At 46.3% G+C, this 71,917-nt stretch overlaps 3 protein-coding genes and 3 non-coding genes across 7 annotated transcripts in view; 4 read left to right on the top strand and 2 right to left on the bottom strand.

The window, feature by feature from the left end:
• XPOT (exportin for tRNA) overlaps positions 1 to 10,318 on the top strand; it is a 136,151-nt gene extending 125,833 nt beyond the window's left edge. For both annotated transcript variants that reach the window (XM_075344826.1, XM_075344825.1), the window contains exons 23-25: positions 4,294 to 4,365; positions 8,072 to 8,128; positions 8,237 to 10,318. In XM_075344826.1, coding sequence (XP_075200941.1) covers positions 4,294 to 4,365; positions 8,072 to 8,128; positions 8,237 to 8,263 — 156 coding nt within the window. In that variant the 3' untranslated portion in view covers positions 8,264 to 10,318. The remainder of the gene's footprint in view (positions 1 to 4,293; positions 4,366 to 8,071; positions 8,129 to 8,236) is intronic.
• Positions 10,319 to 25,438: 15,120 nt separating this feature from the next.
• On the bottom strand, positions 25,439 to 41,063 carry HEMK2 (HemK methyltransferase 2, ETF1 glutamine and histone H4 lysine). Its single transcript, XM_075342452.1, has 6 exons — positions 40,716 to 41,063; positions 37,822 to 37,908; positions 33,094 to 33,184; positions 31,830 to 31,913; positions 31,233 to 31,374; positions 25,439 to 30,110 (listed from the first exon to the last, which is right to left on the bottom strand). The coding sequence occupies exons 1-6, from the start codon at positions 40,838 to 40,840 to the stop codon at positions 29,998 to 30,000; spliced, it is 642 nt and encodes a 213-aa protein (XP_075198567.1). The 5' UTR covers positions 40,841 to 41,063; the 3' UTR covers positions 25,439 to 29,997.
• TRNAD-GUC (transfer RNA aspartic acid (anticodon GUC)) lies at positions 32,821 to 32,892 on the bottom strand. Its single transcript has one exon. It is a non-coding gene; the product is annotated as a tRNA-Asp (tRNA).
• Positions 41,064 to 51,369: 10,306 nt separating the features above from the next.
• On the top strand, positions 51,370 to 61,205 carry LOC142301447 (large ribosomal subunit protein eL20). The gene is made up of 5 exons (XM_075342451.1): positions 51,370 to 51,451; positions 55,342 to 55,521; positions 58,431 to 58,560; positions 58,981 to 59,090; positions 61,060 to 61,205. Exons 1-5 carry the CDS (start codon positions 51,434 to 51,436, stop codon positions 61,150 to 61,152), a joined length of 531 nt encoding a protein of 176 aa, XP_075198566.1. The 5' UTR covers positions 51,370 to 51,433; the 3' UTR covers positions 61,153 to 61,205.
• Positions 51,708 to 51,838, top strand: LOC142304877 (small nucleolar RNA SNORA68). Its single transcript, XR_012753521.1, has one exon. It is a non-coding gene; the product is annotated as a small nucleolar RNA SNORA68 (small nucleolar RNA).
• LOC142304876 (small nucleolar RNA SNORA68) lies at positions 55,685 to 55,815 on the top strand. Its single transcript, XR_012753520.1, has one exon. It is a non-coding gene; the product is annotated as a small nucleolar RNA SNORA68 (small nucleolar RNA).
• Positions 61,206 to 71,917: the final 10,712 nt, after the last annotated feature.

Genomic DNA, 71,917 nt, shown 5'->3' with positions numbered 1-71,917 from the left:
GGAGTGACCCTGCGAGTGCAGGACAGCTACTACTGCTGCCATGACCTTGGTGAAGACCCGAGGGGCTGTTGCCAGCCCGAAAGGTAACGCTACGAACTGCAGGTGTTCGCTTTCTATAACGAAGCGTAGAAAACGCTGATGCTCTGGCGCAATCGGCACGTGAAGATAAGCATCCTTGATGTCTATTGATGCTAAGAAATCTCCTTGAGACATTGAGGCTATGACGGAGCGGAGAGATTCCATCCGGAACCTCCTGGTTTTTACATGTTTGTTGAGCAACTTTAGATCCAGGACGGGCCGAAAGGACCCGTCCTTCTTTGGCACCACAAACAGATTGGAGTAAAAACCGTGACCTTGTTCCTGAAGAGGAACGGAAGTCACCACTCCTTCCGCCTTTAGAGCGGTCACCGCCTGCAGCAGAGCATCGGCTCGGTCGGGCGGTGGGGAAGTTCTGAAGAAACGAGTTGGAGGACGAGAGACGAATTCTATCCTGTACCCGTGAGACAGAATGTCCCTCACCCAACGGTCTTTGACCTGTGACAGCCAAATGCCGCCAAAGCGGGAGAGCCTGCCACCGACCGAGGATGCGGAGAGAGGAGGCTGAAAGTCATGAGGAAGCCGTCTTGGTAACGGTTCTTCCTGCTGTCTTTTTTGGGCGTGACTGCGTCCGCCAAGAATCTGAGCCTCTCTGATCCTTTTGAGTCCTCTTGGACGAGGAGAATTGGGACCTGCCTGAGCCTCGAAAGGACCGAAAACCAGACTGACCCCTCCTTTGTTGGGGCTTGTTTTGTCTGTGTTGAGGTAAGGATGAGTCCTTACCCTTGGAGTGTTTAATGATTTCATCCAAACGCTCCCCAAACAATCGGTCACGAGAAAAGGGCAAACTGGTTAAGCACTTCTTGGAAGCAGAATCTGCTTTCCATTCTCTCAACCACAGGGCTCTGCGCAAAACCACGGAGTTGGCTGACGCCACCGCCGTACGGCTCGTAGAGTCCAGGACAGCATTAATCGCGTAAGACGCGAATGCAGACATTTGAGAGGTCAATGGTGCCACCTGCGGGGCAGATGTACGTGTGACCGAGTCGACCTGTATAAGCCCAGCTGAAATAGCTTGGAGTGCCCATACGGCTGCGAAAGCTGGCGCCAACGACGCTCCAATAGCTTCATAGATGGATTTCAGCCAGAGCTCCATCTGCCTGTCAGTGGCATCTTTAAGTGCCGCTCCATCTTCTACTGCAACTAAGGATCTAGCTGCAAGCCTCGAGATTGGAGGGTCCACCTTGGGACACTGGGTCCAACCCTTGACCACGTCAGGGGGAAAAGGATAGCGTGTATCTTTAAGCCGTTTAGAAAACCGCTTCTCAGGATAAGCGTGGTGTTTCTGGATTGCATCTCTAAAGTCAGCGTGGTCCAGAAAAGTGCTTAATTTACGCTTGGGATATCTGAAATGGAATTTCTCCTGCTGTGAAGCTGCCTCCTCCTGAGTAGGAGCTGGCGGAGAAATATCTAACATCCTATTGATGGACGCTATAAGATCATTCACTATGGCGTCACCATCCGGTGTATCCAGATTGAGGGCGGACCCAGGATCAGAATCTTGATCAGTTACATCCGCCTCATCACCCATAGATCCGTCCCGCTGGGACCCTGACCAGTGAGACGAAGTTGAGGGCCCCTCATAACGAGCCCGCTTAGGTTGTCTGGGACTGTCGTCCGAGTCAGAATCGTCACCCTGGGGTGCATGTGACACCCCCGGAGCTTGGAAGTGTTCCAGCTGAGGGGGACCAGGGAGCAATGATGCCACAGTGTCCGTGGTCTGAGTTACTGGTCTAGACTGCAATGTTTCAAGAATCCTTGACATGGTCATAGACAATCTGTCAGCAAAAGCTGCAAACTCCGTTCCTGTCACCTGGACAGCATTCACAGGTGGTACACCCTGGGTCACGTCCAGCAGAGGCCCCGGCTGTGCAAGTTGCACAGGGGCCGAGCACTGCACACAATGGGGGTCAGTGGAACCTGCCGGTAGAGCAGCCCCACATGCGGTACAGGCAGCATATAATGTCTGTGCCTTGGCACCCTTGCGTTTTGCGGACGACATGCTGTTGCCTCCTTGTAATCTAGGAGGGTATATAGCCGAGAATCACCAGCGACCGTACAGTACAAAGTATTTGCAACACAAAATACTCAGTATACAAACGGCACAAGTGGGGGTGAGCCCTTGAGGGCTGCTTACCGCCCGCTGAACAGCGGGTATGAGGCCGTAGAATCCCGTGTCTGGGTCTCCCCGTCTCCCCTCTGCAGCTCAGCGTGCAGGCAGGAATGGCTGCCGGCGTTCTGTGAAGAGGGGCGGACCGTGGGCGTGCCACAAACAAAGAGCGGGAAACTGCGTCCTACTGTGCCTGGTGTGAGGGCTGGAGTATGTAAAAACGACTCCAGCCCTCAGCGCTGATGCTCTGTACAGCGTCCCGCCCTCCTCCTGACTGGCAGGTGCGGAGGCGGGAACGAACGAACTAGGCCGCAAAAGCCGGGGACTGTAGTAATAAGCGCGGCCGTGATATATGCACGGCCAGCGCGGAAGTCCCCGGCGCACCACAAGTCCCAGCCGCGTCGCAGTCCCAGCGGCCGGCGCGACCGTTCTCCCTGAGTCTACCCACTCAGCTAAGCTGAAGTGAGGAAATGGCACAAGCGCAGCAGCGCTGTTGTCCCCGGCGCACTAACACACCCAGCCATGCTGCGGTGTGCGCGCGTATGCACGGGGACACAGAGTACCTTGACGGAGCAGGGCCATGTCCCTGACGATACTCAGCTCCATATCCAGCGGCTTCTCCAGGGGCTGCGGATGGAGCACGGTCTCTGTGCCTGGAGACCGGTAAAATCCCACTTCGCCCAGAGCCCTAATGGGGATGGGGAAGGAATCAGCATGTGGGCTCCAGCCTCCGTACCTGCAATGGGTACCTCAACCTTAACAAGCACCACCGACAAAAAGTGGGGTGAGAAGGGAGCATGCTGGGGACCCTTGTATGGGTCCTCTTTTCTTCCATCCGACATAGTCAGCAGCTGCTGCTGACTAAACAGTGGAGCTATGCGTGCGTGTCTGACCTCCTTCGCACAAAGCAAAAAACTGAAGGACCCGTGCTCCCACGGGGGGGTGTATAGCCAGAAGGGGAGGGGCCTTACACTTTTAAGTGTAGTACTTTGTGCGGCCTCCGGAGGCAGTAGCTATACACCCAATTGTCTGGGTCTCCCAATTAGGAGCGAAAAAGAAAAAAAAAAATTAAATAAATTAAAACTTTGAGCCTTCAGCAGCATTTTTGTTTTAAAATGTATATACCTATGCAACATAGACCATTAAAGAAGGTAATTGGCTCCCATTTTGGGCTTTTAAATCTCATGTCATGTTTTGCACATTTTGGGGGGGTTTTTTCGCCTGAGAAAGACGTCGATACGGCGCTGAAATGTGTATTGTAAACCTAAACCTTATCACTGTTGAAGACCCAGTTTCTCAGCAGCCTAGCCCATGTAATGGTTTCTATCCAACTGAATCCATTCTTTCCTGGAGGATTCCTCCACCATCCACGGGGCAGCAGTGTTTTGGGTTTTTTTTCCTTCATGCCTACATAGAATTTGTGCCTGTCTCTGCTCCACCAGGCGGTCATTACCCTGTGGAGGGAGAGTAGGGAAGTACTTGGTTATCACCCTGTTGTGCGCTCTGTTCCCAACACCCAGATTTCCTTGCCATTACATAAATCTGCCTTCCACAACCTCACATTTGTAGCAGTTTGGCTGTTGCTCACCAGTTGTAAGCCTCCTACATGGCTGCATCAGTTAATGACCTGTGTTTTAACTTCAATATGATGGTTACCATCACTTGTTTGGTAGAATTGGTTACCCATACACTTGACTATAACCTTATAAAATCCTTGACTTTGACCAAGTGGACGTAGAAAAATTGTCCGTAAAGAGCATTCACCCCAAATATTGATGTTAGATTTCTCATTAATTTGCTTTGCATTTTGTTAATTGAGAAATAGAAATCCTAATAGCTTTTTTTTTTTATAAAGTATTTTTTGCAGTATTTTTTCCACTCCTGCCTAAAGCTTTTGCACAGTACTGTAGATTTGATAGTTATGACCCACATAAATCGGTCTCTTCTGGTGCAAAATGGATGAATATTTCAGAACATACATTGTGAAGGGGCCACAAATATCTACGGCCAGCTTTAGGGAAACTGTATTTTGAGATGTATGATGCCGTAATTATTACATGTTCTAATTTGTTATATTCATCCTCTAGGGACCTGAATGTATTCAGTATCTGCAGCAAGAATATCTGCCTTCGTTGCAGGTAGCACCAGAAATTATCCAGGTAGGTTCCATTTTATTCTATTTTTAATTTCTATTTTCATAGTCATTTTTCAGGTAAGCAATTTAAATTAATTTCCATGTAATTGGCACTAGTACAGGCAAAAAAAAAATAATTTCCAGGGGCTTGAAGATGTAAAAAAAAAAACCTGATAGTCGCCTACTGGCACTCAGCTGGATCCAGTGGAGGCCACTCGGGCTTCTACTTTGGTGCAGGAAGAGGCGACCTCACCAATGCAGCAGCAGCTTGTGATTGGCTGCAGTGGTCAGGTGACTTGAGCAGCACATCATCAACAGACCATTTAATGACATGCTGATCAAGTCCAGAAAATTAGTAAGGGAAGATCTTTCGATTCAACATCGAGATAAACGGTGCAAAAACTGTTCCACCTGATTCTCGTATTTAGCGAGCAGTCATGAAAAAAGTTAAACATATTGGACATTTTTTTTAGCTTGCCTTTAAAAACATTTACTGCAAAATATGCTTCTTTACAAAAACATTGGATTCCACAGTTATAAATATGGCATATTCACCGCATATGAAACAATAATTTCCAAATTGCATTCATCCTCAGTGGTAGTGGTTACATCATGCAGAATCTGCAATATTTCATGAGGGTTCCTCCTTAAGAATCTTGAGTCCCTTACCACCACCTCTGAGAACAGTGGAAATTTATGGACGCAGAACCGGTGCAAGGAGGACATTTCCTATGCACTGAATATGGATATATAATATTTATAATGGTGGAATTTAATATTTTTCTAGGAAAGCATATTTTGTAGTCAATGGTTTTCAGTGCAAATTAAGAAAACGTGATGTGTGCATTTTTTTTATGGCTGCCGTTGCTCAAGTCATCTGACTGTCGCAGTCAATCAGTCTGAAGCGGTCCTGCTGCTGGTGGAATAGTGACCTCTCCTCTTTCTATGTCATGTCAGCGCAATCCGGGCAGCGGCCTTTACTGGAGCCAGTTGGTTGAGAGCCCTTGGGATTTTTTTTTTTTTTTAAGTCCCCGGACAACCCCTTTTTAAAGTTAATAACTTTTCAATATACTTAATACAATACAGTCTTGAAGGATTGTCCAATCACAAGATAATGAATACATGATGTGATATTAATAACCTATTAGTCAGCTGTGGTGGCAGCTGGATATACACACTGAACTGCACTGTGCATTTCCATTGTGTGCAGCAGCTGCTGCCAGGTACAGCTTCTATTTTGAATGGGAGCTCTTGCAGTATCAGTGTTATTGCACACTTTGATAGTGGCAGTGATACTGTTGGTAATGCTAAAGAGCTACTATTCTCTTGTATAGTTGTCATTCTGTGGTTCCGAGCAGTAGCTGCTTCAGTTGGTATGAAGCTGCATAAAGCTTAACCCCTTAGAGAGATATGATGTGCTGATACGTCATATGCTAGCTCCCCAACCAGCTCTGAGCCCACACCTTTCCCGGCAGATAATGGCTGTGATATTAAGCCATCATCTGTCTCTATCAGCCGTGGCACTGGCATTTACAGTGCGCCATCAGGGGGGCATGTCATTCCCTGCACCAATCAGTGTGCATGTGACATGATTGCGGGGTACTGATGGGTTGCCATGCTGGCCAGGGGTCTGCTGAAGACCCACCATGCTTGTCATGACAGTACTCCTGTGAAAGCCAACCCGTGGATGATGTTCATAGGCGACCATGATTTTGGCTATACGCAGCAGTACTCTGACATTGCAGTATATAGAACAAGCAATCAGATGATCAAAGAAAAATTAAAAACAAAAACTTAAAAGTTCAAATTGACCAGGTCCTGATTAATTTTTTTTATATTTTGATAGATCGATGGGTAAATGGCATACTGTGAAAAAAAAAAATTCTAAACTCTAGAATTGTTTTTTTTTTTTAGGTCACTGCAACAACACCAAAAAGTGTAACAGGCGAACAAACCATTTTATTTACCCCAGTTATATTAATAAAAACAACTGCTCGGGCACAACAAAAACCTCCCTCACATAGCTCCATATCCTGAAAACATTACTGTTCTTGTAACATGGTTCACCTGGGGGGGAAAAAAAAATTCACCCAAATTTCTGAACTCTGAAAAATGGCCTGGTCGGGAAGGAGGTAAATAACATGCCATCAATGACTGGAGAACCTCTTTTAATTATGAAGTTTCACCGGTAAAAGTGAATGACACTGAAAACTCACCTGCCATGTTCATATATATATTTTTTTTTATTTTTTTTATTTTAACCCTTTCACGACCGGCCGATTTTTCGCTTTCCGTTTTTTTTTTTCGCCATTCTTTTTCTGAGAGACGTAACTTTTTTATTTTTCAGTCAATATGGTCATGTGAGGGCTCATTTTTTGCGGAACGAGCTGTACTTTTAAATGAAACCATCAGTTTTACCATATTGTGTACTAGAAAATGGCAAAAAAATTCCAAATGCTGAAAAATTGCAAAAAAAGTGCGATAGCACTATGGTTTTTGAGATATTTTATTCACTGTGTTCACTATATGGTAAAACTGATGTGTGGGTGTGATGCCTCAGGTCAGTGCGAGTTCGTAGACACCAAACATGTATAGGTTTACTTTTATATAAGGGGTTAAAAAAAAATCGGAAGTTTGTCCGAAAAAAGTGGCGCACGTTTTACGCCATATTCCGTGACCCGTAGCGTTCTCATTTTTCGGGATCTTAGGCTCAATGACGGCTTATTTTTTGCGTCTCGAGCTGACGTTTTTAACGGTACCATTTTTGCGCAGATGCTACGTTTTGATCGCCTCTTATTGCATTTTGCGCAAAAGTTGTGGCGACAAAAAAACGTCGTTTTGGCGTTTGGAATTTTTTTGCCGCTACGCCGTTTACTGATCAGATTAATTGATTTTATATTTTGATAGATCGGGCGTTTCTGAACGCGGCGATACCAAATGTGTGTATATTTTTTATTTTTTTAACCCTTTAATTTTCAATGGGGCGAATGGGGGGTGATTTGAACTTTTAGGTTTTTTTGTTTTTTTTTAATTTTTTAAAACTTATTTTTTTACTTTTTTTTTTTATTTTACTAGTCCCCCTAGGGGGCTATTGCGATCAGCATTCCGATCGCTCTGCAGTATCTGCTGATCACAGCTGGAAGGCTGTAAACAGCAGATACGCTGTCTTTCTCTTTTGCTGTGCCCCGGGCACAGCGAAAGTGAAACCAATTCATGTGTAGTACAGGAGTCATCACATGACCCTGTACTACCATGACAACTATCGGGAGTCACGTGATCGCGTCACGTGACTTCCGGTTTCGGCGGTAAGTAAAAACTTTACCGCGATTGCGCTTATAATGGCGCTGTCATGTATTGACAGCGCCATATAAGGGGTTAATCGGCACGAGCAGATAACGATTCTGCTCGTGCCTAGCAGGCACACATCTCAGCTGTGAAAATCAGCTGAGATGTGTGCCGATCGCGGCATGCTGCCGCCGGAGGACCGCGGGCAGTAAGATTATGTCATTTAGGACGTAATTTTACGGCCCGCGGTCGTTAAGGGGTTAATATTCTCTCGTGATATAGCCCAGGTACACAGACATTAGTGATGTACACACACATTCACTTCCCGCAGACTGTGAATATTGTCCGTAGCATGCTTCCAATTTCATGTAAGGCACCTGATGCAGTAAGACGAGGACAGGTACCAGATTTTATGTACATCTCATTTCTTTTCTTTTTTTTTTCAGGAATTTTGTCAAGCCCTTCAACAACCTGATGCTAAAGTATTTAAAAATTATCTAAAGGTACGCTTTCTGCTTTTTTTTTTTTCCTCTTCTCCTCTCTTAACTGATAAATCTGAAGACTATAACGTGACTGACTTTGGCTGATTTTTTTATTTTTTATTTTTCCAGATTTTTTTTCAAAGAGCAAAGCCCTGAGGAATATACTGGAATTCTCATGCATATGACATCGTACTCAGGAACTCCAGTTAATTTATGTAGATTGCTAATTTTGTACATGCCTATAAACTGGTGTCCTATACAGAAGCCGCTTCCTATCATATAAGTAATCCATAGGAGCTACAGACACATCTTACCTGTCGTATCATCCATGTCTCTTACATGGTAGACACATGCTCCAGTGGGGAGCAAATATTATCAATTGGTTTTTTTTTTTTTCTTTGTAATTTTTGAAGATTCATTTGAAATAGGTTTGTGTTGGCACTTGCTTTTTTTCTTTTCTTTTTACACACCAGGTTTTTTGTTTTGAAACTGGAAGCCAGTTTGTATATTGGTGTCAATTTTCATTGTGTTTGTTCCAACGTCATTGTTCAGGAGCACACTACTCCCCAGCCTCCTGACGTTCGTTTTGTTCACTGGGGTGATGGATGCTCTTGATTCATTGACCGATCAGACCAGTTGCACTGAGAGCCTGAACTCCAATGCTGCTGTATGTACGGCATCTGAGGCTGGCTGGGGTCTGGAACTATCGGTATGATTCAGTGACCCCAAAAAGCTTCAGTCCAGTGCTTACTAACTAGACAACAGCGGTAGCTCGGCTCCTTGCCTGTAAACAAGAAAATAAAGTAGAGCTGGCAGAACTGAGACAAATTTGGAGAAAACTAATTGCAAGGTTGCTTCTTTTTACAAGTATGTTGCAATTTTGCCCATCTAAGATATAGAATGCCCCTTTAAGGCACCTAAAATTATAATGCAGCAACTGATGCATTCTATCCTCCATTAACATTTTACACCTGAAATCCATTACCTACTCTGCAGGTTTTTTTGTTTTGTTTTTTTTGTTTAATTTTTGAGGGGATAAAAAGCAAGTGTGGACTGAACCTGAAAAATTCAATGTAATTTCATTTTGGAATTTCAAAACCAGGACTGTACAAGATGATGATAAAGTAAAAAAAAATAGCAAGGAGGATGATGTACATTTTTATTTTTTAAATGGAATCTGTCACCAGGGTTTTGCTCCCCCATCTAAGAGCAACATAATGTAGAGACAGAGACCCTGATTCCAGCGATGTCACTTACTGAGCTTTTTGCTGTCATTTTGATAAAATCACTGTGTTCTCTGCTGCAGATCTAGCAGTTATACAGAACTCATAAATATGCTGGACTACCTGGCAGCCAAGTAGTCCTGTAATGATAAAATTACTGTTTAATCAGCAGTAGATTATCTAAACTAAGCAGCCCAGTAAGTGACACATCACTGGAATCAGGGTCTCTGTCTACATTATGCTGCTCTCAGATTAGGTGGCAAAAACTTGGTGACAGATTTCCTTTAATTGCTCTAAGTGAAGGCGTTAATCTTTTTAAGTTTTGATCTCCTGATGTGTATTGTGGAGGAATAAAACAAAAATAGTGAACTTTGTAGATAGTGATGACAATTATTATTATTTTTTTTATTTTAAATAGAGAATACTGGACCCCTTACTGTTTTAAAGTGGTTGTTGACGACTTTTGTATTGAGGTGCTATCGTTAGGATAGACATCAATATCTAATCTGTGTGGGTGTGAGATCGGACATCCCCGCTAATCAGCTGTTCCCAGTACTGCTGGTGGCCAGATGTGATATTCCCAGTTGTGGAGCTGTACAGTTCAGTCAACATAGTAAGCATCGGGTACTGCATATCTGCCCCCTTTTCCAATCAGTAGGGGCGGATGTGCAGTACCTGGCCACAGCCACTATACAGTTGACAGCTATGCTGGCTGGCACCAGAAACAGCTGATTAGGGGTGCCAGTTGTCTCTGCTTCACCAATGTAATATTAATGACCTTATCCTAAGAATAGGCCATCAATCTAAAAGTCACAGCCCATCCTTTTGAGTGTGTGCACAAAGACATTTTGCTGAGTTTTTGTAGTGGACACTACCCAAGGTTGAGGAACCTTCAGCTTTTGAAAAGGATTTGGAGATTTTCTGTTCTAAAAACTACTAAAGTAACGTGTGCACATACCTTAAAGGGAACCTGTCAGCAGAAATTTCGCCCAAAAGCTAAAAGATTCCCCCTCTGCAGCTTCTGGGCTGCATTCTAGAAAGGTCCCTGTTATTATTGTGCCCCATGTAAGACCAAAATAAAGAGTTTATAAAGTGGTACCTTTTTGTATTCAGATGACGTCCCTTTTGTCACGTGATAGGGGCGTGTTCAAAATACTATCACGTGACAAAAGGGACGTCATCCCTGGAAGCAGCCCATACAGTCTAGCACTACCCTGAGCACAGTGTGACCGCTGGAGAGGTTTGCGCGCTCACAAGATTATGGGCGGGTACTTGCTGATAACAATCACAGCCCTGCTCATAATCACTTGCCTGCGCACACGTCACCAGCGGTCACACTGCTCAGTCCCATGAGACTGGCACTGGGCATGCGCGGGGATGGCTGGAGCGGTGGGCGGTGCATCAGCTATGGAAAGGAGCGATGGGGGCGGCATACAGGACCAGGAGGCAGAATAACAGACGGCAGAAAGCCCGCCCCCGTGTCACATTTACACTATCTGAATACAAAAAGGTACCACTTTATAAAGTCTTTATTTTGGTCTCACATGGGGCACAATAATAACAGGGACCTTTCTAGAATGCAGCACAGGAGCTGCAGAGGGGGAATCTTTTAGCTTTTGGGCGAAATTTCTGCTGACAGGTTCCCTTTTAATTGTCAATGTATTAGCTTGCACAATACAGTCTTAAATTCGGATGACCTGAAATAAACTGACAATGGAAACAAGTCAGTAATGCAATCCACAACAGTATTTATAATTAGATTACAGAGATGGTGTCTCGATATTGAATGCATTGCTTCTTGGAATGTCAACATTTATAGGAGCTGAATCTATAAACTTTTTATAAAAGGAAACAATAAATTTTATGTAGTCAAATCTCTAGTCTGAATTGCATGTCATTTATATTTAACTTTTTACAAACTGCTGTTATAATAAAGTTGTATAAAAAGATTTACTACTATAAATACTAAAGTCAGATGTGGCCCACAAAACCTGAAGAAGTTCACAATCTAGTATTTGGCTATATACACATTGAGAAACTAAGGTTTTGCTCTTATTTGCATTCTGAGCTTTAATCTGGGTTTAAATTGGCTATTGACATTTTCTCACCAGGTGTCTGTAACAACTCATCCCATCCACATAGGTATAGAAATCATACCATAGATGCCCAAAAATTAAATTGTGTAGTAATGAGAAATGACACAGGAAAAAAGTATTGAACACATGGAGAGGTGCAAAAAGCCACTGCCACTCATACCAGCTGAAATAAATCATTAATTTGAAAGCAATCCTGCCACTTATTGAAAAATATCAGCTAGTTCTACTGATGGCCTATAAAAAGGTGTTTCACTATCAAGGTGCCAAACAAGAAACCTTTTGTGATGGGTAAAACCAGTGAGCCGTCTCAAGACAGTCACAACCTTCTTGTTGCAAAACATACTGACTGCATTGGTTACACAAGAATTTCTAAACAACTGAAGGTTCCAGTGAGCACTATTGGAGCCATAATTTGGAAGGGGAAAGAACATAATTTCATCATAAACCGGCCACAACCTTGTGCTCTCTGCAAGATTTCAGAAAGAGGAGTGAAAAGAATTATCAGAAGAGTAGTGAAACAGCCAAGAACCACCTGTGGAGAGCTATAGAAAGGCCTGGAATCAGCCAGTACAATAGTTTCAAAGAAAACAATAAGTAATGCACTCAACATGCATGGCCTCTATGCACACTCACCTCGCAAGACTCCATTGCTGATCAAACAGTATGTTCAAGTGCGTTTAAAGATTGTCTAAATGTTGTCGATCAATCCTGTGTAAGACTGAGAGAATATAGTTGAGTTAGATGAGACCAAAATTGAACTCTCTGGATGCCATAATACACACCATGTTTGGAAGCTACAAGGCACTGCATATCGCCTGAAAAACACCATACCAACAGTGAAGATTGGAGGTGGGAATATGGTTTTGGGATGTGTTTTAGTATACGGCACTTGCAAAACTTTATATAGTTGAAGGAAGTATGAATGGAAAGATGTACCTAGACATTCTTGAAAAAAAATCTGCCAGGACGATTATGATGAAACGAGGGTGGACATTTTAGCAATACAGGGATCCGAAACACACATCGAAGGAAATTCTCAATTAGTTCCAGAGAAAACAAAGCTACTAGCATGGCCCAGTCCATCACTGGACCTGAATCCAATATAAAATTCATGGAAGGCACTAAAGGTCAGAATTCATTAAAGGAGCGCATGGGACCTTTTAGGATTTGAAGAGTGTTTTTGTGTGGAAGAATGGGCCAACATCACACTTGAGCAATGAATGCCAATAGTGTCTCCATACAGGAGGCGTCTTGAAGCTGTCATCACCAACAAAGGCTTTTGTACAATGTAGAAAATAAATTTCCTTAAGGCCTCCTTCACAAGTCTGTACGAAACAAACTGTCCATGGTGAAGGTGCGTGTGTGTCTTGTGTGTGTTTTCTCTACGTGTGCTGTTCCTGTGCTATCTGTGTAACATCCGGATAGCACATGGACAGCATGAGGCGTGATATACCTGCCTTTCTCCCGCGCTGTTACTTCTGAGTCCGAGGTCAGTGCAGTGAATATGCAATGAGCATAATGAACGGGCCTGGAAGCAACAGCAGAGGCAGAGACAACAGCATCGGAGACAGGTAAGTATAAAAATTCTTAATTTTTATGTGATACGTGTTTTCTTGGGGACGTGTCCCACTGATGTCACATGGATTACATCAGTGTGTGGTTCTTGTGAAACCCGTGCTGCAGGCAGAAAATTGACATGTCAAAGTGTGGAGCGCACGGAGGCTCATATGCTGCACACGGTCCGTGTGAGTTAACCCATTGATTTTATTGGGGCTACTTGTGTCCGTGTCTCCGGTACATGTGCAAATGGACACCACACATACCAGAGACACTGATGTGTGAAGGAGGCCTTCGCATGTTCAATACTTGGTTCCTGTGTCATTTCTCATTATTACACATCACTGACAGACTCCATTAGGGCTCTTGTCCACTTATGTACCGCTTCCGATGTGAGATCATGTGAAGCAATATGCTTATGACTCTCAGCTGCAGGTGTCAGCTGAGGGTCATGCGATTGTGATCTGATCTTGCGATTGCATCACAGGAGCGGAGAATATGGCGGGAGCACTTTCTCCCCATCTCCGTTCTGTGTCTCTACGTGCTCCGCACTGCTGTCGCATAACATGCAAGTGCAGTGTGATTTTACACATGCGTGAGCCGAGACTCGGTGCAAAATGCAGCATGCTGTGATTGCACAGAGAGCACGATTCGAACCATAGAAAATTAAGCAAGAGGACACTGTCCCATAGATTAACACTGGTGCGAGTGCAATCTGATTTTTTTTTTTTTAATCGGATTGCACTCGCATATGAAAATTGCAAGTGGACATGAGCCCTTATAGGGAGTCTGTCAGCACAATTTCAACATCCCCCCACCACTGTATGCTCATGTAGCTCTTTCAAAGAAGTCTGTTCTTCCATTGCTGATAAATCAGTGTTTCCATTGATGGGCAAATGATGATGTAGATCTGAAGCCTCCGTCACTCCAGATCCTTTCCTTGCCTTCTATTTGAATGACCACCTTTTATGCTGTGTGACTGCAGTCAAAAGAGACGTTACACCAGGAAAAAAAAACAGGACTGGGGCCATTATTACTGATGGGGTCCCAGGTTGGGGTCAAGGATGGAGAAGATCATTACAGGAAGGAGTGAAGATGACACGTGACATCTTTGCATAAGGCGTGAATATGCATGTCTTCATAGGATCTAGAAAGCTACGAAAGGCCCATACATCTAACCAACATGCAGGTGGAGGCCCAGGTCTAAATTTTGCATTGGTTCCCATTGGACTCTAGTTACGCCACTGGCTAGATGTACACACAAATAGTTTGAAAGGAGTGGTGTAAATCCTGGTGACAAATTCCCTTTAAGGCTATGTCCGCATTCTGCAGCTTATTTAACAAAACTGCACCCACTGGCAGAAAAATTCACCTTGTGCTAGAAAACGCAACAAAAAAAATGCGTTTTTGTCCTATGCAGGTTTTTTTCTTTTTTTTTTTTTTAGTAACATAAATGGCTGGAAGGGCTAAAAAAACGCTAGCTAAACCCACACGAGTTGACATGCAAGTTTTGTGGCAACCCAAAACTGGAGGCAAAAATAAGCAGCATGCTCACAGAATTTTTTCATGCAGACATGCAGTTTTGGACAACAAACTGCATCAAAAAACGCAGCGTGCGCACACAACCTAATGCTCCCACATTTCGCGCCACATTTTTGTGGTGTATTTGCATATCAATTTATACTTTTAAATACTTTTTCTTTCCTTTTTTTTTTAAACGTATATTTACATAGACTACAATAAGAAATGCATGTCAAATAGGTATAAATTTGCCATACTTTTGTGCACATTTGATCTTTAGCAGGATGTAAAAAAAACAAAAAACCTCAGTCTGCTCTCTCTGACCTTGTGCACATGTCCAGTTTTTTTTGTAACTGGTGGTTCTGTTTTGCAGATTAAAATCACCCATTCAAATGAACAGATGGCATGCGTTTGACACTCGGATTATATTTAGTGTTCATTAATTATGGGGAGCTTGATTACTATTGGGCTATGTGCCCACGGGACTCTGGATCTGCGGATTTTTCTGCATCAAAATTCGCAGCTTTCCCCCCTTTTTTTTTTTATTTATTCAATTGAATAGGCAAAATCTGCACGAAAATCCGCAACAATAATTGACATGCTGCAGATTTTTCCGCATGAAAATCCGCACAATTTCCGCTGCGGAAAAATCCGCAGCGTGGGCACAGCACTTCCCAAATGCCATAGAAATGGCTGGGGAGTAGCTGTGCTGCAGATTTCTGGAAAATCTGCGGCTTTTCTGCGAGAAATCCGCGGCAAAATCCGCACATTTTCCGCAGCGTGGGCACATAGCCTTACAGATAGCTCTTCAGTATGACACTCGTACTTCCTATCACAAAGCCCAAAAATTTGATGAAAAACCCTAATAAACTTTTTTTTTTTTTTTTGGTATGGAATACATGTATGAAACCTGACGTTAATGAATAGGAGGGGTTTCCAATACTCTTGTCCAGTTTATCTCGTGTCGTGCTGCATTCATAAGACTATGTGCGCACTATGACGTTTTTGCACTTCTCAAAAACAATGCGTTTTTGGTCGCAAAAAATGCGCAAAAATGTAGCGGTAAAAACGCACGTTTTGGTGCATTTTTGGCTGCGTTTTTTGATCACTGTGTTTTGCTGCATTTTTCAAATGCATTGCATGGGTGAAAAATGCAGGAAAAAATTGACATTGCCATTTTTTTTTAGCTCAAAAACGCAGCTAAAAAAAAAGTGTGCGGACAACAAAATGAAAAGTCAGACTTTGCTGGGGAAGCAAAGTCATGCAGTTTTGAGCCTGAAAACGCACCCGAAAATTGCGCAAAAACACCACGAATAACGCTCAGTGCGCACATAGCCTAAAGGGAACTGTTCGATTCCACCTCCTCCCCATCTTTTGCCACAAGATTGCCAAAATGACTTGGTACCTGAAGTAGTAGTAATGCTTTACAACATGGGCATGTATACGGAGTATAAAACCGTGATTGCTATTATTTGGCAATGCTGCAGCTGTCACAATCGTGGAGAATCCCGGCTTCTGCTCAGCATCATATTGGGTTCTATATTTCACCAAAGCTTGTGCCTGCGCTGGTAACATATCCTGCTTGGGCATGAATGGAGCTTTTGCTGAAGAATTGGGCTGCACCTGCTCAATCCAACATCACAATGCACAGTCCATAACAAAGTATATGCATGTTTGGCAGTTGGAAGATTTTTTTTCCCCACCCATTATATTGGTAATCATACTGTCAATGACCATCACTATAAGATCAGGAAAATGCAAAGAGAACACATTTCCTAAAAACCAGACATCTGTGACAACTCAAGTGACCCTCCCCTCTATCATTTGTCATGTATGGTCCCACTATCTGGTTCTTTCCTTTGGCCTCTTTCACGCTCCTCTGTTGAGACAGGTTTTCCAATCCTCCATCCAAGATGGCTGCTACAGTGTAGTCACTTTTTAGTGTCAGAATGGCGGGTCACTTTCAGTGAAAGATCCTAAGCAAGTGGAAAAGGTTGCACAAATCCGCAATATACCGTAATAATCTTTCCTATACATGGGGATGAAGTTTTCAAAAACCTATTCACACTTAAGGTACCGTCACACTAAGTGACGCTCCAGCGATCTGACCTGGCAGGGATCGCTGGAGCATCGCTGATGAGCTGTCAAACAGGCAGATCTCCATAGCGATCAGAGATCAGCCACCAGCGACCCGTGTAACGACGCTGTGCTTGGTAACCATAGCAGTGAAGGTAACTGTGGAAAATGAAGGCGCAAAAATAGGGTCTTACCCGGTATGACACGTGGGGGCAAGTGTGGGTTAAAACACTCACCTGATGGGGTTGTGCAAGTCACAACCCCTATGAAGGCACGTAGTAAAAGTGGAAGGCAGCGGTCCCGCAGTGTAGATATATTCCAAGAGGTAGAGCAGAAAGCAAGTTTCAAAATCCGCGCCAAACCACAGAGTCGAGATGCTTGTTAGTGAATCCTTTCTTTCTTTATTTTTTACAGGTCTACGCGTTTCGAGGACATATCCGTCATCATCAGGACAAAGTACAAAGAAAGACTATCTACTAAGTCTTTTTTTGTACTTTGTCCTGATGATGAGGACGGATATTTCCTCGAAACGCGTAGACCTGTAAAAAAATAAATAAAGAAAGAATTCACTAACAAGCATCTGGACACTCTGTGGTTAGGCCCGGATTTTGAAACCTGCTTTCTGCTCTACCTCTTGGAATATGGTAACTATAGTACACATTGGTTTACTAAGCAAAGCGCTTTGCTTATAGTTACCCGATGTGTACCTTGGCTACATGTGCAGGGACCAGGGACCCGGCTTCTAGAAGCGGCGGAAGCTGGTAACCAAGGTAAATATCGGGTAACCAAGCAAAGCCTTTGCTTGGTTACCCGATGTGTACCTTGGTTAACAGCGTCCGCAGAAGCCGGCTCCCTGCACATTCAGATCGTTGCTCTCTCGCTGTCAAACACAGCGATGTGTGCTTCACAGCGGGAGAGCAATGACCAAAAAATGGTCCAGGACATTCAGCAACGACCGGCGACCTCACAGCAGGGGCCAGGTCGTTGCTGGATGTCACACACAGCGACATCGCTAGCAAGATCGCTGTTACGTCACAAAAGTCGTGCCTCAGCAGCTATGTCGCTTAGTGAGACGTGGCCTTAAGGATATGTTCACACAGGGTTATTGCATGAATAAGCTTCCTATTGATTCCAATGCGAAAACACGACCTAAGGTCTCATTCAAACATCAGTATTTTTGGATCTGTGTTTGTATGTCAAAGCCAGGAGTGGAAGAGAAAAACTATAATTGAAAGATTGATGCCTGTTCTGAGTTTTGGAGACGCTCCTGGTTTTGGCATATAAATACTGATGTGTAAGGATACTTTCAGACATCTGTTTTTTTGCCGTCGGGCACAATCCGGCTTGTGCCTGATGCAACGGATCCGTCGCAGAATGTGTAAAAACTGATGCGACGGATCCAGCAGAAAAAAAAAAGACCCCATCATCATCGCGCACACGCAGGCACTACCGTCCCCATCATCACCACACACGCAGGCACTACTGCACTACCTGAGTGACGTCACTGCTGACAGCGCAACTCACTTCATCATAGTCTGTGGCCACTCTCTGTCAGCTTCCGATGTAGCAGAGCTGAAAGCGTCGTGGGAACTCGTGTGGATTACATCGGACCTGGAGGGGTATTTGGGGATTTTAATAAAGTGGTGAAAAAAGAAGGTGTTTTTTGTCTTCTATTTCAAATAAAGGATTTTTTGGTGTTTGTGATTATTTACTTTCACTACAGATTAATCATGGAGGGTGCACAGACGCCTGCCATGATTAACCTAGGACTTAACTCCTTCTTATCCCGATTGCCACCGCACCAGGGCAATTCGGGCGAGCCGGGTAGAGTCCCGGGATTGTCGCATCTAATGGATGCGGCAATTCTGGGCGGCTGCCTGATATTTTTAGGCTGGGGGCTCCCCATAATGTGGGGCTCCCCATCCTGAGAATACCAGCCTTCAGCTGTGTGGCTTTACTTTGGCTGGTATCAAAATTGGGGGGGGGGGGGGGGGACGCATGCTGTTTTTTTTTTTATTTATTTATTTTACTGCGCGATATAGACCCGCTCACTGGTGGCTGTGATTGATTGCAGTGAGACAGCTGTCACTTAGCGTGGGGGCGGGTCTGACTGCAACCGATCATAGGCGCTGGTGGGCGGGGGAAGCAGTGAATACGAGATGGAATAATGAGCGGCCGGCATTTTCAAAAGAGAAGCCGCCAGAGCAGTGTGACAGCCGTGCAGCGCCGCGTCGGTGATCGGTGAGTATGAGAGGGGTTGAGAGGGAGAGACCGATCGACAGACAGGGAGGGAGAGGCCAGAAATAAATTCATATCTCACCTGAGCATGCTCAGATTAAAAAAAACAGATTCATCACTGAAATATGTTCTTTGCCGGATGACACCGGATCCAGCGCCCATAGGCTTCCATTATACAACATGCTGGATAGCGCCGGATCCGGCGTGGTCCGATTTTTGTTGGAGACAAAAAACGCTGTATGCTGCGTCCTTTCCGGCAGCCGGACGAAGAAATTTCGCCTGATCCAGCGGACACCGCATGCAATGCAAGGCAATCCGGCGCTAATACAAGTCAATGGGGAATAAAATGGATCCGGTGCCGGATTAGTTTTATTTGTTTTTTGCCGGATTGTGCCTGATGCTAAAAAACTGATGTGTGAAAGTAACCTAAATGAGGCCTATTGTTAAGTGCACAATGTTCGGAGATGCTGCGTCCTGGACACAGTGTCAGCTCTCCTGCGGGGCTGAGAGTACTCTCTGCAGCTGCCCGTACCAACGATCAGGATTTGGACAGCTGTGGACTCTCTGGTCTCAGAACACTCGAGGCTCCACAGCAATAAATTGACAAGCTGCTGCTCGGGAAGCCGCACCGCATATCAGTTTATGCTGCAGTAAAAAAAAAAAAAAAATCTATCCACTGTGCTTGTCCTGTACATTGCAGTATTTTGGAGGTAGCAATAACGCGCTGCATCCAAAACTGTGAACCCTGATTGTGGGCACACAGCCTTAGTGTCCATGGTGCTGTTTTTCCCCACAATGAAGCAACATATGAATTCTTTCATCAAATGACTCAAGACCCTCCAAATTTGGCTACTGAATCCACTGAAGCAGAAAAAAAATGACACAGAGACTTGGTAAAATAAAAATGCAGGAATGAAGTATGCTTTTACTTTTTTTTTTTTCCCAGCCACAAAAATCCATGTCAAAAAAGTATGTAAATGTTCTCTGTGGACATATTCAACATTCACACAGCAGATTTTCCCTACAGACAGATCGCGTTCTTCCTATGTAATAGCATATGGAGTATTGGTATCATAAGTTAAACTTGGTGACCATGGGTACAGTAAAGTGCTCTTTCTATTGCCCCTTTACATCCTTCTAACCTATCAGGCATCATGTCTGTATATTTGGCGTATCCCAAATATAACACGACAATATTTTTTGTAGTTATTTATGTATATAATAATATCTGAGGAAAGTTTAGTGGGTTTTTTTGCTACTCCACCTGAGGACAGCAGAATGTAAAGACAGAGATTCCAGTGATGTATCTCTTACTGAGCTGCTTTCCGCAGTTTTGATAGAATCCCTGTTTTATCTGCTACAGATCTACCAATTCTCTGAATGCTGAGCTCTGCATAACCCCGCCCACACCACTGATTGCCAGCTTTCTGCCCATGTGCAGTGTACACAGAAAGCTGCCAATCAGTGGTAGGGGCAGGTTTATACACAGCTCATGAATATGGAAGGCTACATAGCAATGGGTTTACTAGCCCTCTATATAGTGATGATCTCCTGCAGATAAAACAGCGATTTTATCAAAACTAAAGCAAGCAACCCAGAGACACATTGCTATAATCAAGGTCTCTGTCTCTACATTATATTTTCCAGATACAAATGAACCAGGACTAGTCACTTGAGGTATTCGCTTACCAGACTAGTGCAGACTCAGTATCTGCAGTAATGACCTCCTTGATGTGATTGACAGACCCTGCACTACCACTTCTGCTCCTCGTCAACTTTCCTGCCTGTGTAGTACTGGGCAGTGCCAGGCATGCCAATCCTGTCCAGGGGTTTGCAACTGCAGTCAGTACTCCGATGCATCACATGACATGTCACATGATTCCCTTTGATAGCCCCTGAAACGGAGGTCACTGATGACACTTAATTACAGGGAGGGGGCAGGGGTTGTGGCAGTGATGACGACTTGTTTGAGTACCTCAGCATGCACTGTTATTCACAAAGGAAGCGTCATCAAACAGGAAGTCCGGTACATTTGCATACAGCGAGCAGCAGCATATCAAATGATTCCGCACCAATATGCGCCTTTGTATTGAAAGCGTTTGGCCACTCATTTTTAATAAAGGCCTATTTAAAGGATAGGTCATCAATACCTGATTGGTGGAGGTGTGACACCCAGCACCAGCAGTTAACCAACGCACCTGCACATTAGAAGCGTTATATGCCAAGGTCATGTGAGCGCGTCTTTTTGATGAGGTTTCCCCATCTGACATGGATTTGGAGCATTTCTGATTTCCATGTTTTTAAAAGCCTTATGATTAGTATGTGACGCTTCACATGGATCCATGAGGATCTTTGAGGCTATGTGCGCACGGGAGTTTGTACCTGCAGATATATCCGCAGGTACATCCACAGGTTTCCCGCAGCTGTTCGCCAGAATCCGAAGCTATTTTCTGCGGTAGTACAGTGAAATAGCTGCGGTAAACATGCGGACATTCATGTGACTTACCTGCGGAAGTCCCGGCATCTATCTCCATAGTGGAGGGCCGAGATTTCCGCAGGTAATTCCGCAGAAATAATTGACATGCAATTATGCAATTATGTCCCGCAGCATGTTCCGCAGTCGCACGTATCCGCAGCATGGATGGTGTCATGGGGAGTGTCTGTACTTGCTGAAACTTGTGGATTAATCTGGAATATCGAGAAAATCCATGGATTTTCCGCAGATAAATCCGCAGGTTTAATATCCCGTGGGCGCACAGCCTAAAACTTTGTTGGAAGATAAACTCCCAAACTAGTTATATTAATTTCTGTATATTTCCCATTGGTATCACTAGGAGCATTCCAACAGGTTTTGAAGAGGGGTTTTTTTATGTGGATTTTGAAGCAGATTAAGGGCTCATGCACACGTTGCGTACTGACATGCATTTACGCTGCGTATAGCACTGCAGTGTAAATGCATGCGTCCGGCGTACCCTGCACAATCTATGAAGAGTGTGCATGAGACGTGCGCACGTTGCTTTTATGTACACAGCGATTTGGGTGCTAACATTTTGACCCAAATCTGTGCATTCATAAAATGATCATGTCAATTATTCCGTGCGCTATGGATGCAGCTCCCACTCTGTCTATGGTGGGGGAAGCAGCCAGAGCGCATGAAATCGGCTTTTTTTCTACAAAAATACTGCATCCATTATGCAGTGTTTCTGCAGCGATTTGAAGCGCACATGTGCTGTCAAATCGCTGCAGAATATTCAGCAGGTATGTGCGCATGAGCCCTTACTTTAAAATATACAAAGACGATTTCAATGCGAACATTTGCTTATAATGAAGCTGCCAAACTGAGAAACCATATTATGGCCGAAATCCGCCCTAAACATCAAGTGATACAAGCAGGTCTAAGCTGCCAGTTATCGCTGTAGTCATATTCTTTCTATACATACCAACACATAAATAAATTATATATACACATACATACACACAAATTATATATACACATACACACACACACACACAAATAAATACATATGTGTATACATATATATATATATATATATATATATATATATACACACACACACACACACAGATACATATATATAATACACAGACACGCTACTATATATATATATATATATATATATATATATATAATTATATATACTGTGTGTGTGTATATATATATACAATGCATAGAGACACATGTATACACACACTATATATGTGTACACACACTACATGTGTGTACACACACACATGTATACACAAAATATATATATATAATGTACACACTACATGTGTACACACACACATATCTATATATTCACACACACTATATATATATATATATACACACACACACACACATATTGTACACACACGCTTATATGAGATATATATAATACAATACATAGAGACACATGTATGCACACACGTATACACACTATAAATGTATACACAAAATATATTACTATATGTACACACAGTTCTAGCTATCACACATTCTATTAACGTTTGGCCGTTCATTACAGTATGGTTCTCCTGGCACTGCACCAGGAAGGTACATGTGCACACTGTACATACAGCAGCCGCCATGCAGCCTCCCGCACAGAGCGGTGACGCCGTCGGTCTCCTCCGTGTGCCCGCTCTGCTGACTTTGCTCCCCCTCTGCCCACTATGCCGTATGATACTACAGTCAGGGCCCACAGCACCACCTATCTGCAGCAGACCTGCACTGCAGCACTAATAACTGCAGACATTTTACAGATGTAGATTCCCGTTATTGCCGAGAGTGATGATTGCTGCTCTATTCACCTTCGATTAACTGTAATAAATCTTGGGGGGGGGACAAAGAAAATCAAATCCTGGGTGTAGTTATAGCAAAGCAGAAACAGTAATGGCAATGTCATTACATCCGATCAGCCACAGTGATTGTGCTACTAAATTATTACAGAATCTTCATATCTATGCACGCAATGTATACTTAATATATAGATATATCATTAATTTAGTTTAAAAAAGCAAAGAAATATATATTTAAAAAAAAAAAAATAGTTACTAGCAGAGGATGGTTTCGATCCATCGACCTCTGGGTTATGGGCCCAGCACGCTTCCGCTGCGCCACTCTGCTTCATGAAACAAATGGTGCAACTCAGCTTATACAAGCCTGTCGTGCACAGTGCACATTGTTAAATGTGTATATGTCAGATATTTTGGGTGCTTATTTAAAATTGTAATTTTATAAAGTAAAATGCTTCCATGTACAATTGATATAATGCTTTATCCAGTTAAAGTTTAGAGCAAAACGGAAATAACCTAATTTAAAACTAGTTGAGGCTCCATAGACTTTGAGCAGTAGCCACTCCCAGCCTACACTGCGCCCTGTGAGACCTGGCGACTGAGAAGATTGGTGAGGTCAGGATGTTCCTGACGTCACCGCACATCGGAGTGATGACATTCCTGATGTCACCACTCATCATATTGATCAGGTCTTGCAGGATACATCGTGCGCTGGAAGTGGCTGCTGTTCAAAATCTATGGAGCCTCATTCTGACAGCTGCGTAACAATCAAGGTTGAAGAGGTCGTGGCCAGGCCCAAGGCTACAGGATGCCCACTGACCACAGCGCCTACTTTAGCTGGTTGTGTGTCTGAGGGCGTACATACAGCTGAAATGCATTGCAAGACAGAGACCCATCAGGTTCCTACGCTGCAATAAAAACTCAAGAAGCGGTCTACAGCTGACGTCGGCATGCTTGTGACTGGGAGTGCAATGGCACACACGCCGATGTCCGCTTTTGGCCACAATGCGCTGGCTACAGAGTATGCCACATGGCATGGCAGTGGAGGGAGGGGAGTAATATAGGATTTTTTTATGTGTTAGAACAGAGACTCTATAAAGCAAGATGGACTCAGGATAAGGACATATATACCAGGATAGGACATTCATAGCAGGATGGGCCCAGGATGAGGACAGATATACCAGGATGGGTCCTGGATGAGAACATATATACCAGGATGGGATATACATACCAAGATGGGGGACATATATACAAGGATGGGGTCATACATATCAGGATAAGCCCAGGATGAGGACAGAGATACTAGGATGAGGACATACATACCAGGATCGGAGACATATCTACAAAGCATGGGAGACATATTTACCAGAATGCTACAAGGGCCCATACATCTGACCAATATGCTGAGGAAGGCCCGAATTTTGCACCATGGGCCCATCGGACTCAAGCTATGGCACTAACCTTTGATCTACATAATCTAACAAACTGGTGAACGAGGGACACTTGTGTTTTAATTTCTCGCTTTTTATGTCTTCTAGATTTCCATTTGAGGACTACAACGGAATCACTTTTTTTTTTTTTTTAAAATAAATTGATGAACTATGTAAAAAGCTGGGGATTGTTTTTCAAATAAAGTGTGTGTGTGTGTGTGTGTGTGTGTGTGTGTTTCATTTAATTTGCTGTATTAGTAAGGGAGGTGTCTGATGGACGCCTCTCCATTACTAACACCAGGTCTTGATGCCAGCTGACACTACACAGCTAACATCAACCTCAGCTACCATTACCCAGATTGACACCGCACCAGGGCAATTGGGAAGAGCCATCTAATTGGATGTGCCACTTCTGGTATTTTTAGGCTGGGAAAGGCCCAATGACCATGGGCCTTCCCAGCCTGATATCAGCTTTACCTTTGCCGGTTATCAAAAATGGGGGACCCCACCTCTTTTTTTTTTTTCTTTCTTTTAATTATTTATTTGGTTAACAGTTGTAAAATCTCTCTTACCATCCCCTCCCCCAATAAATCATCTATCCATCTCTATTTTTGCACATCTTTAAATACATAAAGCGTTTTTTTTTTCTCTCTGGTATGTGTCACACAGACGACACATGTACACACAGAGAAAACAGAACGTGTCACAGGTGGGTTTTGATGTACATGTGTGAAGGGGGTCTAACACAGTTGCATTACAGATTTTGATTAACTCTTTGTATGAAGAGGCCTGGCTCCTGTTTATTCCTACAACCCTCAAGGCACATTTTAAATTAAAAAGGTACAAACACAGGATGAAAATAGTTTTAGCTCAAAATTTAATATGACAAATAATTAAAAAAAAAACAAAGACAACATTTGGCTAGCTTCCACATTGAGGTTATGTACCCATGTAGCAGATTTATGTGCATATTTTCTGTACACAAAATGGCATGTTTTGGCAGGAAAAAACGCAGCAGAAAAAAAATTAGTTCATCACTCTTTTGTTGTTTTTTTTTTCAGTAATGGCGATCATGGGGGTCAGGCGCTGTACCCCTGCTATTGCTGCTGCATGCACATGGAGCACCCCACGGGGCCGGGGAGGGGATACTCGTCGCCGGGGAGAGGGGGGGGGGGGGATACTCGTCACCGGGTCAGTGTGGGGTCGGGGGATGTCACGTATGGCCTGCCCGGTTTCGTGACCCCGCGGTGTCCACGGAAGGGGTGGATGGGATGGAGAGGACCAGGGTAGTAGTGACCCTGAGGGTGATTATCTCGTGATGTCATCTGCGGTACGCGGCCAGGGATTAACCGCTGTTGCTGTTCTCCGGGGCAGATGTTTGTAGGAGCAAGGATGGTTCTGCTCCCCACAGGTGGAGCGGGCCCCGGGGAGAATGATGAGGGGAGTAGTAGTGGCCGTTGGCGCCACCAATCAAAAAGCTGAGTTAGCTGCTGCGGCTCCAGGTAGTTTACTCACTGTTTTTAGATTGCCCGGGAGGTACCGGTCACCGCCGTGGTGGGCTCCAGCCAATCCCAGTTAAGTTAGAGGTAGCCACCGGTATTTATCCTAAGAGATGTCCCTCCAGGAGTGGGGAACCCAGGCTGAGTGTTCTGCTCCAAGCCTCAGGCCCCGTGAAAGAAGAGAAGAAAATGGTGTTGTGTCGCTAGAACTGTAGTTCCGACTTTATTGTCGAGAGTGTGTGGTTGCTCCTACTTCTACCCCAAAGTAATGCCCCCTCCTAGGTGGTTATCCTAGGGACCGGGAAAGTCCCATGCCTTGTGATGACCACCCCGCAGCCTACCCTAGTTCAGCTCCCCAGTGAGAAGACTGCTAAGCCGTTTGTGAAATGAAGTGTGGAAACACCGGTGATTAACCCCCTCCTTACCCGAGATGAATACTGCACCTTAAATAAGGTGCAGGACCCTGTGGTGACTGAAGCCTCAGGGGCTCCACACACACGCAGCTCCCCGAAGTTTAACCTCCTGGATGCAGCGATCAATGCGATTGCACCATTCAGGAGGCATGATTTCCCTGGCGATAGGGTCTCTGTAATGTAATCACAGGGACCCGATCGCTGCCATGTCAACCCTGGGTCGTCACCATGATGTCCCTGCATTATTGAGCTATCAATCGCCAGATACATGGTGTGTGAGGCAAAGTATCAGAGCTGCAAATACAGCACTGACAGATTTAATCAATTGCAATGATCAAGCACGACCACTGCAGTGGATCAGTGATCAGATGTAGGAAAAATGCCGAAAAAAAAAAATTGACATGCTGCAGATCTCTTCTGCTCTAAAAGCTGCAACATGTGCACAGCAAGTCAGGATTCTCAGACATTGCTGTGATGCGTTTTTCTCTGCAGTATTGATTAAAATCTGCAAGAAAAAAACGACGCATGAAAAAATGCTGCAAAAATGCAGCGTGGGCACACAGCCTAAGGGTACATGCCCATGATCAGGACCTGCTGCATCCTGGACAGTGCAGGTCCTGATTTGTAGGGCCGGGAGTCTCTGTCGCAGAAGGCCGCAGCTGACCATGCCCACGATCAGAGGTCAGGGCGCTGCGGTCTCTTTCTTCTGTTTTCCCTACAGAGGAAGCTTGCGACTCTGCATCAAATAATTGACATGCTGCGGCTCAGAAAGACACACCACGGGTCAGTGTCTGCTGCAGAAAAAAAAAAAAAAACACACAACAACACAGAAGCCTATTTTGGCATGGGATTTCTAGAAATCCCATCCACTGTGCTTGTAGTGCAACACAGCGTTGGACGCAGCTGAAGCATGCTGCATCTGTGACGCCCTGAACTATCCAGGTCGTCCCAGGTAGACACAACACTACACACCCCCTTCCCAGTTAGGTAACAGCAGTCAAACTAAAAGCTTTGTCACCACCCTCCAGGCTTGATGTCCACACCAGGGGGGGTGGAGCCAGGCGGTTGGCTCCACCCACCAAGGAGTTCACAGGCCTGGAGGCGGGAACCTAGTAGTCAAGTTCAAGTGAGTAGAGAGAGTGGTTTTGACCGTGAAGGAGGGAGGTTGTGTCCAGAAGCAGACCTGTGCTCAGGCTTGCCAAAGACTACTCCGGTGGCTGGGTTGGAGCCCAGTCACTATTGGCAAGGAGGCAGACGGTAGTGGCCGCCTGCAGGAGACCGGGAAGACGACCGGTGGAACCGTAAGGGACCGGGACAGGGTAGTGGCCCGCCGGAACCGAACCGGGGAGCCAACTGGATACTGGAGCACCAGGCAGGGTACTCAGACCCCGAACGAGGCTAGAAGCCACCACCATAGTCAAATTAACTGATTGCGGTCTGGACCTCAGGGGTTCATTCCCACCCAAGTCCCGATTGAAGGCAACAGCCCAACCATTCCGGATAAGTGCCACCGCCAAGGGCCAGAGATCCAAAGGGCCAGCGTCTGCGGGCAAACAGGCTCCTACGACAGATACACGCCAGGGAGCGGACTACCGGTGCTTAGGCACGGGAGTCAAGATTCACATACAAAAGGTGCAGGAGAAAGGCGGACATTACCAACCTAACCTGGGAAAAGCTGCAGCCGGCTGTGGGCCCTGTTCATCACTCCGTTTGGTTTACCAGTGACTCCAGTGTCTTGTGTCAGAGTGAGTACACCAGTGCCATCAGGCGCTGCACCGCAACCTTACACCCTGCACCCGGGCGTCGGCCCACCGGACCCCGCGACCAACATCCCCTACCCAAGGAGTGGTCAACACCTAGCTGCGCTACTACATCGCTCCCGGGGGCCCCCACACCTTCACAGCAACAGTGGTGTCCACGATCACCACAACCCGTGTGTGGCGTCACGAACTATCACCCCACATCCCCGCGGGTAGCGCCAACTCCCTTGCAGAGTGACGTGACCCCCGGGTCCGTGAGAGGCTTGAGCAACCACCCGCAGTGCGAGCACGGATCCGAGCGGCTCGGTGGTCGCCGCCGAGCCCGCGGGGCGGTACATATCCAAACCCTGACCGTGGGCACATGCCCTAAGGCCCCGTGCTCATGCTGAGTATTTGGGGAGTTTTTTACCTCAGTATTTATAAGCCAAAAAACCAGGAGTGAGACAATCAGAGGAAAAGTATAATAGAAACACGTCAAACACTTCTGTGTTATTCACCCACTCCTAGTTTTGTCTTATAAACATTGAGGTAAAAAAAAAGTCACCAAATACTCAATGTGTGCGTGCGTGCGTGCGTGCGTGCGTGCGCATGCATGGCCTAATCCTGCCAGTACAATACATATGGATGGAGTTTTCCAGCCCTCAGCATGCTCGTTATGTTTTAGAAATGACTTCTTCACATTTCACCATTTATAATGGAAGTGAAATCCACATGTAAAATATGGGGATTTCACCTTGAATTCATTACGGATCCGGATCAAAATCAGTCTTTTAATACAGCTACATGCTGAATACCACCTTTAGAGGGGTTGTCCACTACCTGAACAACCCCAATTCAAATGAGCTAGTCTACTTTGAAAAATACATATAAACATACAGGATACTCACCTCCTGCACCAACACTGTTCCAGCATTGTCGGATCTTCCATGACATTTTTATGCTACATGAGCCCTGCAGCCAATCAGTGGTCGTTATTAGGCTGATGTGCTTTCACTTCATCTACATTCGTCAGAGGGAAGTGAGACAACCAAAGCCCAATAGAAATCGACGATTGGCTGCAAAGCTCATGTGGCATAACAATACCATGTGGACCTTGACAGACGTTGCTGGAACAGCATCGAAGCGGGAAGTGAGTATCTGTTATATTTTTATTTTACAAGGGGAATTACATTACATAAGGAGCTGTCCAGGTAGTGTACGACATCTCAAAGGGTCATAACAAAATTAGGACAATACTGCTCAGGCTAACAGGGCCACGGCAGAGACATCGCCTCTACATCATGTGACCACTGTAGCCAACCATAGGGCTGAAGCCAAAGCAGATGGTGATTGGCTGCAGTGATCACATATGAGCAGCGAACAGAGGGCAGCAATGGAAAGAAGGCGCTGGAGCTTTAGCTGGCAAGTTCTGCTTATATGGCCATTTTTATAAGCCAAAACAGCTGGACTTTATGAAAGTCCTTTAAGTTCAAGGAAGGTTTCGAAGTAACTACAAGACTCCAAACACATATTTCTAAATTCTACTGACATCTGTATCCAAGTAGTACATTTCTAGAATTCTGGTCCTGTGATTATGGAGACTGGTCCTTTCTCCATATGTTCCATGAGTCATTAACGTTAAGATTCACCATGAGAATACCACTGTTCAGCTCACTGAGAATGAACAAGTTGCATCCTCATAGACCATCAAGCCGCACTGTCTTTTCACTGTCCGTGGTATTCATGTAATGTGAACAGTGTTTGATTCTATATTCATCAACAGCAGGGCACTGTGATCAACGTCAATCTGTAGATCTCCAGAATTTTAACACTGTAAGATGCTCTCTTCCTGCTTGTCTACTCAGCACCTTGGACCCGTGTAATCCATATGAAGTCATTTTCCCCACGATGTCATCTGAAAGTGAAAACATAGTGAGCAGTCTGCTAAACAGATGAAAGCAGGTTTCATGTATATTACTGGTCAGATAATCTGGATAGCCGGCATTTACAGGAAGTCTAGAGGACAGATTAGGTATAGTGTGGTCATGTGGCCAATATGAGTAATAAGTGCCATGGCCGGGCCACAGCCAATAGCACATTATGTATATACAGTAGAAAAAAAATAAAAATATCACATCTCATTGGCCCAGAGACCAAAAAGAAAAGTCGGGAGTATTTTTACAAGAAGGTTCTTTCCATGGATTCTACAATAAACTCCCAATTCATTTCAAAGGAAAAACGGGACCATAAGGTTCATAGTGCGGTAGGAAAGACATGTCAATCCCTGCCAAAATTGCTATAGAAATTAAAGGGGTTGTCCATTATTCGGACAAATCCTACTTAATTTGTAGATTTCCCCCTTTTAAAATAATAATTCTCGTACTCCTCTCTGGTGTCGTTCTGATGGTGTCGACACGCTCTCCAGGCAATTGTGTAACAGTCTTACGCCACGCGAGTCCTTTGGTCACTTCACTCACCCTGCCTTAGGACAAGTGACTTACACCCAGAAGAAGTGAGCCTTCCTGCTCTTTCCCTACGGATGTAACTATGCGTCCGAAAGCAAGGAGAGTGAAGTGGGAGCTTATTGGCCGCAGGACTCGTGTTACGTAATCACCACCAGAAAAGCGCAGATAGTGTAGTATAGGTGTTGTTATTTTAAATGGGGGAAACATACAGATTGAGAAGGGGATTGTCTGAAAAGTGGACAACCCCTTTAAATAGAAGTGGGAAAAAAAATCCCACCATACACAGTTGTCACAATTTACTCAATTTCAGTGTCATAATTTTATGACCGAAAAATCCAGGTAAAAATCTCAGGGTGAGCATATACTACTTCTACGACCTACTTATTGACCACCAAAGATAACATGCAGGCGCCAAATCATGAAGTTGGTTTCCTACTAATCCAGCAAAGGATCTATGTAGAAATATGTGCCGAATTAACCATACTTTACTGTTGTCCATTTACGGCATATATTCCACCAATGAAGGCGACGGAAAAAAGGCCTACAGGGTAATGGAACATGCTAGATCTCACCAGCATTGTTCTCTTTCAGAACAAGTAAGTAGAACAAGCCATTTGAAGACAGGAGCTCAGGAACCAGAGGAAGAAACCGATCTATAACTTCACGACCATTTTTACCTCCTGCCCAGGCTGCCTCTATTCCATTATTTCCTACCTAGAAAATAAAGATGAAATTAAATTATTTCAATAAAAAGCTGTATTCTTAGAACAAAATATGAATTAATGTGCATCAGAGGGTGCTAGAAACGTCAATGAGGAGGAGAGTTGGGTTGGGTTAGCAGAAGGAGCCCAAGGCAAACCTCCCTGGTGGACGATATTATGTATGAATGAGATCACAAGAACATTTTAACTTATTTTCCCATCATCTATGTTGTGATATTATCAGTATTGGTGGGATCCAAATGACTGACAGCTCAACCTATCAGAACACAGCTTTCATGTTGTAGCTCGCTTTGGAAGCATGAAAGCTGCACTGACTGGCTGTCTTACATTTCATCAGTTTTAACAAATCTGCCCCATTGTGCTCGATGATGACGATCAATGTAATGAAGCATTCTAACTCATAACCTGTTTTATTTCCATCTATTAGTATATTCGGACAAAACATACCTCCTCGGAAGGGGTCACCACATAAGGAGGGTTAAAGAGAAGAAGGTCAATGTGTCCTTGTAATCGTGGCAGTAATCCACTGACCTGCAATAATAGCATATACCCATTATGTTGGCAAACCAGAGGGAGAGAGGGTGCATCAGTGGAAGACCTAAACCTAAGGGAGAAGTACAAACTCAATACAGACTAAAAATGTCTACATGGAGATAAAAAACTGGTGAAGCGTCCAAAACAACAAAACACTATTCCTACATACAGATACACCAAGATGAAGAAATCCTTCACTAGCCATCACAAAGCTCCAACAGGCCCCAAGAGGATTAATGGAGCTGATTATTCAGACAGGGCTCCTTCTTGGGAACAGTGGGGGTCCCAGTGGTCGGACCACTAGCGCTCCATAAATTAGCCGATAAGTTATTCCTTATGTACTTGGTAAATGTTGTGGTGGAAGAGGGGAGACATCACCAGGGAAGAGGATAACTGAGTGCTTAGAATAAATAACACACATATACATACATATATACATACATACATACATACATACATACAACACAGCAATTCAATAAAGCTATGGATATACAGCAATTACATAATAAGCAGCCATCAATACATTGAGGTACAAATGCAAAAAACTTCATAGTAATAGAGCTTCTCAGTCACTTGCTGATATAGTCATAATTAACAGCAAATACTCATTAAATCTAAAATAAATCTGTAATATTTTACAGAATTGTAAATAAAAAAAATCCCACTTTTCCAGATTCAAATATACAATTCAGGGCTCAAATGTTATTTTGCTGATCTGACCACTAGGGGGCGCTGTTTTAGCAATCTATAGTCTCCTGATAATTATCCAGGCAGATGTTCTCCCATGGCGTGCAAGCAAAGCCCCTCAAATGCAAAGAAGCCTGTAGCGCATTATAGAAGCAATATACAGTATATTGCCTTGTAATGTCTGTGCAACTTTAATATAAAAAAAAAAAAATTTTGCCTCCCCGTCGGGGAATCGAACCCCGGTCTCCCGCGTGACAGGCGGGGATACTTACCACTATACTAACGAGGAATTGCATGAAGATGCCTTTGCCTACAACTGTTTTATGAGTGGCTGACACTGCTTGTACAGCACAGTAATACATGCTTACAGCTGAAAAGTAAAGCATTTATAGCTGGAAAGGGGGACAATGAGGGGAGTAAAGAGGCAGATGCGGGTGGGGGCATTAATAATGTTGGGAGGACTGGTTTTTTTGTTTTGTTTTTAAATTACCAAATCAGTAATAACAGGGTCAATGTGCACAGAGTTGGCACGTGCAGTCTCCATTGTGCACAATGCTGCAGTAGGATTGATATCCGTACACCTGAAACAAAAGCAAAGCAAGAATCAGAAAAAAAACAAACAAAAAAAACGACTCCTTATTTCTAAAATATGACAGGCAAAGATTACTTTAACCCCTTCACCCCCGGGCGATTTTCATTTTTTGTTCTTTTTCCGAGTCGTAACTGTTTTTTTTCCCCCATCAATCTTGCCATATAAGGGATTGTATTTTGCGGAACGAGTTGTACTTTTAAATGAAACCATGAGTTTTACCATATAGTGTACCGGAAAAACGGCAAAAAAAAAAATCCAAGTGCGGAAAAATTGCAAAAACATTGCGATTGCCCGATTGTTTTGGGGGTATTTTATTCACAGTGTTCACTATATGGTAAAACTGATGTGTCAGTGTGATTCCTCAGGTTGGTACGAGTTCAAAGACACAAAACATGTATAGGTTTACGTTTATCTAAGGGGTTAAAAATTTTTCAGACATTTGTCCAAAGAAGTGGCGCACTTTTTGCATTATTTTTTGCAACCCCTAGAGTTCTCATTTTTTGGGATCTATGGCTCAGTGATTGAGTCTGAAGCTAAAGTTTTTAACGGTACCATTTTTTGCCCAGATGCTACTTTTTGATCGCCTGTTATTGAATTTTGCTCAAAACTTGCAACCAAAAGAATATAATTCTGACGTTTGAAATTTTTTTGCTGCTACGCCATTTACCGATCAGATTATATTTTGATAGATCGGGCATTTCTGAATGCGGCGATACCAAATATGTGTATATATTTCATTTTTTTTAACCCATTAATCTTCAATGGGGCAAATAGGGGGTGATTTGAACTTTTAGGTTTTTTTTATTTTACTAGTCCCCTTAGTGGACTATAAGGATCAGCAGTCTATTCGCTGATTCATTTCTGTTTATCAGAGCTGCACAGCACTGGCCAGCAGAAATGCTGCTCTCCTGTTACAGCCGCTGCTCTGCCAGCTGTAACTGGAACTACGCCATGATAGCGACAGGAGTCAACACATGACCCATCGCTACGATAGCAACCATCGGCTCCCCATGATCAAGTCACAGGGCCTCCAATGGCAGCCATTTAAATCGAGCTGTCACATTTTGACAACGCGATTTAAGGGGTTAACAGGCGCGGGTGGATCGCGGATTCACATGTGCCCGTTAGCCACACATGTCTGCTGTTCAAGGGCAGGGAACGCCGCCAGCTCATCGCAGCAGTCGGCGGGAATCACCCCTTCATAATTTATGACGTACCAGTACTTCCTTGGTCGTGAAGGAGTTAAGGGTTTACTCAGTCTGGCTTATAAAACGGACTAGTGCAATGTGAGTGAAAAAAGAAAAAAAAAAATGTTTGTACTCGGACCAATATGAGGCCTCCTTCACACATCTGTGTCTCAGATATATGTGATGTCCGTTTTCACACATACTGGAGACACAGACACACGTATACCCATTAAAATCAATGGATCTGCGCACACGTCCGCATTTTGACAAGGACCGTGTGGAGCACATGTGTGTCCGTGTGCTCCACACGGCGACATGTCCATGTGGTGTCCGATTTTTACAAATAGATTACCATAATGTAGCATGAAACTGTGTAAATGTCTGTAGAATAATAGTTGCTGAGAAAAAAAAAAAATGCATGTGATACGGACACTAGGCAAGAAAAAAATATTATATAATATCGCACACTCACATGACATAAGGAATACCAAACGGATTTCACTCATTCAACTCTTCTGGATTAGAATGGGACTGATTTTTTTATACGCTAATGTAAAAGTACCGTAAAAGGACTTTTCCCGCTTTCAGGGTTTTTATTTTATTTTATTTTTAAAGCAATTCAAGGAGGTAAAGGTGAAAATAAAAAATAATCATCTGTCACTCACCCTCCCCAAGTCTAGGGCAGCGTCTTTGCCACGAGGCAGGTCATTGTGTGAAGGCTGTAGTGGTGATGGCAGGTTAACAGTGCCACAGCCAATTACTGGACTCAGCGGCTTGTGCTGTCCTTATCGGCAGAGCCGTTCAGCTCAGTGATTGGCTGCAGCAGTGTAATGCTGACTTCACCGCTGCAGCCTGCCAGATGATGGAGTAGCAGCAGAGACGTCGAGGGGGCTGGGGAGTTTATTATTTCCAATAGCTGTAACCTCTTGGGAAAAAATATTTTGCACCAAAAACCGCACCACATTTATTATGTGACTTATGCCTCATTCACACGTCCATGTTTAAAAAACAGTGTAATGTCAAAAACAGTGTAAGGCCGGCGTCACACTTGCAATTGACTCGCACGAGTGCAATGTGAGAAAATCTCGCATTTTACTAGAACCAAATGTTAATCAAAGAGGCAGCTCCGATCTGCTTTTTTTTCCTCAGTCTAAAGCTATGTGCGCACGTTGCGTACAGTCACTGCAGAAATTTCTGCAGCGATCTGAAGAGCACACGTGCGCTTCAAATCGCTGCAGAAATGTCCGTAGTGAGAAAAAAAAAAAAAGCCGATTCCATGCGCTCTGCCTGCAGCTCCTGCCATAGACAGAGCAGGAGCTGCCGGCAAAGCGCAGGAAAGAAGTGACATGTAACTTCTTAGAACGCGCGCTTCGGGCAGCAGCCGAAGCGCTGCGCTCTAAGACGCCACGTGCGCACGTCTCCTGCACAATCTCCATAGATTACGCAGGACGCATGCAGTTACGCTGCGCTACAAAGCACAGCGTAACTGCATGTAATTACGCAACGTGCGCACATAGCCTAAGGCTGTGAATGCATTTTGCATTCACCTACTTGCAATTCAAAACGCACCTTTTGGGCTTAATTGATTTGACCAAAGTTGCCTTTTTCTGAACTTTAGCGCTGAAAACGCATGCGTATTTACCGCGTTTTTGATGCGTTTTCAGCACTGTTTACATGCGTTTTCACCTGCGTTTTGATAGATGCGTTTTGAACATCAAGACACTGCTAAATAAAAGTTTAAACAGTCAAAGAGAATGAAAAAAAAAAGAGAAAAAATTATATATTATATATTATATATATATATATATATATATATATATATATATATATATAGGAAAAATAATGAAAATAGATGTAATTCATAAAATTATAGCGCTAATATACATTTTATCGGAAATATAGCAATAAATGCATATTTTTCATAAATTTAAATTGTCGGATTTTGTGTGTGTGTAAAGGGACATAGCAAATCATTATTTTGATGTTCAAAAAGCATGCGTTTTGGTAGTCTAAAACGCATGTTTTCTGCACTGAAAAAGCAGGTAAAACGCAGGATTTTGAAGGAATCTTGGTTTTTGCAACTTCTCATTGACTTCAATGTTAGCAAAACGCACCCAAAATGGTAAAAACAATTGACATGCTGCTTCTTTGAACGCATGTTTTTTGCCACAAAATATGCAAATTAAACGCAGCGTTTCAAAACACAAAGTGCGGTCTGGAAATCATCATTTTCCATTGACCATCATGGAAAACCAAAACACATGCATTTTGTCATGAAAACGCTGCAGCTCAAAACGCTGCAGAAACGCAGGTAAAAACGCAAAGTTCATTCTCAGCCTAAATTAGACTGGGGGGGGGAGGCAAAAACAAACAAAAAAAAAAAAAAAACAACCACACAGCATGTTGCGATTTCTAAAGTTTCTCGTGCGAGACTCTCCAATGCTAGTCTATGGGTGCAAGAAAAAAAAAAAAAAAAAAAGGATGTCACATGGACGGCACACGGACCTACCTAGCGACATCCGTTTTTCTCAGTACAATTTCTATCATGTAGTAGAGAGCACTGTAAATGCTCCTGTACATGACTGTAAATGAGTAAGCGCTGCTGATGGAAAAAAAAACGGACTGCACACAGACAGCACACAGATCAAAAGTGAGAAAAAAAAATTCATACTTTCTGGCATGAGAATCGGACCCATTTTTCAATCGCAAGTGTGACGCCGGCCTAAGAGAAAAATAAAAATTGTGCTGGTGTCATCTTGTGTTGACCCTGGTCATCCAAAAGAATAGACATGTCTCTGTGACACACGATCCATGAAAAAAAAACAAAAAAAAAAAAAAAAAAAACACAGACATGCGAATAGCAGCACCATAGAAGTATAATGGACACGTGGTATATCCATGAGAAAACAAAAAGGCTGCAACGCGGAAGTCTGAGGCCTTGGACACTTTTTTCTAACTGAATGTCCACTGTGTAAAAATTAGACAGTGTTAGTAAATCTGACCCAAAATTAATGAAAGAAGCCTCATGGGTCAGGGCCTGCATGCAAGTCCAATACTAAAAGAATGGACCAGAGTTTGGACATTTCCCCCATGGGCCATGGGGTCTATAGTTATGTTATCACTATGAACACTGACTCCTGCATAGTTTGACAACACGGCCATAGGACGTTATATCACTCAAGCCACGTTTCAGAATCGTCCACAAACAGGTCATTTTTCCAGGAGGAACGCAGACGTTACCCATGTAAATATGTCATCTAATGTAGTATTACAGGCAGCCGTTCACATAAGCAGCCCAAGTCCACAGCAGAAGACCTCCTAGGACACCTATATGATATATGCCCAATAGTTGGATAAACCTTTGTATGGAATTAGGAGTACCCCTGTACCTCTTAACAATGCATTTATTATAAGCAAAGCCAGGGAAAAATTCACTTACAGGTACCACGTATTAGGTCCAATAAGTGATGCTACAAATGCGGATACCACGCCAGAACCACAGCCTACTTCTAGGCAGATCTCTACTCTGTAATAGAAGAAAAGAGGAATCTGTTACAGAAAAGGATAGATTTACAAGTGACGTTTGTTATTTTCATATAATCTTCAAGAATCATACCTGGATAAGTATGTGCCTACAGTTTTTAATACATTAGGACTGATTCAGACATCAGATTTTCACGTATGAGAGCTATCCGTAGATTCCACGGAAAGCACTTGTATCTGCGATAGTCTATGGGGCCATTCACATGTCCAAAATTTTTCACAGACAGAGCAATCCGCAGAAGTCCAATTTTGATCCAAGAATGGGATCAAAATAGGAAGGGAAAACACATCAGAATGCCGTCCGATTTTCACAGTCAAATAGGTGAAGGATGAAAACATTTTTTACCACTAACAAGAAAAGCTGTGACACTCAGACCACACTTTTTTTTGTACAGGAAAAAGATGGATGTCTGAACGAGGTCTTATTCTGTTACGCAGTTGTCGCGCCCAGGGATATGGGGTACTCTGTCCCGGGCAGTGTCTCTCTTGGGAATGTCACGGTGGTGGCCGTTGCCCAGTTCCGTGCCCTGGGCCCTTTTTGTAATGGGGTGTATTAACAGGGGATTTAGGTTAGTATTTATACGTGACGCCACTTGCGGTGTTGCGGCTAAATATACTGTATGTGGAGCTGCAGAATGTAACTACTAGGGCAGGTGGCAATTGCAGCCTGGATGGTAGGCCCTCCGCAAGCAGGGCTGGGCCCCAGAGGATGGACGTTGTGACAGGCGTCGGAAGAAGGTAGTCCACATAGAGGTATAGTGCAACTGGTTTTTACTCACTGGTAACAGGTTACCCGAGGCCGGCTGGTTTCACCTTCAGGTCCCCTTTATCCCAGTGTAGTAAGCTGGTACCTTCTTCCCCTGCACCTGTCTCTCGTAAATGGGTCCCCATGGTGTAGATCAACTGGGGGTCCCCGTTTTGTGGTTTGTTCACTTCTGTCCACTTGATGGTAGAACCCTTTGTGGTTGGAGTCTAGTCCTGTCCCTGGTTATCCCTTTGCTACGGAGTCCAGATTTTTAGGGTCAGCAAGGTCCTTGATGGTCCCCTCACTGTGCAGGTGTTAACAGGTCGGCTTTAAGCTCTTTCCTGTCCTAGGGTCCTATACCTTGTCGGTGCGTAGTTCCAGGACCATTCCACCAGCAACCACCTCTCCTAGGTACCAGGTCACTGTCAACCCGAGTCAGGACGTCACTTTGCTTCCACCTTCACTCCTTGCCTGTCTGACACTCAGCTGACTCCTCTCCACAGTCCGCCCCTCCCACTAGTGGACCGGATTGGCTCCACCTCTAGGCGGCTATCCAATGGTCTCACCCTAGCTGGGTACCATTGTATGGGGGATTGTTGGGGAAAACTGGGATTACCTGGGTTTTTGGTGTTCTGGGTCCCTAAGGGGATAGGCCCTGCATCCTGGTGGGGATGCAGAACCTTTACCACACTGAGGATTTCAGGGGCGCTACACAGTGCCTCTTTTTTCATGCACCTTCATACTGCTTTCTCTCTTTACTCAGTGTTTTGATTTATTTTTTTTTAGGTAAAGTCGTAAATAACAGGTAAAAAAGGGAAGTAAAAAGGAGTGCAGGTAGTGTGTTGCCATATGGAGAAAATTAAATTCCCAATAAATGCATATACAATAGTTTGAGTAGTGATTATTGAGCACTACCATGCTCGGGTGCTCGGGAACGAACAGTTAGATGCTCAAATGGGCGCAACTCAAGTACTCGAGCATAACAGAAGTCAATGGGAAACGCGAGCATCTTTCTGGAAGATCTGGTAGTGCTCGTTCATCACTACTTTGTACATCTCCATTTTGTACCAAGCCATAATTGGCCATCTGCCGGACCATGACCCCTGTCCATGTGCATAACAACATCATGGAGGGAAGGGGGGGGGGTGTTGTGGTCCCCAGTTTTGGGCCACCTGCCTTCCTGTCAGCCAAAGAGTAGTTCTATAGCAGCAGTTCCCGTTATGATAGACGTGTGCTGTCTTATTTTGCATTTTACAAAAACAGCCTTCATGGAGTGGGACTAGGATGATAGCCCGAGTAACCGAAATTTTAAAGGAAAGGCAGATGCAAAATACTGACTCATCACGTGGATGAGGCCTAAGGCCGGGCTCACACAGCTGTATTTCACGTTCAGTATATGGGACACAATACCTGGACTAACCATGGGTTTCCCAAATTCATATCTATGAGGCAGTAATTTCAGCTCAAGGGACCCATTGACAGTCCAGGCATTGCAGCAAGTATACAGCCATTATTCACCATCTGTATGATTCTGGCTTTCGGCTGGGTTTACATGGACATGTTTCAATGTGTGTGTATATGTACCACAATGCCCAGACTGACCGCAGGTTCCCCCGTCCCGAACTTACAGCCTCATCATAGACACATATGTTTGGTCAGGAGACATAGCACTGTGGCCAGCACACAGACTGTGGAATACACGCCTGCCAACACGGCATCAGCGTAGTAAGGCATGAGCTGCCTCAGCTGACGGTGACAGTTCTCCAGCAGATGATCGTGAAAGGTAAAACAGCCTTTCAGCATACAGGATGATAGTCCTCAAAGGATGGGCCCTGTGCTGTGGCATGCAATGCTTAAATGGAAGAGAGGGGGGGGTGGGGGGGTTGCCCATAGCAACCAAAAAGAGTACCGTTTATATTTTATATTGCGGTCATGAAAAATGAAAACCGCACTATAATTGGTTGTTATGGACAACAAACAGTAAATCCACTGAGTAGTTATTTGGCGCAGCAGTTCTACACAAATGAGGTTAGTGCTTGCATTACCCAGATTTCAGTTCCTCAGCCTCCTTTTCCAAGGCATCAATTAAAAGAAAAGTGTCCTCAGCCGGGTCATACACTTCAGTAAATTCTCCTCGGCCAACATGCGAGTACACGGGAGTGGGGAGCATTCTGCAGGCTGGAAGCAAAAATCTGAGGGTTACTACAAGGATTGGTACATGGATGAGCTGCTGGAAGTCAGGTGTAAGCAGACACTTCTGCCTGACAGTGCACAGCCCTCCAGCTCATGGCATCAGAGTACCTCTAACTATGCCATACAGACCCCAGGGCTCTGTCTGCAGCCTGCCCTACACAACACCCAGCTCAGCACATGGCCCTATAGACTGGAGCTGCTCCTATCAGTGATGTCACGGGAAGGGGCAGAGCCTCATTACAGAGGAAGCAGCAGTGCACATGTGCAAGCCCCTTCACACGTCAGCGTGTCCAGTATGTGACACACGTCACCAATATAATCTATGCTGCTGCTTACATGTCCGTCTCTTCATAGCAGCACGGATCACACAAACCCATTTATATTTGTGATTATGTAAACACATACAGCACACGGATGACATACATGTGCCGTCCATGTGACACAGACCAGACTTAAATGCATTCAAGAAGTTACTGATTTTTATATTAAAGATGTGCAAATATAATAGATAGATAGATAAATAGATAGATAGATAGATAGATAGATAGATAGATAAACACAACCACACAAGACATTATAAAATTGCACCCTTTAGTGCCGGAAATGTGGAGCTTATTGTCCAGTTTTGTATTATCCTAATGAATATAAATAAATGAACAAAAACTACGTGGGGGTCCCCCCATTTTTGGTAACTAGCAACAGTACAGCAGACAGCTGTGAGCTGGTACGGTATTATCAGGCTGGGAAGGTCCAAAGTTATTGGGCATATAAACAGAGTATACAGGTGTGCATATGTGACGCCTCTGCGGTAACCAGGTGTCAAAAATAAGGTAACAACAAGGTAACAGATCACGTCCTACATAACTGTGGCGGTCATTACACACACACACACACACACACACCAGCACACCAGCACACCAGCACACCAGCACATTTACACTAACAACCAGGGTGGGAGACCCCCCTTAGACCAGGTGACAGGGCTGGTCACTGTGAGGTAACAGGCATCCAACTGGGAAGGGAGGGACCAGACCTGGGGGAGGAGAGAGTGACCTAGGAAGTGTTAGTAGGTAGTCAGAGAAAGGAAGTGAAGGAGGAAGGAGTGAGGAGAGAATTGGGCGTAGTAAAAGGACAGGTGTCAAGACAGACCAAGGAATCTTGAGACACACTGAAAGTAGCAAAGACTCTACAAAGACCTGAGTAGAAAGAACAGCCACTCAGAGGAGGAAAGTAGCTGGAGAGCGAGAGAGCAAGCGCCAAGGACAGAGGGATCCTGTGGGGTGGACATGCAGGGCTCACAGTACTTTATTGTACAGATTATTGTACTTGTCCCTATTATGTACATCCCTTTCACATGTAAAGCGCCATGGAATTTATGGCGCTATAATAATAAATAATAATAATACTTTGCACGCACGGGTTGCAGATCCCAGAACAGACCAGGACTTCAAGCCATCTGTTAGCTCTGCCAGGCGGGTGGGTTTCCAGGACTTATCTGCCACCACTAACGTCCAAGGCATCAGCAGCAAAGGGAGGACCAGGACATATACCCTGAAATAGTCCAAGCTGCCTGCGGCAGGACCCAGACACCAGGAGGGCCTCCAAGTGCTCCATGCCAGGGAGGACCCACATGCACCAGAGTGCAAAGGTGGAGATTGGTACCAGGTTGGCTGGCACAGCCATCAGGGACACGGGCACACCTGGGATCCAGTACGTCCCCAGGGTGTGAAGCCAGTAAGTAAAGACAATCAAACTGCTCTCCCTGTCCAGAATGACTTATGGAGCTGCGCCTCCATGTTAACCCTTCACCTACCCCTGGGGAAAAGCCATGCTCGCGGAGGGCTCCACCATCTACACTGCCCCCATCCATCATCCCCAGTGGGAACCCGCAGCGGCAGCCCAATCATCCCTGGCCGCAAACCGCGAGTGGCGTAGTTGGACTTTATTTTTGTTTTTCTTTTATTTTTCATTTAAAACTGGTCGAGGGTGCCCCCGGCTCCGGTACCCCTCGAGCCATGGACCAGCCGGTTCCGAGCAGCCCGGCTGCCCCAGGGCGTGACACGTACGTATTTTAAGACAAATTCACAAGAATACATATAAACAGACATATAGTAAATATGTACACAGTCATTTACACTGAAATACATAGATATACACATCATACATTCACACAAACAGACACATTAGAAGTAGTTTTAACACGAGGAAGCCATCAGCAAGCCTCACTCACCTCCCCAGCTTAGCTTTCTCCCGGCATATAGCTGTGCAGGGCGCACTGCTTGATGGCCATCTCTTTAGCAGACAAGGCCGCACACTGCTATGTATACATCACAGGGGAGGTTGGGGGTATACATATTACTGGAGGGACACACACATTACTGGGGTGGGGGCATACAGCACTGGGGGGCATGCATGTTACTGCGGGGGCATACAGCTTTTAGAGGGCATACATTACACATTACTGGGCTGGGGGGCATTCAGCTCTGGGGGCATATACGTTACTGGGGTAGGGGGCATACTTATCTGAGGGGGCATATAGTTCGGGGTTAGCATGCACATTACTTGGGTGGCGGTAAACAGTATTGGGTGGCATACAGGTCTAGGTCGGCATACAGCAATGGCCAGCATACAGCTCTAGGGGGCATACACATTACTGGGGTAGGGGAGCATATAGTACCATTGGGAGGCATTCAGCTCTGGGGGAGGCATACAGCTCTGGGGGATACACATTGCTGGGGTGGGGGAGCATACAGCTCTGTGGGGAGGCTTAAAGCGCTAGGGCCATACAGCACTGGGGGACCCTGACTGATGCTGCAACTCCTCTCTTCATCTGTAGGATGGAAGCGCACATAGATGAACGTCAGTGCATGTGCACACAGTGTTAAAGAGCCAAGTGCAGCTGCCGGCCTGAGCACTGCGGTCCACGGAAATTGGCTCAGGGGCCACAGAATAGATCACCACCCCTGCCGATGGCGAGTGCCCCCTACCCCTCTTTCCAGGGCCCCGTTACTTGCCTGAGTGCTGACGCTGGCCCTGCTTGCATATTTCAGCAAGACAATGCTAAACCACATACTATATTGATCAAAACAGCATTGATTTGCAAAAGAAGAGTTCACCAAAGAAGAGTTCACCTGCAGTCCAGACTTTTCACCAATGAAGGAGGGTGGCGCTGGGCCACTCAGGTGCCGCACTCCTTTGCCAAGGAGACTGTGTGCGAATGTGACTTTGTGGTGTGCGAATGTGACGTTGGGGTGGGGTGCATGTCACTTACTGGTCTCTTTAGGCTGGTATCCATCACCCCGTTGGCAGTCGTCCTTATAGACAGATATTAACACACCCAACACTAGAGTTCACTTAGCCAAGCATAATCATTCATTTTTATTCTTCACACTTATGACAGACATGGCCTTTCTTTCCTTTCTTCCTCTCAGTGTGGGGAACTGCTCCTCGACCTGTCGCCCATTATTTTGGATCTTGTCCTCAAGCTCCTAGGGGTCTGTGCCTCCTTCCCCCTATCTCCATTCACCTTTATCCGACTCTGGGTCCTGATGGCTCTGTAAGCCAGTTGTGGTGAGCCATTGGCTCTGCACCTCTCAAGTTTAAATCAGAGTTCCCTGACTGGCCCTATCACCGAGACTACGTCTTCTCACACTTCAACTCTATTCTCTACTGGTCCCCTCACGAACCTTCCCTCCTGTCCACTTTCCCGCCATCTGCCACTCCTTCTTTCCACTAGCTTAACCCTATCTTATCTAACATCTAATCTAAAGTCGACTTGCTGTTAGATAGCAGCTGTTAATACTAACATAATGTGTCCAAAGAACACACAATGGAGTAATTTAGATGTCCAACACAATTTTATTACATAATAATAATATACAAAACATGTTAAAAGGTATTAAACACCACGACTGTAACCACACCGTGGGTCACAATGAGACAAATGAGGCTAATACAAGGAGTAATGACTCCATAAGGTGGGGGCCAGGACGGTGATATTTAAAAGTAAACACTAAGAGTAGGCAGATTGTAACTCATATCAGCATGAAGACATCAAATATCACCTCACTCCAATACTAATCAGACTATCAAACTGCCATGGATATTAGCAAGAAGTCCCTATAAGGTATGCAGCACCCCTATAACCACTATCACAACATATATCAAGAGTTAAGTAAGGTAGTTTCCCCAAGTAATACATAGGGCGGTATACGACATAGGGTGAATCAATACATACCGGGATATGCAATGGCAGGAAAACCACCGTCCAAAGCCCAAGCCCGATGCGCGTTTTGTGCCCTTTTTCATGGGCTACCACTTTTTTACCATGTTTTTAGATGCATTTTTGAGTGCAGATTTGTCACAAAACCTGAAGGGTTTCCTGAAGCCAGCAAAGTGAATGAGAATCCTGCAGTCTAATGCACATATTGCATATTTTCTCCTTGCAGATTTGTTCCATATATAAATCTGCAGCATGTCAATAATGACATTGTTTTTGCTGCAGATGTCATCCATTTTAATGAATGGGCAAAATCTACAACATAAAGGCATAAAAAAAAAATTCATCTGCATTTTTCCTACCAAGACATGGAGAAATAGTGCAGACATGGAGACATTAGTGCAGAGTGAGAATCCCAATAGCCGGCTACGGAGGAAAAAGGAAGATAAATCCCTCCCTCTCCTCCTCCGTGCCAGCCCGCCCCTCCGCAGCATCGGCCTGCCCCCCGCAGCTGAGGTCAGACCGCAGTCGCAGGGATACTAGCATGACACTCGGCTCCTGCTGTACTGCCAGCGCGAGCCGAGTGTCATGCGAGCATCGCACTAGTGCCCTGTGTGGCCCTGGCCTTACTTTAAAACACTACTCCAATAATAAGTAATAATTCCAAAAATAAGTAATAATAATAAGTAAGTAGTAATAATAATAGTAAAAAGTGATTATAACAGTAGAAATTAATAATGGTGCATGGTAATAATGAATAATATTGAAAATAGTAATATTAATAATGAATAATACAATGAACAAAAATATAAACAACACATGTTTTTGCTCCCATTTTTCATGAGCTGAACTCAGAATTCTAAGACTCTCAAAGAGTGTTCTCAAACTTGTCTAAATCTGTTAGGCTGCTTTCACACTTGCGTTGGACGGGATCCGTAGCATTGCGTTGTGTGACGGATGCACCGGATGCGTTGCATATAGTTGCACAACAGATGCAACGGATCATACAAAATAACGCAATCCGTTATAGTTTTTTTTTCTTGACTTTACACAACTTGGCATGCGCAGTTGTGTAAAGACGGATGCGTGAACGGAATCCGTCAAATGACGGATTCCAACGGAATCCGTCACCATAGGCGTCCATTATAAAAACAACGGACGCCGACGGAATCCTGCAGGTTGCGTTTTTTTGACAGTCCGCCAAGCGCAGAAAAACACTACATGCAGCATTCCATTCGCCAAGTGGATGCAACGCAGCGTCGGCTGACGGATGCAACGCAAGGCCATCCATTGCTATCCATAGCTAATAGAAGTCTATGAGGAATAAAACTGTTTCCTGCAACGGTTACCGTAATTCCTCAAGGCGTCAGATAGCAACGGATACCGTTCAACGCAAGTGTGAAAGCAGCTTAGTGAGCACACTTCTCTTTTGCAGAGATAATTCATCCACCTCACAGGTGTGGCATATCAAGATGCTGATTTGACAGCATGATTATTGCACAGGTGTGCCTTACGCTATGTGCGCACGCTGCATTTTTTTTACGCTGCGCTTTGGTGCGTTTTTTGCTGCGTTTTGCTGCGTTTTTGCTCACTGTGTTTTTATTTTTTTTTTTTTTATCAGTGAACAATGCCATTAAAGATTGTTGAGAAAAAAAAAAGGTCTGATGTAATTTCCTTCAATATGTTCTTCATTCTCCACTAGTGTATGCAGGAGAATAGACAGCTTCAGAACTACAAGGCTCAGCATGCTCCATCCAGGACTGTATGGCCACTGACACCTTGGTTTACCAACAGACTTGTGTGCAATTATTCCACAGTGAGTACACCAACATTCCCCGGTCCGGCCCGCCACCTCTGGCCTACATCACTCCCCGTGTCCTGGACTCTGAGCCCCAGGGCACCCACCCCTAACCACGGAGGGGTTAAACAACCAGCTGCCACTCCATCGCCCCTGGGTGCTTTCCAACAGCAGCGTCGGTACTCCATATTACCACACACCGTCGGTGGCGTCACGAAATATCCACAGCAATCCCCGTACATATACGCCCCTCTTTTATTCGAGTGTCCGTGCGACCCCCGGGTCCGGAAACCCCTCGAGCCACTACAGATCCGGATTCGAGCAGCCCAGCATCTGCTGACGTGGGGGCGACACGTATGCAAGAGAGCAGACAGCAGCTGCATAACTACAAGGCTCAGCATCCTCCATCCAGGACTGTATGCAGGAGTTTTTTGCCCCCCAAAAAAATGACGTGGGCTTCGCCATATTTTTGTATGCTAGCCAGGTACAGCAGGCAGGTACGGGCTGCCCACAACCCCCAGCTGCCTATTTGTACCCGGCTGGGAACCAAAAATATAGGGAAGCCCTTTTTTTTTAATTATTTCATGAAATAATTAAAAAAAACTATGTGGGCTTCGCCCAATTTTTGAGTCCAGCCAGGTACAACTATGCAGCTGGGGATTGGAATCCGCAGTGCAGGGTGCCCAAGCTTTCTGGGCACCCCGCTGCGAATTGCAGTCTTCAGCCACCCCAGAAAATGGCGCTTTCATAGAAGCGCCATCTTTTGGCGCTGTATCAAACTCTTCCAGCTGCCCTGATGTCGGGTGGCTCGCTGGGTAATAATGGGGTTAAGGCTAGCTGTATATTATCAGCTGGCCCTATGCCCGAAATTCAGGGTGTCACGCCAATATTAGACATGGCCACCATGAATTTCTAGTAAAGATCAAAAAAAACACAACACAGAGAAAAATATTTTTATTAGAAATAAAACACAACACAATTAATGACTCCATCTTTATTGAACTAAAGAACCCCCGTCCGCAGTAATCCTGGGTCAGGGTCCCGCGATGTCCAATCCGGATCCATTATCATCTGATCGGTTTGCTGGAAGGCAAATATCATCTGATCAGTTTGCTGGAAGGCAAAGCAATCAGATGATGTGTCAGGTTCAAGGATGTGAATCACATGACACCTCAGCTGATTGTATAAACACCGTTTATACAATCAGCTGATGCATCAGTGCAAAAAAAAAACCACTACTTACTTCTGTGCAGACTTCCGTCAGATTGCTGCAGGACCCGGCGGTAATCAGCTAATGAAGTCACCTGACCACATCAGCTGATCGTTTAAGCCGGCCAAGCAGTAAAAAGCAGACTTCACCGCTGGACTTATACGATCAGCTGATGCAGTCAGGTGCCGCATCAGCTGATCACCGGCAGGCCCTGCAGCCATCGGACATGTCCCGGGAGACTGTAGACAGGTGAATAAGACATTTTTATTTCTACTGTTCACGTTTGATTTCGCAGCTGCTTCCACCTCCCGCCTGGCCATGGCGCGGGACAGGAGCGGACATGGCACAGGACGGGAGGTAGAATCAGTGGTGACGGTCCCGGGAGGAATCCTCTTCCTGTACACGTCACTGTACTACCCACCTCTTGCGTTTATAGCTGCGTTTTTAGTCATTAAAACACAGCTATATTTGCAATTTGCGTTTTTCATTGCGTTTTTGAACAACTGATTGAACTCAATGGGTGGAAAATGCAGTTAAAAACACAAAAATAATTGACATGAAAAAAACGCTGTGTGCAGACAGCAAAATGAAAACTCATAGACTTTGCTAATGAAGCAAAGTCATGCAGTTTTCTGAACAAAAACGCACTCGAAAAACGCTCAAAAACGCCGCAAAAAACGCACTGTGTGCACATAGCCTAAAGGGGGCTACGATATCGGTAATGTTTTATCGTCGGGGTCACGTTGTTAGTGACGCACATCCGGCGTTATTAAAGATATCGTAGTGTGTAAGAGTTTTGTGCGATCTAAAACGATTGCAAAAGCGGCACAAATCATTTGCCGTGCAGAGCTCGTCCTAAAACCAAAAATCGTTTATTTCTAATTAGCGATGTTGTTCCTGCGGTAGCACACATCGCTATGTGTGACACTGCAGGAGCGAGAAACATTTCATTACCTGCGTCCACTGCCAATGCGGAAGGAAGGAGGTGGGCGGGATGTTTACGTCCCGCTCATCTCCGCCCCTCCGCTTCTATTGGACAGCTGCCGTGTGACATCGCTGTGACGCCGCACGACCCGCCCCCTTAGAAAGGAGGCGGATCGCCGGCCAGAGCGACGTCGCAGGGCAGTAAGTACGTGTGACGTGGGAGCGCGATTTTGTGCGCGACGGGCAGCGATATGCCCGTGACGCACAAACGAGGGGGCGGGTACGCACGCTACGATATCGTCACCGATATCGCTACCGTGTAAAGCCCCCTTTAGGCTGGCCACAATACAAGGTCACTCTACAATGTGCAGTTTTATGCCCTGTGCACACACTGCATTTTTGTTGTGGTTTTGGGTGCAGAATTGGTGCAGCTTGTGTTCATAAGCTTCATGCAGTCATTCCCCAACAAAGTCTATGCCAAATCCAAAATTCTGTGCGCACGTTGCTTCTTTATTCCTTACAGATTTTGCTGCAGATTTTCTGCAGCAAAAAGCAGCAGCATGAAACTTCTTTTCTGCAGGTCCCTGCGTTTTTCCCTGTGTTTTGTCTTTGATAATGTTAAAAAACCGCAGGGACAAAAACGCACCAAAAATGCATGCGTTTTTCTGCCAGAGGTGTGTTTTTGTTTTTTGCTGGAGAAACAAATCTTCAGTGTGCGCACATAGCCTAAAGGCCCTGTCACACGGAGATAAATCTGCGGCAGATCTGTGGTTGCAGTGGACAATCAGTGCCAGGTTTGTGGCTGTGTACAAATGGAACAATATGTCCATGATTTCACTACAACCACAGATCTGCCAAAGATTTATCTCTGTGTGTGACGACGGGGCCGTTAGTCCGCTCCTCTTCAATGGCTGTGGCAAGTTACTGGACATTGGCAGGAACTTGAACACGCTGTCATATACACCGATCCAGAGCATCCAAAACATTCTCAATTGGTGACATGTCCGGTGAGTATGCTGTCCATGCAAGAACTGGGATATGGTCAGCTTCCAGGAATTGTGTAGAGATCCTTCCAACATGGAGCCATGCATTATGATGCTGTAACATGAGGTGATGGCTGTGGATGACTGGCACAACAATGGGCCTCAGGATCTTATCACAGTATCTCTGTACATTGAAAATGGCATCAATAAAATGCACCTGTATTTGCTGTCCATAACATACACCTGCCCATACTGTAACCCCACCGCCGCCATGGGCCACTATTCACAACGTTGATATCAGCAAACCGCTCTCCCATGCCATGTACGCAGTCTATCTGCCCTGTACAGTGAAAACTGGGATTCATCCAGGAAGAGCACCTCTCCAATGTGCCAGCTGCCATCGAATGTATTTTCCCCTGCACTTTTTATGTACATTAGGTTACTTGTGTTTTTTCAGTGAGGTTTTCCGTGCACTTATATAACTTGCGCTTTTATTGTATTTTTGGCGCTGCAGTTTTTTGTCTCTGGTGTCTCGGACTGCTTTGTCTTTGAAACGTCCTGGTATGTAGCGTTGCCAAAACTTTATGGACATTATGTGTGGAGTACATGCTTGTCTGCAGTGGAAACACACTAAAAACGCACTGTGTGCTTTTGTCTAGTGCAAGAAGTGGAGAAAATCTGTACATAAAACTCAGCGCACCCGAAAGAGAAAAGGACGCACCTCAGATGATTGTGCTGAGAAATAAAGAAGCGCATGGCAGGAGATTTCTATACCTCCCATCCACTTTACTGCGGTTTATATGCACCAACAACACTCAGCGTCAAATAATCAAATACTGATCGTGGGAAAGATGATGGTGAATAAGAGTAATAGTGATAAAAGCAAGAATGGATAATATTAATGATTCTTAGGGCAAAAACTCAGCTTTGCAGTGCAAAACCCAAATGGCAAAAACAATTGGGTTTTGCACTGCAAAGCTGAGTTTTTGCCCAAATTTCTGCCACAAAAAGGCTGCAGTTTGAACTGCATAGTGCGGACAAGAAACCCAAATTCCCATAGACTTTGCTTGAAAAGCAGAACACAACCATTTTGGCATTAAACGCTGCAGTTGAAAAAGCAGGTAAAAAGCAACGTGCGTTCTTACCCTTATACTAATCAATAAATATATTAATGAATGAAGGCTTCAGGCAGCTTTCCTCAATGCTATGAAAGTGAGGTCAATACTAATTCCGTCCACTGGGCGGCGCACTTTATGCTCACAGACGCCGTCACCACGAGTCTTCACTCGCCGGATATAGAATGACTGACAGGAAAATTAGCAAATCAGGATCCCGGATGTGTTCAAGGCCAGCCAATAGGAAGCCGATTGCAGAGTGACGTATCGCGGCGCAAGCCCCAGTACTTCCTTTCGCTAGGCGGCAGGGATCGAGGCAGCATGAAGGCGTCCGGCACTGTAAGAATCCGCGTGTATTCGGGGCATGGGGGCACATAGTGGGGAATGGGGTGTTCTGTGAGGACCCTGGCTCTTCCCCGCAGGCGCCGTGTGCTCTGGCTCTGGTGGGGCACGGCTTACTTTTGCTTTAGACGCGCTGCTTTCTTGCGGCCTACATCATGGCGGCTCTGGTTCGGCCATGCGGGCCTCCGTAATGTAAGGCCGCAGCCTCTCGTGCGGTGCGGCCCGCTCCATGTGCTCTGTCCATAGACTCTATATTGCACGCAAACCCAAAGGTCACCAGTGCTGCTCCCTGGTGATCCTGTCTGCAGTGCGCACAGACACAGGACCTGGTCGCCTTCCATGGGCTGCTGTGCTCATGGCAGTGATATCGCAGGCCCGACAGCTCCCTCATCTCTACCAGGAGTCTGCCTGCTGTAAGGACCCGGGGGGATACAGCAGGGCCTTGGTTGTGGCATCTTCCTGGTGCTGCAATCCCATGTGTCCTGGCTAGAAACAACCATGAGTTCTAGGGTCGGTGTAGAGCTCGTGTCCCTGCCCACAGATGGTGACCCCACCGGTCACAGCCTCAGAGATGGCTTTCTCTTGTCAGCAGGTCATAGCTCTCACCAGTTCAAGGCTGTCAGTAGAATTGAAAGGTCTTAAGAGCTGCTGAATTCTTTTAAACCATCGCAGCAGCTGTATGGACCTTTATGGGCTTGGGTGGGAAGCATCCATCCAGCTAATGGCCGCCGTACACTACTAGGACAACCCCTTCTGGTTCCATACGTTTCCCCCAGGTAAAGTAAGGCTACTTTCACACTTGTGTTGGATGGCTTCTTTTTTTTTTTTTTCTTTACAGTTTTACCGGCAGCAGACTATTGTGAACGATCAGCTGAGCGCTCTCAATAGCCGGCGGCCGGGCGCTCAGCTGATCGTTCGGCTGCCGAGAATGTGTGCGGGGGGCGGAGCCGAGTGCGCCATGGTGCTGAGGACAGGTGAGTGTGTACATACATGCGGAGTGGAGTGCGGGAGAGGGCGGAGCCAAGCGGGGACGTGTCGGGCTCCCTGCACACGTAGCGAGGGTAAATATCAGCAAAGCACTTTGCTTGGTTACCCGATATTTACCTTGGTTACGGGTGCAAGGAGCCAGAGAGAGCATGCGCAGTGAAACGGATTGCGCTGCTCAAACGCGACATGCTGCCTTCCTCCCGCCCGGCGCAGCATCAAAATAACAACGCTGCGTCGTCCAGCAGATGCAACGCTGACACTTGCGTTACAGTGCGTTGTCCATACAAGTCTATGGAGAATAGCGCAGTGCGTTAACGGACTGCGCTATTCTCTATAGTGATGGACTGCGCTGAACGCAAGTGTGAAAGTACCCCAATACAAGCCTAATCTCGCCAGGGCTCACATGAATTCACACAAGCCCCACGTCTAATCACCGCTGGCTTCTGTCTCCGCACCTTCAAACAAATGCGTTAATTAACAAAGTGAGCGCCGCGGCTGCTATTCACTTCCTGCTGATTGCTTCTGTGTCCGAAGGTGAGGAGACAAGCTGGCACTGATTGGACACGGGGCTCGCGTGACTGCATGTGAGCCTCGGCAATGCTGGCACCACTGAGGTGTGTAGTAGGGCAGCATGGTGGCTCAGTGGTTAGCACTGCAGTCTTGCAGCTCTGGAGTCCTAGGTTCAAGTCCCACCAAGGACAACATCTGCAGGGAGTTTGTATGTTCTCCCTGTGTTTGTGTGGGTTTCCTCCCACACTACAAGAACATACAGATGGGTACCTTAGATTGCAAGCCTCAATGGAGACTGTTGCCAATGTATGTAAAGCGCCGTGGAATTAATAATGCTATATAGATATTATTTTACCTGGGGAAAACGTATGGAATCAGGAATTTAGGTTTTTGGGTTGGTTTTGTTTTGTTTTTTTTGTTTGTTTTTCACCACCAGACCATGTATGTGTGATCACTGATGTACAAAATGTATTGGTCAGCATCTCTATTCTCAGCGCCACTTCAATCCTCTTCTATACCATGTGCTAGCCGGCTCACTTCAGTGTTTACTGTGCAGAGCAGCAGTCACTTTTCGTCATGAGTCTGTCTCAGTACAAGGCTCTCGTAGACTTTTCTTTGAGAAAGTAATGATTTGCAGGGAGTTCTGGCCAGACAGAATTAGTCACAAGATGGCAGAGAAGGATCTGAGTGGCTCTGGGAAAACTGAGAAGAAAGTCACCAGTAAGCATTTTACTACACACAGGGAACATGCATTAATGATGCTTAAAAAAAGACTATGTTGCACTTTAAAATGTCATCCATGTCTATCAATTATGGTGGGATCCGCTGACCATCTGATCTGTACTGTAAGGATTGGGTGGATTGAGCACTGATTCTTCTGTTCAGCTGGGAGATAATTAGGAAGAATTATCTGTGACTCTTCCATAGATGAGACAGGAGCGCTCCGCTAGGTATTCATGTGTATAGATCAGTCAGGAGAGAGCTCAGCCTTCTAGTGTGAATGTCCAGCCTGAATGGCTGACCTTATGGTGGCATTGCCAGTTCATTAGGGAGTTTGATATAGATTCTTACAATAAAAAAAAAAAAAGTTGGCCACTACTTGTAAATCCCCCTCATCAAACACTATCCGCTCCACTCTAGTGTTCTGCCTGGTCCCACGCTGGACCTTTGTTTCCAACGGGGTGTCACATGACTGCTGCAGCTAGAACTGCTGCAATCGTTGCATGACTCCTATTGGTGCAATGGGAAGCTGGAGGGGCTCTTGGCAACAGATTGGAGAAGTGTTATCAGTCTATTAGGTGAGGGTTTTTTCACCACAATGGTGCAATTAAAAAGGGTTTACATGTAGTAGCTAAGGGTACCATCACACTTTAGCGACGCTCCAGCGATCTGACCTGGTCAGGATCGCTGGTGCGTCGCTGGTGAGCTGTCAGTCAGGCAGATCTCACCAGTGACCAGCCCCCAGCGAGGCATGGAAGCAATGCTGCGCTTGGTAACTCAGGTAAATATCGGGTAACCAAGCGCTTGGTTACCCGATATTTACCTTGGTTACCAGCGCACACCGCTTAGTGCTGGCTCCCTACACTCCTAGCCAGAGTACACATCGGGTTAATAAGCAAACCGCTTTGCTTATTTACCCGATGTGTACTCCGGCTACGTGTGCAGGGAGCCGACACTGGCAGCCTGAGAGCCGCGAACACTAGTAACCAAGGTAAATATCGGGTAACCAAGCAAAGCCCTTCGCTTGGTTGCCTGATATTTACCTTGGTTACAGTTAACTGCAGGCTGCCAGAAGCCGGCTCCCTGCACATTCAGATCGTTGCTCTCTCCCTGTCAAACACAGCGATGTGTGCTTCACAGCGGGAGAGCAACGTCCAAAAAATGAACCAGAGCAGTGTGTAACGAGCAGCGATTTCACAGCAGGGGCCAGATCGCTGCTCAGTGTCACACACAGCGAGATCGCTAATGAGGTCACTGGTGCGTCACAAAAACCGTGACTCAGCTGCGATCTCGCTATGTGAGAAGTACCCCTAACATCTCTTAAGATGGCTACATCTGTACATCTCCTGATTGCTTGAACTTGTCTGACCGATGAGTCCTTATTAGAGCATACTGAAATATTGACTTCCCTGACCCCTATCACTGTTGTGCTTTTTTTTTTTTTCTTTTCCCCATTTATATTGGGTATTAGTGTGATAACAAACGATCAATGGCCTTTTACCAGCTAGATCCCTACTATAGACTACACAGAGGAGCCCAGTCAGATGGAGTTGAACTGCGCATTGTCAAACCTTGATCATTTCTATTGTAGTACCATACAGACGTCTTGTAACATAACCATCTACTGTTCATAGTACTATTTTTTTTATAATTGTTTCTTCTCATTGTAGCTGAGGGAGTACAAGGTAATTGGGCGCAGTTTGCCTACAGCGAAGACTCCTGCGCCTCCTCTCTATCGTATGAGGATCTTCGCACCCAACCATGTTGTGGCAAAATCTCGGTTCTGGTACTTTGTTTCGCAACTCAAGAAAATGAAGAAGGCGTCTGGAGAGATTGTATACTGTGGACAAGTAAGTGGTCACTACACTAGCGATGGAGGATGTGCCAAATATCACCCAGCATCCTGAACGTTAGTGCTCCTATAAAATACTGTAATATACTCGGATTCCTGCCTCGCGTGTGCTGTCTCTTCTAATGCTCAGTATGTTTGGTTTTAATGGCTGATATTGCAGAAAGGCACACTTAACCCAAAGATTATTAATTTCCCATGTAGTAATCTTGTCTTGTGTGCCCAAAGTAAAGGTACCTTGTCGCCTTTCAGGAGCTCATGTGCCCATGAAAGTGAAATTGAAGGTCCTATATATAGATGGTTATCAGTCTTTTTCTGCCTTTATTTTCTGAGCTGTAGATGCTTTTATCATATGCTTGTGCTTAAAATCGAATAACTAGGACTCCTATTATTATTTTTTTTTTTCTTTTTTCTTTGAGACTTTAATATAAGGACATGTACCAAAGTATAAGTGCACATACACATGGTCAGCTGTGGATTTTCAATATTATGACATAACCACATTGTAAACTTTAATATCTCCTCTACACCAGTTTTTTTTATACATTTGTTTACACATAACAAAAATAACTTTCTGCCCTTTTATGACTTCCTCCATTTTTCTGTGTATATATAATTTCTATTGTATTTTCCGCTTTATAAGATGCACCCCAAATTTAGAGGAGGAAAATGGGAAAGAATAATTTTTAATGTTAAAATGAGTCGGTCTTATAATCCTAGTGCGTCTTATATCTCACCGGGGGGGGGCGGCTCAAGGAGGTCAGTCTTATAATCCTAGTGCGTCTTATATCTCACCGGGGGGGCGGCTCAAGAAGGTCAGTCTTATAATCCTAGTGCGTCTTATAGCTCACCGGGGCGGCGGCTCAAGAAGGTCACAGTAGGTAGGGTCAGCGATGCTGCGGGCTCAGAGGAGGGTGTATTGCAGGTCAGGAGAGTCGGCAATACTGCAGGATCGGAGTTGACGCGGTGGCGGGCACCATTGATCTGCCGGCAGGCTACAGGGGTGTCGCTGCGGTGGCGGACACCATTGATCTGCCGGTGATGTCCTTCACAGGGCAGGGTGTCTCGTCGGCGGGTGCCATTGATTTGACTGCGGCTCCGTTCAATCGCCTGCAGTTGATGAGATGGACTGCAAAAAAATGGCAGAAGAGAGGCGACTTATGAGCAGATAGGAATCAGCGACCATTTTCTTAAAGTCCATCATGTCAGTCTGCGCACGTGCCACCTCCATGGCCATTTTCTTGGAAGTCCATTGTGTTAACCGTGAGCGATTCAAAGCAGTTAGGTCAATGCACCCGCTGCCGAGACACCCCGTCCTGTGACCCTCCTGAGTTACTCCACTGCAGTGACATCTCTGCAGCCCGCTGGCAGATCAATGGCGCCCGCCGCAACATCACCAAGCCTGTCCTGTGACCCTCCCGAGCTGCTCCTCTGAGCTCAGTATCGCCGACCCTGCCTCCTATGATCTCGCTCCACCGTCCTGGTAAGCCATATCCGTTTTGTAAGACGCACCCCCACTTTACCACTAGTTTTGGGGGGGGGAGTGCGTCTTAACAATCCAGAAAATACAGTGTATATACTGTATTTTTCGGAGGAAAATAAGGGGTGCGTCTTGAAATCCGAATATAGCTTACTGGAGGGGCTGCCTCTGTCCTGGGGGCCGGCTGCCTCTCTGTGCGGGCGGCCTGCTGGTTGCCACTCTGTGCGGAAGGACTGCAGTGACTGGCAGGTGTCCAGTGTGTCCGCGGTCCCAGTTTCAAATGATGGAGCCGGAAGTCAGCGCGTGTGCAGATGGAGCTCTTAGATGAGAGCTCCATCTGTGCCACTCCTTGAGTCAGTGTGTGCGCAGATAAAGCTTCTGGATGAGAGCTCCATGTGCGCATGCGCTGCTCCATCCAGGCGCCGTGATTTGAATCAGGACCGCAGACAGACTGAGACACTCACACCACTTACCTGCTCCACCACTGACCCGTTGCCACCACAGACCCACCGCAGCTGCCAGCACAACCTCTGCCTCCTGTGAACCCGCTTCACCACCACTGCTGCCCCCCCTCCGGTAAGACAACACCGGCGTATAAGATGGACCCAACTTTATATATATATATATATATATATATATATATATATATATATATATATATATATATATATATATATATATATATATATATATATATATATATATATATATATATATATATATTTTAAATCTCTAAATTTTGGGTGCGTCTTTTATAATCGGGTGCGTCTTATAAAACGAAAAATACGGTATAATCAATGAAATGTACCCACCATAGTGTGATAAATTTGTCACAACCAAAAACTGGTGTAAATTCTCAAATCTACACCAGCTTATTGCTGGGGATTGTCCTATATTTTAAGACTATTCTAAAAGGTCTGTGTGCTGCGCCAAACATCTGTAATTTGTGAGGCAAGCCCCATGCATTGTAACTCTTAAGTGTTTTATATTTTAGTACAAAATATAACCTAGGATAAAAACTGAGTAAGTTAAAAGCAATAGTACATGTAAATATAGCACAAAATGGCAAGAATGACTGGTACATTAAAGGTTTAGTCCACTTTTAGTAACTTTTTTTTTTTAAACTTAAATGCAAATATTTGGAGCTAAAAATCATTCATGTGACCTGTTGATAAAACTTCTCAATCTTTGAAAGTCATGAGATGGACTTCTTGTTACAGAACAAGCTCACTTATTGCTTCTCAGTTAACTCATTCTGCAGTCAGCAACACAGTGGCTATAGAAGGCAAAATTCATAATGATGCCCAATTGCAAAAGTTTTTGCCCCCAATTAAATGCATTTAAGTATCAACAGATTTGACAAACCCATTTAAGCTTTCAGGATAGTCCTAAAGTTCTACAAAAAAATATAACCCTTATGTTTTTTGCAGGTTTTTGAGAAGTCTCCTCAGAAGGTGAAGAACTTTGGCATCTGGCTGCGGTATGATTCTCGTAGTGGAACACATAACATGTACAGAGAGTACAGAGACCTGACTACCGCTGGTGCTGTCACCCTCTGCTGTAAGTATATCCTGGAAGACAGGTCTGTCAACTTCAGATCCTATTTTGTTGGGAACTTACCTGCTCCATGGTGCTAAATTTAAAGAATAAAACTCCTGATTCTAAAATATTTAGTTTGTAAGTTTGATGCGCTATTAGACACTTACTAGTTATCTAATTTTTAATCTCCCTTAGGCCAGAGTCACACTTGTGAGAGACTCGTGAAAGTCTTGCATCACATCACCAGACATGGCCTGCAGCTCTCCGGACAGGAGCATCTCAGCTGCATAGAAATACATGCAGCTAACCCGCTCCAGTCAGGAGAGTGTGTGGCCACGCCGGGTGATGCAATGTGAGACTCGCGCGAGTCTCTCGCAAGTGTGACTTCAGCCTTACTCTGTTAAGCTTGATTTGACTAACCCAATAATTTCACCCTTTTAGACCGTGATATGGGTGCACGCCATCGCGCTCGTGCCCACTCCATTCACATTATGAAAGTGGAGGTGATTCCTGCCAACAAGTGTCGCCGACCAGCCATCAAGCAGTTCCACGTAAGTAATACATCATCATGCATTACAGAACTAATTGATTTAAAATGTAACATTCCTTTATTGCACTTTAACATTACTTCTCCCTGATAGCTCTTGTTTTATATGAACTTATGAAAGATCTTGTTCTCAGTAGTAAATTGGCACAGTATCCACTTTACATGCCTTTTTAGCTGGAAATTTGACAAGAAAAAAATTACACTCCTGTTAAGTCTCCTGCCACTTTTTCTACTTTACTGGATTGATTTTCATTTAGGCCCGTAAGCACTGCGGTCTCATGCCATACATGCAGGCATTACCACCAACACCAGCGACTGGATGACCCTTTGAGGAGCTTGAGATTAGATATTTGGATAGTTTTAGACCTAGAATGTTTTCTCTAGTTGCCCTAGCGATTGCACAGATTCATATACTATATAATTTGCTTGAATAGTGGCTGATGCTTATAATACAGACACTGCTGTTCTCTAATTAGTAATATGGATCTACAGTGTCACTCATTATATGGCTCTGTTGTGAAATGTGTAGCGGCTTTGGCCTGATACCCTTACCCCTAACAGGCCAGCCTGTGAGGCACATTCTTATAAGGAACTTCGTCAGCAGGATTTAGGCCCCCAAACTATCACCAACCTATTATACAGGGCAGTGACAGGTTTACCACGAATATATTCTCTGGCAGTTTGAGTGAAAAAGGAAGCAAAATGCTGTATTGAATATGACTGAAATCATAAGGGTGTAACTGCTCTCCCTGTCAGTTAAAGGGAACCTGTCACCAGTTTTGGGGCCTATAAGCTGCAGCCACCACCAGTGGGCTTTTATATACAGCATTCTAACATGCTGTATATAAGAGCCCAGGCCGCTGTGTAAACGTAAAAATTAATTTAGAATACTTAAACGGTCGCAGCGGTGGAGTTGGTTCATATGGGCGTCTCCGGTGCCAGCGCCTTTTTCTTTCCGCCATTTTTGTCGTCCTGAAGCCTGGCCGCATGACTCATCCTTCGTCATCCATACTCGCCGGCATTGAGGTCCTGCGCAGGTGCACTTTGATGTGCCCGGAGCAGGGCAGATCAAAGTATTGTAGTGCGCCGGCGAGTGTGTGACGTAGGACGCGTCATTCACACAGGCTTCAGAAGGACAACAAAGATGGCCAAATGAGGCGGAGGCACCGGACAACGGAGACGCCCATATGACCCAACTCCACTGCAGCAACCATTTAAGTATTATAAAGTGATTTTTACCTTCTACACAGCGGCCTGCGCTCTTATATACAGCATGTTAGAATGCTGTATATAAGAAGAGCCCACTGATGGAGCCGCAACTTATAGGTCACAAATCTGACAGGTTCCTTTTAAGCTGGCCTTGCCTTTCTTCCCCTGTTGGCTTGTTTGACTCTAGGGGTGACTTGTGATGACATACTTGGCTTAAGACATAAGTTCAGCCAGGAGAGGGTTGGGTAGCTTGTGCCACCCTGTTAAAGCATCACTCCAGCTTTATTTTTCTTATTGCACCTCTGAAGTGGGGCTTTAAATCTAAGTCCCCTTACCAGTGTCTGATACTCGCCTCCTCTTTGGTTCATCTTCTGGCGACTTGGTCTTCTATCTCTGCCAGTCAGTTTTCTATGATTTGTGACCTGCCAGCAGGCAGTGTTTTATGGAGCATGGCAGAAGTCACTCTAATACATCTGAGAGCCTTGTACAGGCCTCATTCTCATAGAGATGCATTGAGAGCTTGTGACATAACTTCTTACGTCTGGTCAGTCAGAAGTTACGGGCATAAAATAGCATCACGAGACTGGTGTGGCGTATGTTAAAGCTGAAGTCGCTGGAAGGGGAGTATGTGATGGGGCAGGGGACTTACATTTACAGCGCCACTCCAGCACTGGGGAAAAAAAAAGCCACAATGCTTTAAATAGTTGTTGTTTATTATTTTTTTTTTGTCTGAAAGCTTAATTTGTTTTCTAAACTTTTCTTAGGACTCAAAGATCAAGTTCCCTCTGCCACACAGAGTTTTGCGTCGCCAGCACAAGCCCCGCTTCACCACCAAGAGACCAAACACCTTCTTCTAAACAAGGCACCGTCCTTGTTCTGTGGTCAAATAAAATTCTTATTTGGAAATGTCTTTGGGTTGTTTTTGGTTGTTTGTTTTTTTTTTCCTCCTGTAGTACTTAACACACATTCTTTGGAGGGTGGTTGGGGCTCGCTTAATCTCACTTCTAAAAGTCCATCCCTCTAGCAGATGGTGGCACTGGTAAATGAGTATTGCTGCTTTTTCCAGACACTATTGGCACTTTTATGAAAAATTACATTGGTGACAGTTTATAGAAACAAAATTTACAAAGTAAAATGGAAATAAGATTTCAGAATGGGCAGATACTTGGCAAATGAAATTTTGATTGAAATGTAAAGTAATGGACCTAGGACGGCGTAATCCTATTGCTGCATATACATTAAATGGAAGTACCATATTTTTCGGACTATAAGACTTTTTTCCGCCCCAAATGTTGGGGGAAAGTGGGGGGGTGCATCTTATAGTCTGAATGTAGGGCTGTGGGGAATGAGGGGGCTGCGGTGGCACGGGTCATCGGGGGCACGAGCAGGCTACAGCTGCGCCTACCGTGACCACGTGGGCCTCATTTCATATGCACGCCCTTCCTCCAGCCAATCATCTCTCAGCGCTGAAGCCGGCGCTGAAAGGTGGGCGGGGGGGTGCGCGCATACTAAACAGCCGGCTGCATGATCACCCCTGGCAACTACAGTCTGCAGTGATCATGTGCAGCTGTATTCACTGCCCCCTGCGCAGCATCAACGTGGGGGGCAGTGAATAAGTATACTCGCCGGCCACAATCACTGCAGCATTGCGATGTACTCCTGTCTGTGGAAACTAGCAGTGCTTACAGGGATGACGTCATCACTGTGCGCACGTATCTACACACAGCCGCAGCCTGCACAGACAGGAGAACACCGTGATGCTGCAGGGATCGTGGCCGGCTCCACACAGGTCAGTGGCGCTGCTGCTGACAGACGGGAGGAGGAGTGATGCTGCGTGGAGCGAGGAAAGGTGAGTGAACGTTTTTTTGTTTGTTTTTTTTTTTTGTTTTTTTGTGTGCCACAGGATGCGGCCATACGCCAGGATGGGGGCATATAGCAAGATGCGGCCATACGCCAGGATGGGGGCATATAGCAGGATGCGGCCATACGCCAGGATGGGGGCATATAGCAGGATGCGGCCATACACCAGGATGGATGAGGGCTTGCTATCCTCACATTTTTTGCTTAAAATTTTATTTTCCTATTTTCCTTCTCTAAAACCAGGGTGCGTCTTATGGTCCGGTGCGTCTTACAGTCCGAAAAATACGGTATACATGGTACTACAGAACAGGAGAAAGACTTGGGGATTCTGGTTACAAATGAGCTGAGCAGCAGCTGCTAAAGCAAAAAAGATATTAGTGTGTATAAAGAGATTAGATCCCGTGATCCCAATGTATTGACCCTCTATATATCACTTGTAAGGCCACATCTGGAATATGGGATCCAGGTTTGGGCTCCACATTTTAAAAAGGACATTCAGAAGTTAGTTCAAAGGCGGCTAACTAGACTACTACAAGGAATGGAAGGCCTCCCATATGATGAGGTTGAAAAAGTTAGATATGTTTAGCTTAGAAAAAAGATGTCTCTGAGATCTCATTTATATGTATAAATGTGTGGGAAATATTAAAGGACTGGCACATGACATTTCTTCTAAGGACTAGGGGGCAACTACTGAGAATGGAAGAAAGGCGACTCCGGCAGCTAAATGGGAAAGGGTTCTATACAGTTAGAGCAGTCAGACTGTGGAATGCCCTACCACAAGAGGTAGTGATGGCAGATACTATAACAGCTTTTAAAATAGGGCTGGATGATTTTCTTATAACCAACATTGTTGTGTGTACTAAGTGACCTAGGTCTTTTTCTTTATCGCTTCATTGGGGGACACAGAGACCATGGGTTGTATGCTGCTGCCACTAGGAGGCGACACTAAGCAAAACAAGGAAAACTCCTCCTATGCAGTATACACCCACCAACTGGCAATTGTACCTCAGTTTAAAGGGAACCTGTCAGCAGAAATTTCCCCTAAAACCTAACAGATTCCCCCTCTGCAGCTCCTGGGCTGCATTTTAGAAAGGTCCCTGTTATTATTGTGCCCCCTTTCTGACCAAAAAAGAGTTTATAAAGAGGTACCTTTTTGGCTTCGGATTCTATAAATGTGACACGGGGGCGGGCAGCCTGATGGCCGTTATTCTGCCCCCTGGTCCTGTATGCTGCCTCCATCGCTGATTTCCATACTTTTGGACGCCACCCACTGCTCCAGTCATCCCCGCGCATGCCCAGTGCCAGTCTCACGGGACTGAGCAGTGTGACCGCTGGTGACGTGTGCGCAGGCAAGTGATTATGGGCGGGACTGACTGTTATCAGCAAGTACCCGCCCATAATCTCGTGAGTGCGCAAACCTCTCCAGCGGTCACACTGTGCTCAGTGTAGATGCTAGACTGTATGGGCTGCTTCCAGGGATGACGTCCCTTTGTCATGTGATAGGGGCGTGTTCAAAATACTATCACGTGACAAAGGGACGTCATCCCTGGAAGCAGCCCATACAGTCAAGCATCTACACTGAGCACAGTGTGACCGCTGGAGAGGTTTGCGTGCTCACGAGATTATGGGCGGGTACTTGCTGATAACAGTCACAGTCCCGCCCATAATCACTTGCCTGCGCACACGTCACCAGCGGTCACACTGCTCAGTCCCGTGAGACTGGCACTGGGCATGCGCGGGGATGGCTGGAGCAGTGGGCGGCGACCAAAAGTATGGAAATCAGCGATGGGGGCGGCATACAGGACCAGGGGGCAGAATAACGGCCATCAGGCTGCCCGCCCCCGTGTCCCATTTATAGAATCCGAAGCCAAAAAGGTACCGCTTTATAAACTGTATTTTGGTCAGAAAGGGGGCACAATAATAACAGGGACCTTTCTAGAATGCAGCCCAGGAGCTGCAGAGGGGGAATCTGTTAGGTTTTAGGGGAAATTTCTGCTGACAGGTTTCCTTTTAAGCTTAGTGTCCATAGGAGGTGGACACACTTGGGGCTGCTCCCAGCCCCTCAGGTTTGTATTTTTAATCTTTTCCCCTTTTTCGTTTCAGACACAGCTCGTCGGGCGACAGGGTGTAATTGCTCACCCTGCTCTCCCCCCTAGAGGCCGGTCGCACAGAAGTGGGGTCCGTCCGCCACTTCCGTTGACTTCCGTGCCTGTATGGCAGGACCCTACCCCCCTAACACTCTCAAGACTGTTTGGGGGGCATCCGCACAGAGGGACAGGCGGATGGTTCTTGCCCCCCTCCCCCTGCACGCCCGCCCTCCACAGCCGGCCTGATCAGGGAGGGGAGACGAAAAATCATTGGAAGATTCCCGTCTCCCTATGTCCTTCCCTGGGATCAAGCCAAGGAGGACAAGATCAAGCCAAAGAGGACTATCAGCCACCGGGACAGGTACCCATCCCTTGTCCCGGGTCATGGGGGGCTCCGTTTAAAAAAAAAAGTCTCTTTAAATGATTTTCTTTGTCGCTCCATTGGGAGACCCAGACAATTGGGTGTATAGCTTCTGCCTCCGGAGGCCACACAAAGTATTACACTTAAAAGTGTAAAGCCCCTCCCCTTCTGCCTATACACCCCCCGTGTATCACGGGTTCCTCAGTTTTCATGCTTTGTGCGAAGGAGGCAGACATCCACGCATAGCTCCACAGCTTAGTCAGCAGCAGCTGCTGACTATGTCGGATGGAAGAAAAGAGGGCCCATAGCAGGGCCCCCAGCATGCTCCCTTCTCACCCCACTCTTGTCGGCGGTGTTGTTAAGGTTGAGGTATCCATTGCGGGTACGGAGGCTGGAGCCCACATGCTGTTTTCCTTCCCCATCCCTTTAGGGCTCTGGGTGAAGTGGGATCCTAATCGGTCTCCAGGCACTGAGACCGTGCTCCATCCACAGCCCCTGTGGACTCTGCTGGACAAGGAGCCGAGTATCGTCAGGGACAAGGCCCTGCTACTTTGAGGTACTCTGTGTCCCCGTGGGGACCGCGCACAGAAACACTCCAGCCTTGCTGGGTGTGTTAGTGCGCCGGGGACCGCAGCGCTGACCGCGCTTGTGCCATCACACACTGCAGCGTGGCTGGGTGTGTTAGTTTACTGGGGACTACCGCGCTGACCGCTCGCTGCCATTTCACACTGCAGCGCGCCTGGGAGTGTTAGTACGCCGGGGACTACCGCGCTTATACGCCGGCCGCGCTTATAACTTTAGTCCCCGGCTTTTGCGGCCTAGTCTCACTCTTTTCCCGCCCCCAGGCCTGCCAGTCAGGGGAAGGGCGAGACGCTGTACAGGACGTCAGCACTGAGGGCTGGAACATGCTTTGCATACTCCACCCCCCTCACTGTGCACAGTGGGGCACCAGATTCCCGCACTTTCTAGGGCACGCCCACGGCCCCCTCCTCTCCTCAGGACGCCGGCAGCCATTCCTGTCAGCTCTTCTGACGCTGGAGAGGGGAGACAAGCTCTGGGAGACCCAGGCAGGGATTCTGGTGATCACACAACCGCTTTTGAGCGGGCGGTAAGCAGCACCTGAGGTGCTGGCCCCACTAGTGCAGAAGTGTACATATAGATTATATGCTTATAGGCTATACTTTACACTGTATGGTGCACGGTTGATTTTTGGCTATATACCCTCCTGGATTGCTCAGAGGAGACAACAGCATGTCGTCCGCAAAAAGCAAGGGTGCCAAAGCACAGACTTACTATGCTGCCTGCGCCGCATGTACGGCTATACTACCGGCAGGTTCCACTGACCCTCATTGTGTGCAATGCTCGGCCCCTGTGGCACTTACTCAGCCGGAGCCTCTGCTAAGGGTGGCCCAGGGGGAACCACCTGCTAACACTGTCCAGGTGACGGGGACGGAGTTTGCAGCTTTTACTGATAGACTTTCTGAGACTATGGCTAAGATACTAGAAGCCTTGCAGTCCAGACCGGTATCTCAGACCATGGGCACTGTGGAATCATTGCACCCTGGTCCCCCTCAGTTGGAGCAACAATGTCCTCCCGGGGTGTCTCATAGATCCCAGGGTGAGGTCTCTGACACGGACCGCAGCCCCAGACCGCCTAAGCGAGCTCGCTGGGAAATTCCCTCGACATCATCACATTGTTCAGGGTCTCAGCGGGAGGACTCTCTGTATGATGAAGCGGAGGTAGCTGATCAGGATTCTGATCCTGAGGCCGCTCTCAACCTTGATACTCCTGATGGGGACGCCATAGTGAATGATCTTATCGCGTCCATCAATCAAATGTTGGATATTTCTCCCTCAGCTCCTCCAGTGGAGGAGTCAGCTTCTCAGCAGGAGAAATTCCGTTTCAGGTTTCCCAAGCGTACAACGAGTATGTTTCTGGACCACTCTGACTTCAGAGAGGCAGTCCAGAAACACCGAGCTTGTCCAGATAAGCGTTTTTCCAAGCGCCTTAAGGATACACGTTATCCCTTCCCCCCCTGACGTGGTCAAGGGCTGGACTCAGTGTCCCAAGGTGGATCCTCCAATCTCCAGACTGGCGGCTAGATCCATAGTTGCAGTGGAAGATGGGGCTTCACTCAAGGATGCCACTGACAGACAGATGGAGCTCTGGTTGAAATCCATCTATGAAGCTATCGGCGCGTCTTTTGCTCCAGCATTCGCAGCCGTATGGGCACTCCAAGCTATCTCAGCGGGTCAAGCGCAAATTGACGCAATCACACGTACGTCTGCGCCGCAAGTGGCGTCCATAACCTCTCAGACGTCGGCATTTGCGTCCTACGCTATTAATGCTGTCCTGGACTCTGCGAGCCGTACGGCGGTTGCATCCGACAATTCGGTGGCAATACGCAGGGCCTTGTGGCTACGGGAATGGAAGGCAGATTCGGCTTCCAAAAAGTGCTTAACCTGTTTGCCATTTTCTGGCGACCGTTTGTTTGGTGAGCGATTGGATGAAATCATCAAACAATCCAAGGGAAAGGATACATCCTTACCCCAGGCCAAACCAAACATACCCCAACAGAGGAGGGGACAGTCGAGGTTTCGGTCCTTTCGGGGCGCGGGCAGGTCCCAATTCTCCTCGTCCAAAAGGCCTCAGAAGGATCAGAGGAACTCCGATTCATGGCGGTCTAAGTCACGTCCTAAAAAGACCGCCGGAGGTGCCGCTACCAAGGCGGCTTCCTCATGACTTTCGGCCTCCTCACACCGCATCCTCGGTCGGTGGCAGGCTCTCCCGCTTTTGCGACACCTGGCTGCCACAGGTAAAAGACCGTTGGGTGAGAGACATTCTGTCTCACGGTTACAAGATAGAGTTCAGCTCTCGTCCTCCGACTCGGTTCTTCAGAACATCTCCGCCTCCCGAGCGAGCCGATGCTCTTCTGCAGGCGGTGGGCACTCTGAAGGCAGAAGGAGTGGTGGTCCCGGTTCCTCTTCAGCAACAGGGTCACGGTTTTTACTCCAACCTGTTTGTGGTTCCAAAGAAGGACGGGTCTTTCCGTCCTGTCCTGGACCTAAAACTGCTCAACAAACACGTAAAGACCAGGCGGTTCCGGATGGAATCCCTCCGCTCCGTCATCGCCTCAATGTCCCAAGGAGATTTCCTTGCATCGATCGATATCAAAGATGCTTATCTCCACGTACCGATTGCTCCAGAGCATCAGCGCTTCCTGCGCTTCGCCATAGGAGACGAACACCTTCAGTTCGCGGCACTGCCGTTCGGCCTGGCGACAGCCCCACGGGTTTTCACCAAGGTCATAGCTACAGTAGTTGCGGTCCTCCACTCTCAGGGTCACTCAGTGATCCCTTACTTAGACGATCTGCTGGTCAAGGCACCCTCTCAAGAGGCATGCCAACACAGCCTCAACGCTACTCTGGAGACTCTCCAGAGTTTCGGGTGGATCATCAATTTTCCAAAGTCAAATCTGACACCGGCCCAATCGCTGACATATCTTGGCATGGAGTTTCATACCCTCTCAGCGATGGTAATGCTCCCGCTGAACAAACAGCGGTCACTGCAGACAGGGTTGCAATCTCTCCTTCAAGGTCAGTCACACCCCTTGAGGCGCCTCATGCACTTCCTAGGGAAGATGGTGGCAGCAATGGAGGCAGTCCCTTTCGCGCAGTTTCACCTGCGTCCTCTTCAATGGGACATCCTACGCAAATGGGACAGGAAGTCGACGTCCCTCGACAGGAACGTCTGCCTCTCTCAGGCAGCCAAAGCTTCCCTTCGGTGGTGGCTTCTTCCCACGTCATTGTCGAAGGGGAAATCCTTCCTACCCCCATCCTGGGCGGTGGTCACGACGGACGCGAGTCTGTCAGGGTGGGGAGCAGTCTTTCTCCACCACAGGGCTCAGGGTACGTGGACTCAGCAGGAGTCCTCCCTTCAGATCAATGTTCTGGAGATCAGGGCAGTGTATCTTGCCCTAAAAGCGTTCCAGCAGTGGCTGGAAGGCAAGCAGATCCGAATTCAGTCGGACAACTCCACAGCGGTGGCTTACATCAACCACCAAGGCGGAACACGCAGTCGGCAAGCCTTCCAGGAAGTCCGGCGGATTTTGATGTGGGTGGAAGCCACGGCCTCCACCATATCCGCAGTTCACATCCCGGGCGTAGAAAGCTGGGAAGCAGACTTTCTCAGTCGCCAGGGCATGGACGCAGGGGAATGGTCCCTTCACACGGACGTGTTTCAGGAGATCTGTTGCCGCTGGGGGATGCCGGACGTCGACCTAATGGCGTTCCGGCACAACAACAAGGTCACGGCATTCATGGCACGATCTCACGATCACAGAGCTCTGGCGGCAGACGCCTTAGTTCAGGATTGGTCGCAGTTTCAACTCCCTTATGTGTTTCCACCTCTGGCACTGTTGCCCAGAGTGTTACGCAAGATCAGGTCAGACTGCCGCCGCGCCATTCTCGTCGCTCCAGACTGGCCGAGGAGGTCGTGGTACCCGGATCTGTGGCATCTCACGGTGGGCCAACCGTGGGCACTACCAGACCGTCCAGACTTGCTGTCTCAAGGGCCGTTTTTCCATCTGAATTCTGCGGCCCTCAACCTGACTGTGTGGCCATTGAGTCCTGGATCCTAGCGTCTTCAGGGTTATTTCAAGAGGTCATTGCCACTATGAGACAGGCCAGGAAACCAACGTCTGCCAAGATCTACCACAGGACGTGGAAGATATTCCTATCTTGGTGCTCTGATCAGGGATTTTCTCCCTGGCCATTTGCATTGCCCACTTTTCTTTCCTTTCTTCAATCAGGATTGGAAAAAGGTTTGTCGCTCGGCTCCCTTAAGGGACAAGTCTCAGCGCTCTCTGTGTTCTTTCAGAAGCGTCTTGCCAGGCTTTCTCAGGTACGCACGTTCCTGCAGGGGGTTTGTCACATTGTCCCTCCTTACAGGCGGCCGTTAGAACCCTGGGATCTGAACAGGGTTCTGATGGCCCTTCAGAAGGCACCTTTTGAGCCTTTGAAGGATATTTCTCTTTCTCGCCTTTCGCAGAAGGTGGTCTTCCTAGTAGCAGTCACATCACTTCGGAGAGTGTCTGAGCTAGCAGCGTTGTCATGCAAGGCTCCTTTCCTGGTGTTTCACCAGGACAAGGTGGTGCTGCGCCCGGTTCCGGAATTCCTTCCTAAGGTGGTATCCACCTTTCATCTCAATCAGGATATCTCCTTACCTTCTTTTTGTCCTCATCCAGTTCATCAATGTGAAAGGGATTTGCATTTGTTAGATCTGGTGAGAGCGCTCAGAATCTACATTTCCCGTACGGCGCCCCTGCGCCGCTCGGAGGCACTCTTTGTCCTTGTCGCTGGTCAGCGTAAGGGGTCACAGGCTTCCAAATCCACCCTGGCTCGGTGGATCAAGGAACCAATACTCGAAGCCTACCGTTCTTCTGGACTTCCGGTTCCCTCAGGGCTAAAGGCCCATTCTACCAGAGCCGTGGGTGCGTCCTGGGCTTTACGGCACCAGGCTACGGCTCAGCAGGTGTGCCAGGCGGCTACCTGGTCGAGCCTGCACACTTTCACCAAACACTATCAGGTGCATACCTATGCTTCGGCGGATGCCAGCCTAGGTAGACGAGTCCTTCAGGCGGCGGTTGCCCACCTGTAGGAACGGGCCGTTTTACGGCTCTATTACGAGGTATTATTTTACCCACCCAGGGACAGCTTTTGGACGTCCCAATTCTCTGGGTCTCCCAATGGAGCGACAAAGAAGAAGGGAATTTTGTTTACTTACCGTAAATTCCTTTTCTTCTAGCTCCAATTGGGAGACCCAGCACCCGCCCTGTTCCCTTCGGGCTGTTGTTTTTTCGTGTACAGATGTTGTTCATGTTGAATGGTTTCAGTTCTCCGAAATTTCTTCGGATTGAAGTTACTTTAAACCAATTTATTTGCTTTCCTCCTTCTTGCTTTTGCACTAAAACTGAGGAACCCGTGATACACGGGGGGTGTATAGGCAGAAGGGGAGGGGCTTTACACTTTTAAGTGTAATACTTTGTGTGGCCTCCGGAGGCAGAAGCTATACACCCAATTGTCTGGGTCTCCCAATTGGAGCTAGAAGAAAAGGAATTTACGGTAAGTAAACAAAATTCCCTTCATCTTTCAAACTTAGCTCCTTACCCCGGGTCAGCTTCCCTCCAGGCAGTACGCTCGGCTCCCCCACAAGGGGGGGGGGGGGCACCCCGACCCCGTCATCGGCGCCGTCCTCGGCCCCCCCCTGCGGCCTCACCTCAAAATTTAGTCCCCGGCTTCCCTCCGGCCTAGCTCCCGTCCAGTCACGCCCCCTCCCGGCCAGCCTATCGCGTGAGCCCTCACTTCTAGCAGGCCCGCCCGCTCCAGCAGCCAGTCACTGGAGGCCTCTGCGCGCCCTTTCCCAGCCAACCACGGGCCTCCTCTCTCTCCCGGCCGATACCTGCAATCTGCGTGCCATTTTTTCGCGCTCTTTTTTTTCTGCTCCTCCTCCGGCCTGGGTTCTCGGCAGCAATCACTGCCCTGCGATCTCCTGTGCGGCAGACACGCTCCACGTGCAGCCACCGGCTTCACGTCCCTGCAACTCCTCGGAGCCCCCACCTCTGCTCCCTCAGCCTGCATAGCTGAACAGGACACAGCGCCTGCATACAGAGACCGCTCAAACACAGGACGCCAGAATCTGGGTAAACTCTGCCACTGGGAGGCAGCTCCTTCCCCAGTACCTCATCCACCTGGCATCCTCCTGTCTCTCTTCCCTTGCCTCATTCCCTCTCTTCTGTCCCATGTCCAGCACAAGAGCGACCCGCTCTCAACCACAGGCCATAGTGCTTCACTTCGCCTGCTCCTCTTGCCTAAAGAAGTTTCCCTCAGGCCAGTCCTCCTCCATCTGCGTAGCCTGTAGCACCCCTAACATGACTACTACGGAGCCCCCCACCGCCCGTAACGAGGACTCGGCCCCCATGCCTGGGTGGGCATCAGCTCTCTCCCAGTCCGTGGACAAGCTAACTGACATGTCTCAATCCTTAGCCTCGGCCATAGACCGTCTGTCCGCCTCCTCTGGAGTCCCCCCGGCGACCCAGAGCGAGTCTGAGCCCGCAGCGCCTCCAGCCCGGCAAGGCAGAACCCACAGGAGGTCTAGGAAGCGGTCCCTCTCTGGGTCTTCCTCCAGCTCCCCTAGCCCTGCTATGGCCGCCAGAGCATCACGCTCGCTGTCTCCTGCCTCTTCTGCGGCAGCTCCAGATTCGGACCAGGACTCTGCTTCTGACTCCGATCTGGACTCTGAACATATATCCAAGC

Source organism: Anomaloglossus baeobatrachus, chromosome 4 (genome assembly GCF_048569485.1).
Source record: "Anomaloglossus baeobatrachus isolate aAnoBae1 chromosome 4, aAnoBae1.hap1, whole genome shotgun sequence".
Taxonomy (NCBI): domain Eukaryota; kingdom Metazoa; phylum Chordata; class Amphibia; order Anura; family Aromobatidae; genus Anomaloglossus; species Anomaloglossus baeobatrachus.
This window is presented reverse-complemented; position numbering and strand designations above follow the sequence as displayed.

Bases quoted from the DNA above. Each gene is read 5' to 3' on its own strand.
- HEMK2 (XM_075342452.1), bottom strand. From the start codon at position 40,840: ATGCTCCCCACTCCCGTGTACTCGCATGTTGGCCGAGGAGAATTTACT. The intron at 33,185-37,821 runs GTAAGTGAATTT...CTTTTGTTTCAG, and splicing joins GGACCTAATACGTGGTACCT to GTGTACGGATATCAATCCTA. The intron at 30,111-31,232 runs GTGAGATCTAGC...TTTCACTTTCAG, and splicing joins TCTGAAAGAGAACAATGCTG to ATGACATCGTGGGGAAAATG.
- LOC142301447 (XM_075342451.1), top strand. The intron at 55,522-58,430 runs GTAAGTGGTCAC...TGTTTTTTGCAG, and splicing joins AGATTGTATACTGTGGACAA to GTTTTTGAGAAGTCTCCTCA. The intron at 59,091-61,059 runs GTAAGTAATACA...AACTTTTCTTAG, and splicing joins CAGCCATCAAGCAGTTCCAC to GACTCAAAGATCAAGTTCCC.